Source organism: Callorhinus ursinus, unplaced genomic scaffold, assembly GCF_003265705.2.
Source record: "Callorhinus ursinus isolate GAN/ISIS: 27379988/994484 unplaced genomic scaffold, GSC_fseal_2.0 scaffold35, whole genome shotgun sequence".
NCBI classification, from domain to species: domain Eukaryota; kingdom Metazoa; phylum Chordata; class Mammalia; order Carnivora; family Otariidae; genus Callorhinus; species Callorhinus ursinus.
In genome coordinates this window covers 7,244,238-7,315,828 of record NW_027397097.1, presented here as the reverse complement: position 1 = coordinate 7,315,828, position 71,591 = coordinate 7,244,238, and the positions used below count along the sequence as shown (strand labels likewise).

The following is a 71,591-nucleotide window of genomic DNA, read 5'->3' as shown; positions in this document are numbered from 1 at the left end:
AGGAATTCTGTGTTAGGCCTTCTGGTACCCATGGGACATCCAGGTGGAGATGTCCAGGAGACCGCTGAGGGCACCCAGGGGGCTGTAGCTCAGTGAGGATGGTTCATACCCACCTGACCACAAAGCCGAGTCACGAAGCTTCTCAGCACCCTCTTCACGTGTAATTGTGCCTTCTACCCTGGGGCCTGTGGATGTGTGATGGTGGATGCAGTGGCGCTGCCCCTAGAAAATAGGCTCTTGAAGGAGCTCTGTGACTTGTGGGCATGGGGAGAATACCACAGAGAGCACCCTAGACTGGGGGCAGGGGAGGTCAGGAAACCTGGCATCTAAGCATCAGCTGGCGCAGCCCTCTCCCCAGATGACGACAGGAAACCGCACGGCTGGGGGGCAGATGCAGGACGGCAGGCGCTCTGCTGCTTTTGCAAGCAGAGAAAGAGGAGTTTGGGTACCCAGCCAAGAGCCCCCAGATATGCCCTGTGGCTCCTGTCTCCCCACCCCCAGTGCTCTGCGCTCTTAGCACTAATGTACAGAGGAGATGCGGGGTCTGTGGCCCACAGAACCATCAGGAAAGACAGCCCAGCCTCTCTGATGCCCGAGTCTGCTCTTTCCATGGAACTGAGCCACTTCACAGAGCCTGGGCCTTAAATCAAGGAGAAAGAGAGACTGAAAATTAAAATATGCAAATTACCTTCTAGAAAGAAAGAGAGATTCTGGACTGAGGAAGGGGGTGGCCCTGGCTCCTGGGTCCATCTCCTGCCTGGGCCCTCTGGAGAGAGAACTGACAAGACTTGGCTCCGAGCCAAAGCACCCCCCCCCCAGCTGCAGGTCTCCACACAGCAGGCACCCCTCCCTCAGCCGCTCGCCCCACTCCTTCTGTTGGACTTCCCCACTGTCTCGCAGCCCATCTGCTCCAGGCTCCTGCTGCCGATTTTGCAACTTCATGGCTTGTTTCTCTTCAGACACTCCAAATGGTTAATGCCTTTCTGCAATATAAAGGCGCCCCACGAGATGGGGATGGAATCATGAAGCAACCCCCCCAGACAGTTAGGTGGGGCAGCTCTGTCCACCAGCATGGCCGCCATCTTCTGGCAAGAATCTCCATCCTCTGGAGTAAAGGGGTCTTGGTGCAGCCAGCCTCAGAAGGCAGGCATGGTGAGGGTGAGAAGTGCTCTGCCCTGCTCACTTTGGGGGAAGTCCTGCCTCAGACCCCTGTTTTCCCATCTGGACAGTAAGCATGCCAGGATTCATTCCTGACCTACTCCCATTCCATCCCCCTTGTCACTGCACCCGCACTACCTCTTGTCTGGATGTCCTCTCCAGCTGGGCTCTTCTCGAGGGCAGCAGGGGCCATTTCTTCTCTGTGCCCCTCGGGCCCAGCATCACGGAAGGATTGCTTAATCTGTTCCACAGGTGGGATCATGTGGGAAGCTGAGAGGGGACATCCCCTGCTTTCTAGAACCTTAAAGAAAACTTAGACTCCAAGACTTCAGGTTGAAGGAGACTCACCAGCCTTAGATGCTGGAAGCTTTGTTAAAGATCTGGTAAAGGGTGCTCAGTGCAGAGCCCCATATTTGCACTGAAACGTAAAGGTTTCAGAGGAGACTAAGGTGTCATCGTGATGGGAAAGGGCAGGCCACCAGGAGCCAAGAGCATCTTCATAGCAAGGTTACAGGAGGATGAGAGTCCAAGAAAGGGTGTCAGAGTCCAGAGAGCTGAGTGGCCTATTGTAAGCCTGGGAGATAGATGGAAATGGCACTAATCATGGCTAGTCATTATAATGCACTGGGATAGAAAATAAGGCGGCCTCATTGGTACAGCAGTAGGAGTGCTGGGCTTAAAGATGTAAATCTCAGAGCATTTGCTAGGTACTTAGAAGGTACCAGTGTTTGGCTAGTAAGCATTTACATATTTTTCTCTCACATATAAAGGGACCTGGGTTTGAATCCTGGCATGGCCCTTCACGTCTCTCAGCGTGGGGAGTGAATCCTGGCAGTGTTCCTCATCTGCACAATAGGGATGGATGGTGGTATTATCTGTGTCAAAAGATGTATGACCGTTATATAAACAAATGTGTGTACAAGCAGGTAACAAAGCATCCAGTCCAAGCACATTTTCTTTCATTCCTTAGAACAGTGGTTCTAAACTGAACATTTAGAATCACCAAGGGTGCTTTTAGACAAATACCAATGCTGGGATATTAAAGACCAATTACAACAATCTCTGGAGGGTAGGTCCCATGCTTTGTTTTTTCTTTTTCTTTTTTCTTTTTTAGTGAACCTAATATGCTTTAGATAGTGTGGCAATTATCAACCATCCATTTGTTCATCAAGTATTAATTCATTCCAACCTCTAGGACTGCAGGCTTGATCTACAATAAGGAGTTGAGAACTATGCATACATGGAAGTTAGGGACTGAATGTTTGCGTCCCCCCAAGCTCCTATGTTGAAATCCTCATCTCCAGTGTGATGGTATGAGGAGGTAGGACCTTTGGGAGGTGATTAGGCTGTAAGGGTTGAGCCCTCATGAACAGGATCAGTGCCTTTATAAGAGAGACTCCAGAGAGCTCTCTTGCCCCTTCTCTTACATGAGGACACGGCAATAAGATGGTCGTTCCCAGACACCACATCTGCCTACACCTTAATCTTGGGCTTTCCAGCCTCCAGAACTGTGAGAGATAAATGCTTAAGCCAACTGGTCTACGGTATTCTTTTATACCAGCCCCAACAGACTAAGAGCCCAGATAGGGTTGGGTAATTTCTCACTTTTCTCCCTGCCCAGGACTACTTTCCAGCACCCTAGCCTCCTGCCATGTCAGACCCCATCACACTGAACGTCGGTGGGAAGCTCTACACGACCTCACTGGCAACCTTGACCAGCTTCCCTGACTCCATGCTGGGCGCCATGTTCAGTGGGAAGATGCCCACCAAGAGGGACAGCCAGGGTAACTGCTTCATCGACCGTGATGGCAAAGTGTTCCGCTACATCCTCAACTTCCTGCGGACCTCCCACTTGGACTTGCCGGAGGACTTCCAGGAGATGGGCCTGCTCCGAAGGGAGGCTGACTTCTACCAGGTGCAGCCCCTGATTGCAGCACTGCAGGAGAAGGAGGTGGAGCTCTCCAAGGCTGAGAAGAATGCCATGCTCAACATTACGCTGAACCAGCGTGTACAGACAGTCCACTTCACCGTGCGGGAGGCACCTCAGATCTACAGCCTCTCCTCCTCCAGCATGGAGGTCTTCAACGCCAACATCTTCAGTACATCTTGCCTCTTCCTCAAGCTCCTGGGCTCCAAGCTCTTCTACTGCTCCAATGGCCATCTCTCCTCCATCACCAGCCACCTGCAGGACCCCAACCACCTGACTCTGGACTGGGTGGCCAATGTGGAGGGCCTGCCAGAGGAGGAGTACACCAAGCAGAACCTCAAGAGGCTCTGGGTGGTGCCAGCCAACAAGCAGATCAACAGCTTCCAGGTCTTTGTGGAAGAGGTGCTGAAAATCGCTCTGAGTGACGGCTTCTGCATTGATTCTTCTCACCCACACGCTGTGGATTTTATGAACAATAAGATTATTCGATTAATACGGTACAGGTAAAAGGACCCCAGCAGCACTGGAGGGGGGTGCTCCCAAGAAGCTCCACATCAGCCAAGATCTTGGAAAGTGCCTCGCCAGTGGTGGGAGGCAGGGCGCTACACTAATCTGTATTAATCGGGTAGCAGGACTTGATTCCCCCCACAATGCAGTCTCCCTATAGGAATCCATGTGTCCTCTCAGCGGAGCCACCTTTTTCCTTGCCACTTTGAGCTAGAGATGGGCTGTTTGTCGCTGTTTGTCATGACAAGCAAAGTGTCTGCCGGTGTGTCCGAAAGGCTACAGGAGGGCTTGCTGGCTACAGAGGAATGGCGGGTTCTTCACAGGCACCAGCCCTCTCTGTACCACCAGGCAGTGCCTCCCCGAGCCTTCTGAGAAAGGAGGCCCCCTTCAGTTCCCCAGGACATAAAGTCACCAGAGAGTCCCACCTCGCCTGCTCCTCTGTCCCGAGGATGTGCCCGGAACCTTGGACTTGTTCGCCCAGGGGCAGCCGTGTTTGGCCGGCTTGGATGTGCAGTAGGATTTCAGAGCTGCGTTTTTGGCCCCTGCTGTGGCGGGGAGAGATTTGAGCTGTGGCATGGCCTAGAGGGGTGAGTGTCCAGGCAGGGTTCACAAGATGGCGATATCCCTCTTAACTGGGCCAAATGTAGACATTTGGGGATTTCTCACTTCAGAAATGAGCCGCTGTCCCTGTGAAGATTTTGAAGTATCTGGAGCCAGTGCAATGAAAGGCATTTCATAATGTGGACTGCTATGTGACTTTTGTATTCCTTTCCCACAAGAATTTGAAGTATCATCGAAACAGGTCATTTTAAATAATATTGTGGACTCTCAGGGTTGGAAAATAATCCAATGGTTGCATCGTCCGCCCCGGCCCGCAGCACACCCCAGCCCATTTGGGGCTGAGTGCCTCCCCCCACCAGTGATCACATATCCCTGCTTGCATACTTGCAGCAACGGGAAGTTCATCATGCCCGGGGCAGTCCCTGCCATGGTTGGCCAGTGCTGGCTGTTAAAAAGCCCTTCCTTACATTGAACCAAAATCTATCCTTTGACTCCCATTTTCTAGTCTTGGTTCTAGACCCTCCTTCTCACCCAAATGTGTATTTTCTCTTTCAAAATAGTCACCCTTATTAAGAAGCCAGACACTTATCTTAACAATATTATTACTTGGCATCAGAATTCCCCCTGGGATTTGTCTTCAGAACCAAGGTCAGCCACCGGCCATCCCTTGTAAGTCAGCCCCATTTTGTGATAGTTTTGTTTGTCACCCCCATTCCACCCACCTTCTCACCAGCCATGGCTCCGCATAGCTTTTGACCACCTCCTGTTGGAGGATGATTTACCACCCCAGAAAAGTGTTGCCAGAGGAAGGAGACCAGGGGCTCACAGGGCACTGTGTAGCAAGGAGCCCAGGAGTGGGCTGAAACATAGCCCTGCTCTAGGAGGAAGTGTCCAGCCCCTACAACACTGCTCTGTAAGAAGTAGCCTTCCCTTGTGGTACTGTTTCTGGTCATAACCAGCCCGTGGACCTTGTTGGGGGAAGGTCTAGGGCAAGACACACCAAGCCACCACTCCCCAGGAGGTGATGAACAGTGCAGGCCTCAAAACTGCCCATTATGATTCATCCCTGGAGTGTGGCCTTAGAAGTCCCACAATCTTCCCCATTGGGCAGGGGCCCTCAGACAAAACCAGGGAAGCCTAGTCACACAGTCCCCCACAGGAGATGGGCTGAGGAAGTGGCTTCCCGTAGTTACACCCTGGGACTAGGGAGCCAGTATGGTGGGCCATGGGCAAGGCCATCTCTGTTAGGGAATAAAGGTCTTTTCCCCCTACAGTGGGACCCAGGAGCCTCTGACAGCGGTCTCAGGCCACTAGGCCAATGGTACTCGAGAAGGTCACTCAGGAGAACCTGGGTCAGAACAGACAGCAGAAGCTGTGACCACAACAAAACAGTTTAAGGAAGAAATCTTGTAAATCACCGCTTGCCCTTTCTTCCTCCATAAAAAGTCCCTCTCTCCATCTTTTCGGTGCTTCTTAATTCACGCAGCTTGACGTTATAGAAAGTAAAGGATCTGTGAAGCCACTAATGTGCTGTGTGACTTTGTGCAAGTCACTCACCGCACTGAGCCACCTCCATTTCTTTGTCTGTGAAATGGGCATAACAGTAATACGTTACCCTACCTACCTCACAGGGCTGTTGTGAGGATCAAACGAAATAATGTATGTGAGAATACATTCTACATGATAAATGGTGTTGCTCTTTTGTGTCTGCTTATAAAGGGAAAGAAAACCCTGGCCTTGGAAACAAGCTGACCTGAATCTGAATTCTGGTTCCATTGCTTGTTGTGTGACCTGGGACCAGTCACCAAGCCACTCTGATTTGTTTCCTCCTGGGGTAACAACCCCACCTCCCAGTGTTATGAGACTTACATGAGCTTGTGGCCGTGAAAATTCCTAGCTAGGCCTGGCACCTAGGAACTCCGTAAAGGCTTGCTCCTTCAGGAAGTAATCGTGATGCACCGCCATGTAGGGAGCATCTCAAGAGTACAACTCAGCAGGCCTGTCCAGAGCACTTGGTGTGTGAGCCCTGAGGATGCAAACAGCCACAAATAAGTTCAATCTGGAAAAGGCTTAGAGGATCACAAAATGCGCTGTGGGAACTTGGGGAAAGCAAGCTCAATTCTCACAAAGAGCTTGATGGACGGCCAAGTTGGGCCTTTAAGCGTAGGTTGGGTTGTGACAGAGCTAAGTAGGGTACCATGGGCACCGGAAACAGCACAAGCAGAGACCTGGGAGGCAGGCAGGAAGGGGGAGCCCTCACACTGAGCTCCCAGCACTGGGGGAGTGACAGGTGGTATATTCAGCACCCCGTGCACGCCTCTCCGGCGAGTGCAGCCATCTACCTGGCAAACCAGAGACAGAACACAGAGTGGTACAGGTGGACCATCCCAGAGGATCAGGGAGCTGGAGTGAGCGTGCCCTGGGAGGCATGGATATGCATCTTGTGAGCCCCTTCCCTGCCCCAAACAAGACCTCACGGTGATCAACCATCTCAAGTATCAGTTTAGCCTTGTGCACAGCCAAGGGCTGTGCCCCAACTGAAGGGCAATTCCAGGCACATGGGAGCTTGTCAGCTCTCTGTTCCTGCCCCAGGCGTGGTGCCAAGCATGCAGAGGGACAGTCAGAAAGGGGGCTGGAGGGAACCGTAAGGCCCCTTGGTGTTACCACTTCTTGAGGCCAGCCACCACAGAGGGCCCCTGAATGCTTGAAGGCCACCTCGAACACTGCTTCCTGTGACCTTCCTATGACTTCACATCCTCAGAGCCACCTAAAGCCCTTTGCCCTTTTATGAAGGGCAAGCCTTGTGCCTCTCTGTTCTGTCTTCAGACCAGAGCTCCGTGTGCAGAGGTGGCCATGGTGCTCCCTTTCCCCCACACATACACCCCAGTGCCCAACACACCTCACAGGCCAGGATGCAGTCACTCTGCTTTGTAAACCTAGCACTTTTGTAACTGCCCTTGGTTCACTCCAAACATCCAGCTTTCTTTTACAAAGTACTCCTAAAACTGGCTACTGTGATTAGGGGCTGGGCCAAGGTCAGCCTGAGACCAGTTTCTCAGCTAACGTATCTCAATAACCAGCCCATCCCTTTCCTGTGGTCTCTGCACTGACTGCCTGAGTCTGCCTGGGCCAGGGCGGGGGTGGGGGGCAGTAGGGTTGGTGGGGCAGCTCAGGACTGATGGGGGTGGTTGGCAGAGAAATGAGGCCCTGTGATCATCTTGCAGAGCCAAACAACCTCGATAACCAGCCCATCAAAGGGAGGGGCTGGGCTTTTTTCCAGGTCCTGTGGGGTCCTGGCTCTGGCTGCTTCATCTGCCTAGATAGTCTAGTGACCTCAGTCTCCTTCAGAACCTTCAGGACAGTGTGGCACCAAGCAGAGAACCTGATGCCATGTTCACCCCTGTCTGGGGCACAGGGACTAAGGGGGCCCTGAGGAGAAAAGTCGGCCTCTGGAAGCCAGAGGTTCGCTGAGCAACCCATAGCACCCAGAACCCTAGCCGACACAAAAGACAACAAAACAAGCCTTGTGGTGCCACTTTCTGGCTCTGATTTCTGGGCAGGAAGTGCATGCCCAGCCAGATGTGTCTGACCCTCACTTAGACTGGTCCTATTTCCCGCCAACTTCCCTGGCCCTCCACCCCAATATACAAGGCATTTCAAAGCTTTTGTCAACATTTCCCAGTTAGCTGGCAGCCCTAGAGTGTTCTAGTCCATTCTCATGCCAGGTCCCTCCCCAAAACCTAGGTTCCCTTTTACTGAGGTTTTGGGTAAAGGCCCAGTTGAGTCACATTGGAAATCCTCTAAGATCCTGCCAGCTAAAGACAAAGGTTAATGTGTTGTGACATGGGTACTCCCTCCCCAGCCCCAATTAGTTCACTTTATAAATCCGATATTGGGTTTGCTTAATAGTCACCCTTTTGTTTGGTACCTCAGAGGTTCCCAAGCTCCTTCACATCCAGAGTGTCCTTTCAACTCTAGGAAGAATATGCCGTGCCGTTGCACATCTTGGCCTGAGCTGCCCTTTCTTGCCCTGTCTTCGTAGCCCATATCTGCTCATCCCTCGGCATTCTGCAGAAGGCTTGCCTCCTTGGCTCACGGCACAGAGTTAGTCCCAACTTGCTTTGTACCACCCTATACTGGGTGAGGACTTTTACCATCACACTGCAGCTGTTCACAGTCAGCATTGTGCTGCTCAGTGTGTATCAACCAGCCCCCAGAGAAAAGCCCCGATTTGTAGCATTGGCCAATTCCCATGGTGCAAATACTCTCACTGCAGTTGATTTCAAGTTACCAAAGTGATGTCACTGATCATCAGGAAAAAGATGCACACATCTTTTGGAGATGAAGAGCCAGAGGGAGCCTGCTGCAGCATAAGAACCGCGTGCTTGGGAGGGCAGGGGCTCCGTCTTGCTCTTTGTACCCCCAGTGCCCAGCACACAGAAGGTGCTCAAGAGATGTTCGAAGGACCTCTGCCACCTGCAAAATAAGACCTTCTTACTCAATGATGTCCTCTCTTGCTCAAACTCCCTCTTGCTCCAAAGTCTTGCTCAAACTTTTCCCTAGAGCATAAGAAACATTCCAAAGTTCCTAGCCCTTTACAGACAGGCTTCAACGTACTTTAGGAGCATGAGACTGCCTGGAGACAAATCCTGACTCTGCCACTTAATGGCTATGTAACCTTGGGCAAGTTCTTTAATCTGTTTCCTTCTCTAAAAAGTGGAGGTAATTATGCTCACCTCATAGGGTTGTTACAAGGGATCAGTGAGGAATACATCTACAGCTTTTTGAACAGTGCCTAGAGTAAGTGCCACACTTACTACATTAGTTATTATCATCATCACTTTCTGTCTTCATCTTTTACTTCTGTCTTACCTGCCCACTCTCTCAGTGTCCCCTGCATAATTCACATGGATTTCCATCTCCTGACCTTGTCCAAGCCACTCCCACTGCTTGGAGTGTCCCACCCTCTCCTCTCCAGTGACCCAAACCCTGCCCATCCACAGTGGACACCATTCTCGCCCTCCACCACCCTCCCACTGAGCCCCTCCTCCTCTGGTCCTCCAGTGCCCTTCTGGTTGGCATCTCCATGTAGCTGAGAATCGGATCATCACATGTTCTGTTTATTCATATACTCTGTTAAGCACCTGCCACATTCCCAACCCAGGACAGGGCTCTGGGAAATCAAAGATAAACCCAAACATTCCCCCCCACTCCCCATGGGGAGTACAGTGGGATAGAGACAGGTAAACAAATTCCAATATCGTGGGCACTGCTAAGGCAGACCTGGACCACAAATAGGATGGCCAGCTGTAGCTACAACTCCCCAGTGTACACACCACTTTCCAGGGTACAAAGCACTTTGCTTCCTTTTTCTCACTTAATTCTCACAGCATGCTCTGCGAGAAGCAGCATGGGAGGGGCTTTGTTCAGAGACAAGGAAACTGAAGTACAGAGAGAGGAAGTGACTGTCCTGTGACCACACTGCGTGTAAGTACATGCCCGGCGCATAGTAGGCCCTGGGCTATTGAATTAAATGTCATTTCATTCAAGTTAAGTGGCCAAGTGGAGGCAAGAACCCAGTCCGAATCCTCCTTCAGGATTATTTCTACTCAACTGTGAGGGCAGGAACAGAATTGGGTTTCCAAGGGCCAGGACTCCAATCCAGGCTTTTCCACCAATATTCTAGGTGACCTCAGGCAAATCCCTTCACTGTCCTGGTCTGAAAGCTTTCTTGGCAAAATGCAGCAAGGTGAAGTTCAGCTCTACCAATAGCCATCTCTTCTAGCCAAAGCTGGATAGAAAAATGATCCTCCTAGCTCTGGAACTATGTGAGCAAAGACCACAAGTCCCCTGATGGGGCTGTCAAGGGGGCTTCAAGCATGGGACTGGCCCTGCGTGTCTTCTCCTAGCCTTTCATCCTGTGACATGATACTTGGTGATGGAGCTGTCCTGGGATTTTTGTACCTTCCAATGTGAAACAATGGACTCTACTAAATGCTGCTGGGGCTAAAACCACCAGGCAAAGTGAAGTCACTCAGATGGCATGTCACACCCTACTGGCACTCCCCTGAGTGAAGTCTGAAAGCTTTTGTGAGGGTGAGGCTCATTCCCCTGAAATGTGGTACCCCCACCTCCTTCGAAGAAGAAGTGGGTTAGACAGGCTGAGTGCCCATCATCACTCCCGAGCAGAGAGACAGGCTCCCTTACTGAGAGAACTATCAGAATGTGACAACCATTATCTATTTTTTGGCACAGGACCTGAGAGTGTTGTGCTAGAAGGAAACATAACTGACCATGAAAGGCAGAGAGGAAAGAACTGGCCTTCAGTCAAGCAGACCAGTCCAAATCTTGGCTGTGCCATGTGACCCTGGCAAGCACCATCATCTCTCTGTCTCAATGACTTCATCTACCAAGTGGGGATAAAAATACCTGTATTTACCTACCTGCTGGAGTGATTATAAGGACTAAGTGAGAAAATGCGTGGAATGTGCCTGGTTCCCTCCTCTTTCCTTTCTCTCTGCACATCTTGCTCTCCACACTGGATAGAACTCTATCTCTAGATAGGTCTCTAGAAGCAGGGACCACTTCTCACACCCCATATACACACCCTCATCCTTCAGCACACTGCCTCCAAGGGGAGCTCCTCAGTTCGTGTTTGTTGAATGAATGAGTGAACTCCACTGCTTTCTGCATGAGGAAACAGGTCCAGAGTGGTGGAGGGACTTGACCCAGTTACATTGCCAGGGAGGACCTCAGAACATCTGATTCCCAGCCCTCTCTCCATACAATACCTTGTGCATGCCATGTTCAGGAAAACCCTCTTTGCACACCAGATTCTTTCTTCTTTCAACCTCTTGGTTGGTGAGTGACAGCCTTGGAACCAGACCCCAGATCTGTTGGGCTCCAGAGCCATGAGCACATTTCACAAGGCCTATCAAAAGCTCAAGTGGGGTGTAAGCAACCTTTCAGATCTGTTTCTTAGCCATGGGTTTAGCTAGTACTGGAAGTGATGAGCCTCAGTTGGGATGATGCCTCACCACCCTACTTCCCTGCATAAATCTGACATTGAACAACGGCCAAAATCTGAGGCTGAAGGCCAAATGACCTTGCCAGCTCCCCTTCGGCAGATCCTTGTTGCCAAAAGCAAAGAAAAAGGACATACTCTCTTTCATCATTTCTAAGACATATTTTTTTTTCAAATTTTAGAATCCCTGAAACCAGAATGGGACCTGACAATAGAAAATATCTTGCAATTATAATTGGCAGCATTTATTCTTATGTGGTGGAACATAAAATAAATTTGTGTCTTGAAACTGTCTTAGATAAAGCAAGATCCAATCTGAGCTGCCCAGACCAGTGTCACTGCAGATCTGTGCGCTGTTTCTTTCCCCTGGGCTATTTGGAGCTTGGAGGCTCACTTTACTCTGAGCTCTGCCCCTGGCACCCTCCAACGGGGAAAGTGGCCAGGGCCACAAAGCTGGTCAGTGGCAAGGCTGGGTCAGCTTCCTGTGGGCTGGACCTGTCCTCCCCAACTCTCTCCCCAGTGCCCAGCTGGGCACTGGGCCCCCCACAGGGCCCCCTCATTCGATGCCAAGAAATACGATTGACAACAATAAGGGCTAATACAATGGAGCCAGCAACATTCCAAGTATTTTATTGTCATGAGTATTTTTAATCCTCACCAGAGCCCTGTGAGGTAGGAACAATTTTTTATCTCCATTTTATAGGTGAGTGTTATGGGATGAATGTATCTTCCCCAAATGCACATGTTGAAGTTGTAACCCCCAGTACCTAAAAATGTAACTGTATTTGGAGAGTCTTCGAAGAGGTAATAAAGTCAAATGAGGTCATTAGGGTGCACTCTAATCCAACATGACTTGTGTCTTTATAAGAAGAGGAAATTTGGACACAGATAGACACAGGAGGGAAGACCCAGTGAAGACCCAAAGGAGAAGTCTGCCACTTGCAAGTCAAGGAGGGAGGCCTCAGAAGAAGACGACCCTTGCCAACACCTTGACTTTGGACTTCTAACCTCCAGAACTATGAGAAAATACACTTTTGTTGTTTAAGCTACCCAGCCTGTGGTACTTTGTGAGGGCAGCCCTAGCTGACTAGTCCAGGGAGGAAGTGGAGGCACAGAGAAGTCAAACAACCAGAAGAGGCTGAAGGGGGTTTATAGGCAGTTGGCTCCACAACCCATGCTCTGAACCACCACCTCCACCACAGGGAACACCTCATGGCTCCAGCCTAGAGCAGTGCCACTCCCCAAGGCTGCCACTGCTTCTCAACCCCCCAGGCAGCCTGGCCAGCGTGGATGGGCTCCTAGTGACCCCTCTGACTCCGATTCCTCCAACTGAGTGTGGTGAGTAACACCAGCATGGGCCTGGGGCACAGATGAGAAGACAGACCGCAGTGGTGGGGTTGAGAACAGAAAATACACACACACACACACACCTTGTTTCCAGGGTTCTTGTCTACTAGAGTACTATTCTTCTGTCTCTTCACACTGCCTTGAAATTACACCATTATGCAAAGACAGTCGGATGCTCAACTCTGGTATGTATCCTGCCATTAAAAATCCAGTGCCAAGTAACAACTACCACTGGCCAGGCACCATCAGGAGTGTTACCTGTATGATCTCATTTAATCTTAACAACAGTCTGAGCGCTCATTAGCATAACACCCATTTACAAGTGAAGACACTGAGGCCCACAGAGATTAAATGGCCTAAAGGAATGCAGGCAGAAAGTGGCAGAGCTAAGATTTGAGACCAAGTCTATCTGACGCAGAGGCTCAGAGCCACCAAGTCACATAACTCCAGGGGATTCTACTCACCTGGAAGAAGAGAACACAATGTGACTACTGCTCCTTGGGGTTGTGCAGCCCCCAGCCCTGTAAGCCTCCCCTGTTCCCACCCTCCTCCTGTTTCTAATCTAAGGATGTAGATACCATTTCCTGAGGCCTGGGGGCACAGATCTTAGCCTGTTTTCCTGGCTGACAGTACCCACTGGGGAAGACTGGCAAGGAAACAAATGATTTCTACTCAGTGAGATTCCTGCTCTGTTAGAAAGGCAGAGAGGAGAGGGGTGAGGGAGAGCCATGAGAACCAGGGACCGCACTGGGAGAGGAAACAGGACAAAATGCCTCACCAAGGAGGACCTCCTTGTGATGGGTATTGAAGGATGAGTAGAAGTTTCATAGGCAGACAAGGCAAGGAAGGGCATTTTAGCCATGAACAACATCATGTGCAAATAATAACAACAATAATAATAGCTAATGTTGATTAAGCATGCATTAGGTATCAGGCACAGTGCTAGGCACTGTACTTGCATTATCTCATTCAGTCCTCACAACAACCTATGCAATAGATACTACAACTGAAGTTCAGAGAGGTTGATTAACCTGCTCCAAGTCACACAGCCGGGATGTGGTAGGACCAGGATTCCAACCCTGATCTGCTGTCTCAAAAGCCTGTGTTCTCATCACTGCTATATTTTTGTATTTGTACAGAAGCCTGGAGTTGAGAGTTAATAAAAGAACTTTAATGTTTCCTTAGTAATTTCTCTGATTTTTCCAACTGTGATTAATGGTGATCAGCTCTTTCTCTGGCCTTTTCTGACCAGATGGTGGGGGCGCTTTCACATCCAGGGACACAGTGGACTCAAATTTGGCTGGGAGATGGGGCAGGATGGGGCAGTGAGATAGGGTAGAGCTTGTTTGTTTGGAAGCTTCTAGGGCCTTGTGAAATGTTCAATATTTTTTTCTTTGCCTTAAAGAAAATCCAAACAAACTAGAAAACATTTCCTCTCTAAAGGCCCCACCATTTTAAAAAAAAGGAGGAAGATTCATTTAGCGAATTCCATCCAAGTTGATTTGGTGCCCTGTTGGCCAGAGGCCCCAGCTCAAGTTTTGAGTGTTTTGTTCTGCTGTTTTTGAGGACTGGGTCAGCAAAATACAACCCAGGATTGTTTGTCTATTTTTCCCTGTTGCCTCGTGACTCCCAGACAAGATTTGCCAAAACTCACTCTCCCACCAGCACTCTCAAAGAGGTCATTTTTGGGGTGAAATGTAAGACAGAATTAAGAAAGGTTCAAAGATGCAGGAAGGCTTTTCCATACACAGACAGGGTGGTTGTGTATTAGAGGGGGCAGGGCTGGGAGTCAGGAGTCCTGGGGGCTAGCCTTGGCTCTTTCTCTCACTTGTTTTGTGATGTGAACAAGTCCCTCGGCCTCTCTGGACTTGTTTCCTTGTGTGTGAAATAATGGGGTCAGTTACTCATTCAACAAACACAAAGGACCTGCCACATACAGGCACTATGCCGAGGGTTGGGGATACCAAGGCATGAGATGGGGTCCCTGATTCAGGAGAGCTCCCAGTGCAGGGCTGGGAGTAACTAGTAAAGGGAACAAAAAGGAAAGAGGGGCAGCCTCCCTCCCTGGCTGGAGAGGCAGGTGGGGTCAGGGACACAATATCTGGGCTGGACATTAAAGGGCAGGTAGAGCTTGCTAGAGCCAGAAACTGGGGAAAGGTATTCCGGCAGAGCCCAGGCTGGGTGCCTGGAAAGAGCAAGGCCACCTCTGAAACAGAGGCACTAGATGGGAAGGAAGGTGGGGGCTGGGAATGGTTGAGGGTCTAGGCAGACTACCTGACTTCAAATCCTGGCTCTACCACGTGCTGGCTATGTGACCTTCAGCAAAGTATTTCTCACCTCTGAGCCTAATTTCCTCATCAAACAACTAGGGATAATTACACTCACCTGATAGAGTTCTGTAAGATCAGAGGAGTCAATGCACATAAACACTTAGAACAGCACCTAACACCTGTTAAAACACTCAATGCAGGATAATTATCAATATTGCTGTTATTCTATGCAGACAGTTGAGGCTAGGGACTAGGTAGAGTCTAGGCTCAGGAAATAAACTAAAATGTACCCTGGAACCAGACTATGAAGGGTTTTGTGTGGGGTAGTTTCGTTCAATTCAATCACTGAGTGTTTCCCATGTATTCGGCACTGGGGATATGGTGCTAAGCCAGAGACACGCCCTGCCTCTAAGTCATTGCCACAGAGAAGGGCTGCTAGGGGGTGTCAAGAGGGGGAAGCAGCAGAGGTTAAATGCAGTAGAGGCAATCCATGAAGGCATGTGCCTTTCACCATCATGCAACCTTTACATAACAGAAAAGGGGCCTGCCCTCATGGAGCCTGACTTCAAATGTGGATAGGTACCCCCTCTTATAATTCCACATGGCACAGCTGTGACCACACACAGGCAGTGAAGACTTGCCCTAGGGCTCAGGGGATGGCAACATGGAAATAAACATTAAGGACAACAAGAGTTAGATCACCTTCAGGTCAGGTCTACTCCTCTTTGGCTTGGAACACCCGATGGGAGGCTTCACTCTGTGTGTGCATCAGAGGCCACCAAAGGTCTTATTCAGCCTATGCAGATGGCTCTGAGACCCAACCCCCAGAAAGAAACCCAGAGAGACAGCTGGTCTTTCACCTGCCTGTCTCAAGCATATCTTTCACACTGATTTTTTTCTCTGGAACTTAATTGTTCTCTCACAATTGTCACAAAGGATCATCACCCCCTCAAAAAGAGACTTGTCCTCCCACAAGGATATCCTTACCCTATGACTTCAGGATATCCAGTCCCTTAGGAAAATAGACAATAAACTGACTATAGTAGAGGCTGTGATTTGCTCCGCAGTATCTATTTCTCCCTACTTTTCTGTAATAAGAAATGAATTTTAGCCAGGCACTTGTCCACCCAAAAGAAAGACCATATTTCCCAGCCTCCCTTGCAGCTAGGTATGGCCATATGACTAAAATGTGACCAACAGGATGTGAGAAGTGGTGTGGGTTACTTCTGAGGCATGTCCCTCAGTTGAGGGAGTGGGCCCCTCTTTGCCCCTCCCTTCCATATACTGGCTGGAATAGCAGACACGTGGCAGGAGTAGCCATCATGGACCATGACGCGAAGGCCATATGCTGTGGATGGTGGAGCCACAATAGAGAAGGAACCTGGGCCACTGACATCACAGAGTGCTCTATCAGTCCGGGACTGATGACTTTCATGATTCTATGTAAGAATGTCAGCCTTATCAGCCCATTTTTGTTTTACATGTAACCAAACCTAATAAAAAAATACTCCCACTCTATCTATACAAGAGAAACTCACATATAAGTTTCAGTAGAGGGATTGTTTCAGTACACCAAGCCAAGCTGAAGTTGATCTCACTGCCCCAAGCCTGGTCCAGTGAGCCTACAGGGAGCTCTGATGTCCCGCAGTCCCCTCACCCCTGGGTTGTTTCAGCTCTGCCAGAAACAAAAGCTTTGTCTGAACCCCAGTTTCCTTGCCTGGGTACAGAAGACTGTCTAGCTCTGTCAGTCCTTCTGTCTACACTCTGGCCTCTGGAGCCATCTCTCCAGTCATAGCTTGAGACTCTGCTTCCTAAGGACAACTTCCCTGGAACAAAGATGTGTCTTGCCACCTGCTATGATATGGGCATTGCAAGCGAGGTATTTTCAGTACAAATCGGGGAAGCTCTTTGACATGGCTTGCTGAAGTGTTGCCTAAGGAGTCCAAGCTCTCCTGGCAAATCTGACATTAGGTAGTTACAGCCTCTGTTGCCTGCATTTTCCCACATATTAAATAGGCAGATAACTGGGAACCTCACATTGATCCTCATCTGTCCCCTAGCTTACATTCAGGATTTATGGAATCATGGTGTTCATCTGATAGAGGAAGACGCTTCCCATAGATATGTGGTGCATGCTGGTTCCATCTGGGAATTTTCAGTGTTCATGAACTTCACAGGAAGGGGCATAAGATGCTAAAGGTTCATGGGGTAAGATGCAATAACAATCATCTCCAAAGGGGCTGGGGCAGGGGGAAACATTAGCAAGCTCTGGTCTCCATTTTCCTTACAACATGCTTATCATAAGATATGGGTTGTCATAACAATGAAGGGCTGGCTGTTGGGCACTGGAAGAAGACTGTGTCATGGTGCAATGGAAGATAAAATATTGGAGACATAGACAGTTTGATGGAAATATACCTCACTGAGCTCAGTGCAAAATCCAGAGCTTGTTCCTATGATGTCACTAAGTATCATGAGCCCACTCTAATACCTGGTGCTTCCTCATTTATCCTCAGGACCCCCAGGGGTCAAGTCCTTTCAAAAGGGGCTCTTAATGAGGGAAAACATTTCCACTGCGACGCCTACAACTGCACCCAGCCCCGTGCTCTAATTTGGACCCCAGATGCCAGTGCCACTGTAGGTCCCATTCAAGTGAGGACTAGTATATTCCACAGCATAATTTTCCTGTCTGTACTCTGCCCTCCCCTCCACGCTGCCTTACAAATGAGTCCTCGGCATGTCTCCTGGTCAGGCCCAGGAAGCTATAAGTACATATGAACTTCCCCCATTCTCTTTATTCATTCCAGTGTGCCAAAGCTTCCCAATTCTTTAAGATCTAGTTCAAATGGCCCCTCCTCCAGGAAGCTTTCTTTAGTTCACCCCCTAAGCGCCTATTGCTATTATTAACAATAATAATAATAGCTCATTAAGCCCTTACAAAGAGCCAGGCACCATGCTGTTATTTACAAACCTAATCATTCAATCAAATCCTCTCCATGACCTCATGCGATAAGTGTTACTATGTCAGTTCTCTAGATGGGAAACGGAGGCTGAGAGAGATGAAGTGCTGTGCCCAAGGTCAGAGAGCTAGTCAGTGACTGAGTTAGGATTTGAGCCCAGGTGTATCTTCTAATAATCATCGTGTGTGGTGTACTCTCTCTCACACTCACTTCGTGGAACTGCCCTGGCTCTTTACCTACAAGTGTACCCTCTCTTAGGATATGATCATTTCCTGATCCACTCTGGCTTTGGCTGCCTCTGATTCTGGGATCCGTAGAGGGAGCAGTGAAGGGGATACAGGGTCTTTTTCGTGGCTCTCTAGGAAGCACGATCAGTGCTTCTGTGGTTGGTTTCATTTCTAAAAGAGTGCCTCCCTCTCCCCGCCCCCCAACCTCAGCCCTTTATGCAGGGTGCAGCTTTAGAATTCCTGGACTCAGCTTCTGAATATCGATTGTGTGCAGGAGCAAGTCAGCAATTTGTGGTTTCCCGACAATGGCTCTGTGTTTCTATAATAGAACTGGGCTTGTTTGCATTTCTCTCATAGGCAGGGCACAGGCCTGGGCTCTCGCCTGTCCTTTTGCCTGGTGACCTGGAGTTATTCTGTCATCTGCCCCAACCCTTCAGAGTGGTGAACACAGCACAAGGCAGAAGGCTGAGCTCTGCTCTCAGAAAGCTAAAACCCAAACAAATCTGCAGCTCTTGCCCAGAGAAGGGATTGTTATGATGCCTGGTCTTTTAAATAGGTATTTCGGTACTTTAAAAGAAAAAAAAGTGGGTTTAAATCCAGGATGGCCATGTTGATAAGGGAGTAGGGAAGCAAGCACCTCTTACACTGTTGCTGGGATATAAACTAATGTGATTTTTTTTTGAAGGACTAGTTAGTACTGTTTATTGACATTCCGAATGTGCAAACCCTTTAATGCAGCACTGCCAGCTCTAAAAATTTATCTTAACAGATGCTCTTGTACATTACTCTTTGTACGTATATATCTATATATATATAAAAAGATATATACGTACAAAGATGTTTATTCTTTTATTATTTATAACAGCAAAAAAATGTTAGGAATCTAAATGACCATCAGTCGGGGACTTTTTAAATAAATAACTGTTTAACCGCACGATGGAACATTTTGTAGCCATTTTTTAAAAGAAGTACATTTGGGGGCACCTGGGTGGCTCAGTGGGTTAAGTGTTCAACTCTTTATCTCAGGATTGTGAGTTCAAGCCCTGCACTGGGCTCCATGCTGGGCGTGAAGCCTACTTTAAAAAAAATAAAATTAAAAAAATAACATAGAGTAAGTACATTTGTATGTGAAGAAATGGAACATTCTCCAAAATACACTGTTAAATTAAAACAGCAAGATTCTTGGCAGGGGCAGAGAGATAGTGGGGAAACTGAATGTGAAAAGGTGTGTGTGTGTGTGTGTGTGTGTGTATGTGTGTGTGTGCGCGCGCACACATGCATGTGTGTCTACACATATAGAACAAAATCCAGGAAAGTCATTAGGAAATTATCAACATTGATTACTTCTGAGTAAAAGGCCTGACCTTCTGGAGTAGGAGGGAAACTAACTTTTCAGTGACTACCAATTTGAATTGGTTTAACTTTTTTCCCAATGTACTTAATTACTTTTACTTAAAAAGCATCCAGGTTGGAAAAATGTATTCTTACCCCAACCGAATCCTGCTCTTCTAAACTGTTGCCAAGTCATTCTCACTTACTCCCATAAACTGAGCTGCTCTAAGCGCTCTCGACCCCCTGTGGCTACAAAAGATCCACTTCCAGTACCCACCCTTAACCCATGAATTCCTTCAGCTTCTGTTCTCTGCCCATGAGGCCCTGGGCCCAGCCCCCTCCCTCCTGCTGCTGGATGGCCTGGAGGAGTCCCTCATGGAAGACTGGGGGCCCCAGGGAGTGGCCTACGTGGCTGCCGTGCTTCTAGACACAGCTGCCCACTTCAGCCACTAGATTGGACCTGGCCAGGGCTGTGGGCTCATTGTGGCCCTCCAGATCCAGGAGGAGGGAGACAGTGGGGATGCCCTGCAGCTGTCGCTGCTCCAGCAGTATTTCCCTGCCCAGTGCTGGCTGCAGGTGGCTACCCCAGACCCAGGACGGCGCTGCCTCAGGCCTGCCTGGATCCAGGTGGGCTGGGCCCTAGAGCACAGTGGTGAGTGGCTTTCCAACCAGATGGAGAGATGACAATCACCCTATGGCCTACCCAGGCTGGTAACCCCAGCTCAGACAGTGTGACAACCTCTCTATGCCTCAGTTTCCCATGGCTGGAACACTTACTTCAGGCACATGTGCAGGTTCAAAGACCTAAAGAATATAAAGTGCTTTCTCTCTTTTGAAAAATAGCATTATCATGAACCTATTATGCCCAAGCAACGTATTGTTTTTGCTCTTTTGAACTTCATAAAAAGTTTTATGATAAATGTAATCATCTGAAACTTCCTTCTTCTCACACTCAATATTATTAAGATTAGTCCAGGGGCACTTGGGTGGCTCAATGGGTTAAGCATCTGACTTCAGCTCAGGTCATGATCTCTGGGTCCTGGGATGAAGCCCCAGGTCGGACTCCCCACTCAGGAGGGAGTCTGCTTGTCCCTCTACCTCTGCCCCCACCCATGCTCTTTCTCTGTCAAATTTCTAAATCAAATTTTTTTAAAAAGCAGCACCAGGGTGGCTCAGTTGGCTAAGCATCTGCCTTCAGCTCAGGTCATAATCCCAGGGTCCTGGAATCAAGCCCTACATCGGGCTCCCTGCTCAGTGGGGAGCCTGCTTCTCCCTCTCCCTCTGCTGCTCCCCCTGCTTATGCTCTCTCTCTCTCTCTCTGTCAAATAAATAAATAAAATCTTTAAAAATAAAAAATAAATAAAAAAAGATTAGGCCGCATCTTTTTTAGTTCATTCCTTTTTCCCTACTGCATATAATTCCATGTGTGACTATACCCCAATTTATTCATCAAACTGGCTTATTTACTATGAACATTTTTTTTAAGACTTTATTTACTTGAGAGCGCAAGACAGAGAGAGAGAGGAAGAGCATGAGTGGGGGAGAGGCAGAGGGAGATGGAAAAGCAGACTCCCTGCTGAGCAGGGAGCCCAACTCAGGGAGCCAAAGGCAGATGCTTAACCTACTGAGCCACCCAGGCGCCCCCTGCTATGAACATCCTTGCACACATGTCCTGGTTCATGTGTATGAGGGTTTTTAGAGTATATACTAGAGGCGGAATTGGTAGAGCAGAAGGTCTACATATGTTCATCTTTCCTTGGTTATGTCAAACTTTTAAAAAGTGGTTAAAACCAGAACTCCCAATGAGTCACCTGATGACATTGGTCATATCAGAGTACTTTCTTAGAACAGGGCCTGATTCAGAATAAAGCCTTACAAATTAAAACAAAAAAACAAACCAAAAAAAACCACAAAAAACCGAGCTACTACTGCATCAAGCACAATGCTCTTACTTTATGTATATTTTCATGTGTAAGGTAAGTAAGGATCAGTATCTCAATTTGTAGCTGAGAAAACTTGGAAATTAAGCAAATTCCTGTGATGGTTAGTTTTATGTACTGATTTGGCTATTCTATAGTACCCAGTTATTTAATAAAACATGAAATCAAATCTAAGTGTTGCTGTCAGGTTATTTTGTAAATGTGGTTAATACCTACAATCAGTTGACTTTTAGATAATGGAGACTATCCTCAAAATCTGGATAGGACTCATCCAATCAGTAAAAATGCCTTAAGAGCAAAATTGAGGTTTCCTGGAGGAGGAAGAAATCCACCTCTGGCCTGCTGCTTCAGCTCCTACTTAAGAATTTCCAGCCTTCTGGCCTGCCCTAGGATTCCAGCCTTGCCAGCACCCATAATCCCAAAAGGCAATTCTTTGCAATAAATCAATCTCTCCCCCACCTTCCCTTCCCCTCCCCTCCCTATCCCCCCTTATATGAACACATATTCTCCTACAGATTCTGTTTCTCTGGTAGAACCCTGACTGATAACCTTCCTGAGATCACAGGGCTAATAAATGACACAGATGGGGTTTGAATCTATGTCCATCTGTCTTCAGAGTATTTGTCACCCCACCAGATGCCAGAGCAAGCTTAACAAAACACAGATGGGTTCATGTGACCAGCCCATGGGAAGGAGTCCTTTCATTGATTCCATCACCTACAGGATAAAATTAAAATACCTAGCATGACTGTGTCAAAGCTCTTTTCGTGGCAAGTGACAGAAGATGCAACTTGAACTGGTTTGAGAAAGCTTAACGCAGAAGAAGGGGCATGTGTACCTACTGCCTTACATACTGGAGAAGTTAAAACAACGTGCTGGTTTTGCCAGAACTAGTTTCTCTCTCTCCATCACTCAGCTTTGCTTTCCTTATTTTTTTTTTTTAATTTGTAATCTCTTTCTTGCTCATGCTATCCATTCACAGCGGCAAAATGGTTGCTGTTGCTCCAGCCTGCATACTCCCAGGTCCAGTCCTAGGGAAAAAGGGAGTTCACTGGAGTTCATTGTGGGCACCTGGGTGGCTCAGTTGGTTGGGCGACTGCCTTCAGCTCAGGTCATGATTCTGGAGTCCCGGGATCGAGTCCCGCATTGGGCTCCCCTCTCAGCAGGGAGTCAGCTTCTCCCTCTGACCCTCCCCCTCTCATGCTCTCTCTCTCTCAGATAAATAAATAAAATCTTTAAAAATTAAAAAAAAAACGGGAGTTCATTTCTCGCATATCAAAAAAGGAGAAGGTGTAGGAAAAATTGAGCTTTGGGGGCTCTGATTGGTCTGCTGTGGACACGTGTCATTGTTAGCAGGGACGTGCTACTCATCGGCTGGTCTGGGTCTGCACTATGTGTATGGATGGGGCCCACCCTACTCAACCAACATGGACTGATAATAAGGTAGAGTAGATCCCTGAGTGAAAATCAGGAGTTGTCGGGCGCCTGGGTGGCTCAGTTGGTTGAGCGACTGCCTTCAGCTCAGGTCATGATCCTGGAGTCCTGGGATCGAGTCCCACATCGGGCTCCCTGCTCAGCGGGGAGTCTGCTTCTCCCTCTGACCCTCTTCCCTCTCGTGCTCTCTCTCTCTCATTCTCTCTCTCTCAAATAAATAAATAAAATCTTTAAAAAAAAAAAGAAAATCAGGAGTTGTCACTTGAAGTAGATGAATGAGTGCTGCGCAGTCCACACTGTCTACTCCTGCGCCATCCAACCTCGCGCTTCCTCACCTCCTTCTCCTACCCCATTGGACCTACGCTCAAGCTTTCCTCAGTCACTTGCCGTTCCTTGAACACACCTGAAACCCTCCTTCCTCTATGCCTTTTTCCTGCTTTTCTTTCTGCCTAGAAGGCCATTTTTTCCCACCCTCCTCCTAAAAAAGATTACCTTTCTTTCAAGACCATCTCAAACAATAACTTCTCCTGGAAACCTTAGTGGATACCCCAAAATGAATTACCCTCTCCCTCTTGTTTTTACAGATAGTTCTTTGTTTTTTGTTTTTTGTTTTTTTTTTTTTGAGAGAGAGAGAGAGAGAGCACACACATGGGGGTGGGGGGTATAGGGGAGAAGGAGAGAAAGAATTTCAAGCAGTCTCCATGCCCAGCACAGAGTCCAAAGTAGGATTCAATTTCACAACCCTGAGATCATGATCTAAGAGGAAACCAAGAGTCAGACGCTTATCTGACTGAGCCACCCAGGCGTCCCCAGATAGTTTTGTTTTTACATGCAAACATGAGCACATTCTTCCTGATGATATGATGATTTAAGCACCTGACTAGTTTCTCCTAGTCTGTAAGCTCCTTGAGGGCAAGGACAACACATCAATCCCCCTCGTAACCCACACAGTGCCTATTATAGTATATTGAATATATTTGTTTGAGCAAATGTTTATAAGGCATCTGTTCTGTGGCAGGTTCTATGTTGGGTTTTGAAGAAAACACTAGATAAAAATACAACTGGACCACATTTGCTTCTATCTCAAATGGAATAGCAATTCCTTTCAGGAGCCACTTAGATTATAGGTGTGACAATAGTAAGCGAGAGCAACAAATCCAGAATTTGAACACAGACAGTCTAACACTAGAGTGTACAATCTTGGCCATCTTCCTGTGGTTACCATCTTCCAATGATTAGAGCATAGAATATGGAATCCCACAAACCTGGGTTCAATTCCTGATTCCATGAGTTTCTAGGGTCTGACCTTAGGTAAGCTGTTACATTTTTCCAAAACTGCAATGTCCTCCATCTATAAAGTGGGCATAACATTTATGTCTACCTCATGAAACTGCTGTGAGAATTAGTTAATCCATGTAAAGCATTAGCTCAGTGCCTGGCACAGAGTCAGAGCTAGGTAAATGTTTCTATTATTCTATTCCCCGGAAACTTGGAGCCCCTCAGGTATGGTTTGGAAGGAAAAAGCTAAACAGAGATAACATAAAATAAGAATTAGATTTTGGGCCAGGGAGAAGAGAGAAGAGGAAGTAGGGAGTTAAGGAAGTGAGCAACAGAGTGGGAACTCTGAAGGAAAAGTCAGCCCATGAGAAATTCTGAGTGACAACGTTGGCCAATTAATGAGGATCATGATGATAATCACAGTTACAAAGTGCTTACCACGTAACAGGCAGTTCTAAGTATTTTTCACTCAGTTCTCAAAATAGTACTATGAGACACATGCCATCATTTTCCTCATTTTATAGACAAAGAAACTGAACCCCAGAAAAGTTCAATCACTTGCCTGAAGTTCAACAGCTAGTGACTGGTAAAGCGAAGATTCAAAACCCTACAGCCTGATTCCCAGGTCTTTCTACTTAATCATCATGCTATATGGCAGAGGGCAATCTGGGGGAGTAAAAAAAATTCAGAATTCAATAAAATCATCCAAACTGGGGACCAAGTTTTCTGCAGAAAGATGTCCCATCCCAGTACCATTTATTGAACACCTGCTATGTGCCAAGAGTTGCTTTTGGTGTTCACATGTATCACTTAATCCTTACAAAAACCTTAGGTGATGGGAACTGTCAACCCCAGTTTTAGATGATGAATTTGAAATTAAGTAATTTACCCAGGGCTAGACAGCTAGTAAGCAGAACCAAGTCTGGAACTCAAGTACATCTGCCTCTAGAACCCTCACTCCTGCCCTTACAGCAAAATTTGGAAATAACTTAAATGCCCAATAACAGAACAGTTGAGTAAATTTTGGCTCTATCTACTTGTGCAAATTCAGCTTCTAAAACTTAGGATTTTATTAGCATGGGCAATTTTTCTCATACTAAGTGAATATTTTAAGTGAACAGATAAAATTGCCTTTATAGCCTGACCTCAGCTAGGTTAAAATAGGCATTAAAAAAAAAAAAAGATTGGAAGTAAATGTGCCAAGTTGCCTCTGGGTAGTATAATTATGGGTGATAATTTTCTCCATGTCTTTATACTTTTCTGTCCTTGATAAATTTTGTACAATGAACATGTAGTATGTTTATAATCAGAAACTAAAAAAGGAATAATTTTAAGAACTAGGTTCCACGTTTTCTTTTTTGAGGGCCCTTTTCAGTATGACACTGTGGCAGAGATGCAAAGGAGACTGCATGCACAGACTCTATCGTTGTCCTGTGCTGATGCCAGAGTCTCACTAGCAAAAGAACAGAATCCTAATACCTGAGACAGGGACATGTTAGCAGGGAACCTTAGACCCTGAAACTCTAGATTCTCTGTCCTAGCAGAAGCAGCCCATTCCTTCTTGCCAGAACAAAGCAGTCTCTCCTTGTCTTGAGATGCTACAAAAGCCTGAACTAAGGCAGGTACTTGATAAGACGACACTTGCCTTACTCAGTATCTGACCCATTGGCCCACTGGCTGCCAGGCTAATAACCAGAGTCAGGTATTGGCCTGGGCTGGAAAAGAAGGGTTCTGTCCTGGGAGGAGATGATTTCTACACCAAACGTATTGTGGGCCCTGGCTGATGCGTGCTGGAAGGAAGCAGGGGAACACGTTTGGAGATGGATCTTGAAGGTATTAGACTTGGGGGAATGGAATACAATGTTGGATAGTGGAGAAAAAACCCTCAAGATTGTTGGATATGGAGCATGAGCGGACACCGATTATACCAGGGGCCCCAAAACATTATTAGGGGCCTCTGGTTGGAGTGAGGAATATGAAGCCCAAGTAATAAAAGGACTTCTAGCCCAAGCCCTTGTCACAATGGTGAAATACCTTCATAAACCTACCCTGTAGTTAATCCCCAAATTTTTAAGGGTACAGATTGGTAGGGATATATTTAGCACATATCAGAATCTTTGCCTTCATTTCCTGATCTTGATAATAAAAAGGGCCAACTGGAAGCCCATGATATTTCCCAGCCAGCCCACTGCTGCAGCCAGCCAAGAGGGTACATGAGAAGCAACACTGCATCCAGAAGGAACTGCAGAGATTAGTACTATCATAGAAGACTTAAAGGATGCAACAGTGTTCATCCCATTATATCCCTATTCAAGTCACTTTTCTGGCCTCTGCAAAAAGCAAATAGGCCCTGGCAGATGATGGTGAACTATCATAAACCTAACTGACTTATAACCTTAATTGTAGCTGCCATGCTAAATGTGTTGTTCTTTTTTTTTAGGTTTTATTTATGTATTTGACAGAGAGAGACAGTGAGAGAGAAAACACAAGCAGGGGGAGTGGGAAAGGGAGAAGCAGTCTTCCCGCTGAGCAGGGAGCCCAATGCAGGGCTCGATCCCAGAACCCTTGGATCATGACCTGAGCTGAAGGCAGATGCTTAATCACTGAGCCACCAAGGCACCCTGAACATGGTATTCTAAGTGTAATGCAACCTCTGGCACTTGAAAGGTGACTATTGATCTGACAAACATGTTCTTCCCCATTGCTAAAGAGGATCAAAAACAGCTTACCTGGGGTGCCTGGATGGCTCAGTTGGAAGAGCATGTGACTCTTGATCTCAGGGTCATGAGTTTGAGCCCCACATTGGGCACAGAGCGTACTTACATGCATACATATATACATACATACATACATACATACATAAACAACAAACTTAAAAAAATTTACCTTTATCTTAAAAGGATACAAGTCCACATTCACTATCTTGTCCCAAGTCTATGTCAACTCTCTTGCTCTGTCACAGAGTGGTCTATAGGCCCCTTGATCATCTTCTCATTCCAGAAAACATCCAACAGTGGTCCACTAGAATGATGATATCATGCTAGCAGTCCAGATAGGCAGGAAAGTACCTTATATGCCTCAAAAAGACATGAGTTTTCCAGATGTTGGGAGATAAACCCCATGAAGATTCAGGAGCTTGCCAGGTTAGAGAAGTTTTCAGAGTGGCTCAATGGCCTAGATTATGTAGAACATCCCATCTAAGGTAAAGGACAAGTTTTTGCACTAGCATTCCTATCACTGAGAAAGAGCCACAGTGCTTCATAGATTTTGGAGGCAGCATATCTTATGTTGCTCTGGTCTATTTATCTGATGACTTGGAAGGCCATCAATTCTGTTTGGAGCTCAGAGCAAGAGGGTTCTACCAGATTCAGTCTGTAGTGTAAGCTACCTTGATACTCAGGCATATGACCCAGAGCTGTCGGGCATAAGGATGCTGTGTAGCATCTTTGGAAAACTCTATAAGGAGTGTCGCAGGGCACCTGGGTGGCTCAGTCGTTTAAAGCGTTTGCCTTCAGCTCAGGTCATGATCTCTGGGTCCTGGGATTGAGCCCCCATGTCTATACTACCCAAAGCGATCTATAGATTTAGTGAAATCCCTATCAAAATACCAACAGTATTTTGCACAGACCCAGAACAAACAATACTAAAATTTGTATGGAACCACAAAAGACATCAAATAACCAAACAATCTTGAGAAAGAAAAACAAAACTTGGAGGCATCACAATTCCAGATTTCAAATTATATTACAAAGCAATAGTAATTAAAACAGTATGGAACTGGCATAAAAATAGACACATAGATCAATGGAATAGAACAGGAAACCCAGAAATAAATGCACAATTATATGGTTAATTAATTGTCAACAAAGGTGGAATGAATATACCATGGGAAAAAGAGTCTCTTCAACAAATGGTATTGGGAAAACTGGACAGCCACATGCAAAAGAATGAAACTGGACCACTTTCTTTTACCATACACAAAAAATAAACTCAAAATGGATTAAAGACCAAGGGGCGCCTGGGTGGCTCAGTCGTTAAGTGTCTGCCTTCGGCTTAGGTCATGATTCCAGGTCCTGTGATCGAGCCCCGCATCAGGCTCCCTGCTCGGTGGGAAGCCTGCTTCTCCCTCTCCCACTCCCCCTGCTTGTATTCCCTCTCTCACTGTGTCTCTCTCTGTCAAATAAATAAATAAAATCTCTTCTAAAAAATGGATTAAAGACCAAAATGTGAGACCTGAAAACATAAAAATCCTTGAAGACAGCATAGGCAGTAATCTCTCTGACATCAGCTATAGCTACATTTTTCTAGATATTGTCTCCTTGAGACAAGGGATATAAAAGCAAAAGTAAACTATTGGGACTACATCAAAATAGAAAGCATTTGCACAGCAAAGTAAACAATCAACAAAACTAAAAGGCAACCTACTGAATGCATGAAGTTATTTGCAAATGACATATCCGATAAAGGATGAGCATCCAAAATATATAAAGAACTGATATAACTCAACACCCAAAAACAAATAATCGAATTTAAAAATAGACAATAGACATGAATAGACATTTCTCCAAAGAAGATATAATATGGCCAACAGACATATGAAAAGATGTTCATCATCGCTTACCATCAGGGAAATGCAAATCAAAACCACAATGAGATATTACTTCATACCCGTAAGAATGGCTAAAATAAAAAACACAAGAAATAACAAGTGTTGGTGAGGATGTGGAGAAAAAGGAACCCTCTTGCACTGTTGGTGGGAATGCAAATTGGAACAGCCACTGTGGAAAACAGTATAGAGTTTCCTCAAAAAAGTTAAAAATAGAACTACCCTACCATTGCACTACTGGGTATTTACCCCCAAATAGAAAAACACTAATTCAAAGGGATACATGCAACCCTATGTTTATTGCAGCATTATTTACAATGGCCAAATTAGAGAGGCAGCCCAAGTGTCCATAAATTGATGAATGGATTAGGAAGATGTGGTATATATATACAATGGAATATTATTCAACCATAAAGAATGAAATCTTGCCCTTTGCAATGACATGGATGGAGCTAGAGAGCATAATGCCAAGCAAAATAAATCAGTCAAAGAGAGACAAACACCATATGATCCCACTCATATGTGGAATTTAAGAAAAAAAAACAAGCAAAGGAAAAAGAGAAAGACAAACCAAGAAACAGACTCTTAACGATAGAGAACAAACTGACGGTTACCAGAAAGAAGGTGGCTGGAGGGATGGGGATGGGGATTAAAGAGTATACTTATCATAGATGGAGCTAGAGAGTATTAGGCTAAGTGAAATAACTCAGTCAGAGAAAGACATATACCATATTTCACTCATATGTGGAATTTAAGAAACAAAACGACGAACATAGTGGGGGGGAAAGAGAGACAAAACAGAAAGCAGATTCTTACCTATAGAGAACAAACTGATGGTTATCAGAGGGAGGTGGCTGGGGGAATGGGTGAAACAGGTGATGGGGATTAAGAAGGGCACTTGTGATGAGCACTGGGTGTTGTATGTAAGTGATGAATCACTAAATCCCACACCAGAAACTAATATTACACTGTATGTTACCTAAATAGAATTTAATAAAAACTCAGAAGGAAAAAAAAAGATGAAAAAAATTAAAAAAAGAACTCCAGTCAATAAAATGTGTTTGAGATTATTCTGCTAAAAAAATTTAATTAATTAATTAATTAAAATTTGGTGGAAAAAAAGGCCAGTTGATCCATATTATGGCTTTACTTCTGCAGATGATGCCCCCAGGGAAACTGGGTAGAGAACATGTGGGATCCATATTGCCTCTAACAACTGCAAGTATGTCTAGTTATGTCAAAATAAAACATTTCATTAAAAAAAAAAAACCAGTAGCAAAGACCAATGCTGAGCTTTCAGCATAACATCAATCCATAAGGAAACCAGTCAGCCTCTTGGTGGCAAGTTGATTACTTTGAACCTCTTCACCCCTGGGAAAAGAAGTGAAATTATGCCAATTGGATATAATTTGGAATATAATTTTACCTTCAGTGCCTATTCTAGAACTACCATCTGAAAGTTTCCAAGGTCCCTACACCCACACAACATTGACTCAGAACAAGGGACCCACTTTTAGCAAAGGAGGTGCTGATTACAGGGATCCGCTGATCATATTGTATATGTCATCACCTAGAAGGATTATTACCAGAATGGTGGAATTTTCTGTTAAAGCTCAGTTAAGAGCCAGCTCAGGAACAAACCCAGTGGTAATGACAAACAGGCAATTACAGTAAGTATGACCTGTCAAGGGGAAGGCAATGATAAGGACTTCTAAGATGAAGGTCATAGTCCCCCAGCTACCACCACCAGGCAAGAAACCAAGACCAGCCAAACTGTGGACTGAGAGTAAGGAAAATCTAAACTGGATGGCAGAGGAAGGTGATGATGAATATCAGCTACAGCTCTGGGACCAACTGCAGCCACAGGAATTGAGACTTGTTTCACTAATTCTCTTGGATTATTAAGTGACTGCAGCGAATTTATAACCCCAACTGAGATCAAGAGTTGCACGCTCTACTGACTGAGCCAGCCAGGCGCCCCACCCGAGCAAGTTTCTCAACCCGTCCAATGCTGTCTGCTAGTAATGTTTACATAAATGAGATGCCTTTTGTATCGCATTTAGCTCAATGTTTGGCATAGGTAAATGTACGCTAATAATCAAATAATTGTTACTAATCACATCCTAGTTCATATGGAACTGGGCACCAATCAAATATTCTAAGATTCTGTGGGTTATACCTGTTTTTGCCTTTATTTTTAAGTTACCCCAGAACCCCTAAAAGCAAAGATGAGTGAAATGGGGGTCCTGGCAGCAGCAACAAAATCCATTATAGAAAACAACCCATTGGATACCCTTCAGCTCTCAAAAATATAGGTTGCTGGCAGAGTGGCTTAGTGATATCAATGAACTAAGAATAAATGAAAACCAATCATTTAGCTCTCATGAACTTTTGCCTCTGAAGACTCATGATAGGTAGCTCAAGTTGTAAGGCCCCAAACAGGGGAGAAACAGCTATGACTGAAGCTTTACCAAGAATATGACATGGGGTCCTCAATTCCTTCAGAAATCCTACAGATGGGGCACCTGTAGGTGGCTGAGTCGGTTAAGCAGCTGATTCTTGATTTCAGCTCAGATCAGATCTCAGGGTTGTGAGATCAAGCCCTGTGTCAGACTCCGTGCTGGGCATGGAGCCTGCTTAAGATAGATAGATAGATAGATAGATAGATAGATAGATAGATAGATAGATAGATAGAGAGATAGATAGATAGATAGATACATACATACATACATACATACATAGATACATAGATACATAGATACATAGATAATAAAGAAAGAGAGGAAGGGAGGAAGGAATGAAAGAAGAAACAGAAAGAAAGAAAGAAAGAAAGAAAGAAAGAAAGAAAGAAAGAAAGAAAGAAAGAAAGAAAGAAAGAAAGGGAGAGAGGGAGGGAGGGAGGAAGAAAGGGAGAAAGAGAAAAAGAAAGGGGAGGGGAAGGAAGGAAGGGAGGGAAGGAGGGAGGGAATGGAGAGAGGCAAGGAAGAAAGAGAGGGAGGGAGGAAAGGCGTGAAAGGAAAGAAAAGAAAGAAAGAAAGAAATCTACAGAAAGTTTCAGGAAACTCCAAAGACAATAAACCTGGTCAATGAAGTGGGTGTGTGCACAGGCACAGACACACACACCTGCCTGAGGGCTGGGTATTAGACTGATGGGTTTCATACCTAAAGCTGGTGAGGGATAAAAGGCAGCTCACTGAACATCCAGCTTGCTAAGGCAGTAGAGGAAGGTGAGGCTTGTGCAGGTGGAGAAACCTGGTATCACTGAATCAGAACCATAGGCTAGAACAATTCCAGGTTGGCCCTCTGCTTTGAAATCACTTCTTGTGCAGTGGCAGTATGTAGCCAACGAGGTTTATCTGAGGTACAGTTATAGCTAACTGAAAACTTCCCATTACCCCCTTCCCCCCCACCTCCCCGTGATGATATGAAAGTACTTCTTAGCCAGGCAGGTGGGTTTTAATAATAAGCTACCCAGCAGGCCAGCTAGGTCCCCAATATGAAGCTTCAGATATCGGGAGGGGATTAGAACCAAGCGTGGTTGGTGGAACAAAAAGGAATAACTAGAAGCCACCTTCTCATCTTATAGCCAAGGTACAGAGAGGAAAAGACACCTGCCCATGGATACACAGCAAGTTAAAGGCAAAACCGGGACTAAAATTAGGGCTTAAACCCTTGGTCGGCCTCTTTCTTTTGCATTGCAAAGATCCCTGGGAACCATCAAATCAAATTACCATCAACCTCTTCATTCTTTCATTCTGTTTTTCCAGTTAATCATTCCCATCAATCATCAATTCATTTACTCAATCAATGTTACTAAGGCCCCTGTGCAGGGAGCTATGGTAACCAAAATGAACCGAATAAGACCTGATTCAGACCATGGGTAAAACACTCATAAACACATAGTTAGGTAAAGGGATGGGGAAATTATTATCCTAACTGCTGGCTCCAGAATTCCTCTTCGGAAAGGACTCGCCTTTGTTTGGGAAAACACTTTGATAAGCTCTTGGGTAGAAGGAGAAGCCATGAGGAGAAAGTGCCCTGGATCTGCTCTGCATGAGAAAGGCTCTAGAAGAGATTTGTTCCCTCAGAGAGAAAGGGAACATCAGCGAAATGGGGGAGGGGGGGGACTGGTACTGCATGAGGAAAGGGCAAAGGGGGGAACACCCCATGACCAAGTAGCCAAAGAGGACTGAAGAGGGCAGGGTGACTCCCTGGGACTTTAAAAGATTTGCTGTGTGATCCCCAGCTCTTCAGTAAAGCCTTCTGCATTCCTAAGTACTGTGTGTGAGCAGATTTTGCTTAGAGACCAGTGAAGGAGCAGAATTTCCCATCTGGATTACAAGATGAAAACACAGGCCACACATGAGGAAGTAGGAAGCCCAGGAGAAAAGAGCTGATGCGACAATGTAAGTCTGAGAATCTGCAGAAAAATGAGGGAGGGCTTTGGCTTCCACAAAGCTGTTAACTTGGGGGGAAATGGTTAGGCAAAGTCAATTTTACCTAGATTTTAAGAATCTTGGAGGCCCTGGCTGCCACTGGGGTTGCAATTACAACAGCTACCGGTAAATTCTCTAAAAGGGAACCTGCTCAAATTGCTTTGGGAAAATTTCATGGACTATTTGAGATGGGTCATGAAGGCACTGTGGCAACTTGTCAGACTGGAAGAATGCAGCACTTTGGAAAGAGGGAATGGCCTATGCAGAGGCACAGGTGTATGAAGAATGTGGTGTGTCCAGAGAAGAGTGAGAAGTTCCACGTGGCTAGGACAGGTTTGGTGAAGGATGCTAGATGAAGTGAAGCTGAAAAAGCCAGCAGGGGCCATGTCACAAAGGCCTGAATGACAGCTTCAACTTTTACCTGTAGACAGGAAGACCTGCACTATGGAAGATGACACTGGAGGTGGTACGGCACCAGGTGATTTGGTTATTTCCTCCTTTACGCACCTTTATGCCTTGCACATACCTCTAACTACTGTGACTATCACCCTCTACTGGCAATGGATCATGTGCTGTGTGCTTTGGAAGACCCTGAGCTCCAGGAAGGATGGAAACATCTAGACGATCCTGAATTCAAATCCTACGTCCTCAACTTCCTGAGTGTCCTTGGGCCAGTTATTTAACTGCCCTGAGCCTGTTTCCTCATCTGCAAAGTGGGAATAATCATAGTACTTATCTCAAAGGATAGTAGTGAAGATAAAAAGAACCGAGATGTTCAGCATGGTACCTGCATACATTAGTTCTTAGGCAAAGCCACTCTTGTTCTGACTCACCCTTGAAATGCACAGCCTAACAAAGGGCCTGCACATCTTGGGAGGAAACATGAGGGGGACAACTGTTGATAAGAAGGACAAACCAGACATGATAAATGAGGGGCCCTCCCACAAGTCTCTTTTTTTTTTCATCTAGATATAATCATGCTCCTGATATCACAAGAATATGGCTGAGACATCTATGATAGTTTTATTTTTTAAGATTTTATGTATTTATTTATTTATTTGAGAGAGAGAGAGTAAGAGAGAGAGCACGAGCAAAGAGAAGGGGCAGAGGGGGAGAGAGAGAAGCAGACTCCCCGCTGAGCAGGGAGCCTGATGCGAGGCTCAATCCCAGGACCCCAAGATCATGACCCGAGCCAAAGGCAGACACCTAACTGACTGAGCCACCCAGGCGCCCCATGATAGTTTTAAAATAGGTCAACAAATTCTTTGATATTCCTCCCTTCAAGGGGTGGAGTCTAACCTGAAAATTTCCCTATCTGGGGAAGAAAAGATATCCAGATCCCAGAGGCACAGAGATCACCCCCAAAAAAATTCAACCTAAGGAGGTCCACACCAAGACATATAGTAATTAAAATGGCAAAAAGTAGCAATAAAGAAAAAATTAAAAGCAGCAAGAGAGAAGAAGACAGTTACATACAAAGGAAATTCCATAAGGCTATCAGCAGCTTTTTCAGCAGAAACTTTGTAGGCCAAGGGAGTGGCATGATATGGTCAAAGTGCTGAAAGGGACAAATCTGCAGCCAAGAACACTCTATCCAGCAAGGCCATCATTCAGAATAGGAGAAAAAAGTGTATCTCAGACAAACAAAAATTAAAGGAGTTCATGACCACTGAATGAGCCCTACAGGAAATATTAAAGGGACTTCTTTGAGTGGAAAGGAAAGACCATAAGTGAGAGTATGAAAAGTAAAAAACACAAAGGCAATAAAAAAAATTTTCTGTTAAAATCAGCACAATTCATACAATAAAAGGATGTAAAATATGATACCATATACCTAAAATGTGGGAGAGAAAGGAGTAAAGAATGGGTTCAAACTTAAGCAACCATGAACTTAATATAGACTGCTATATGCAGAAGATGTTATATACAAACCTCATGGTAACCACAAGTCAAAAACCACTAATAGATATGCAAATAATAAAGAGAAAGAAATCCAAATATACCACTAAAGAAAGCCAACAAACCATGAAAGAGCAAGAGAAGAAAGGATCAGAAAAAATCTATAGAAACAACCACAAAATAGGTAAAAAAAAAAAAATAGCAATAAAAACATATCCACTGATAATTATTTTGAATGTAAATGGACTAAATGCTTCAGTCAAAGGACACAGGGTGACAGAGTGGGTAAAAAAACAAGACCCATCTATATACTGCCTACAGGACACTCATTTCAGACTAAAAGACACCTGCAAATTGAAAGTGAGGGATGGAGAAACATTTATCATGCAAATGGATGCCAAAGCAAGCTGGGGTAGCAATACTTATATCAGACAAAATAAACTTTAACTTTTTTAAAGATTTGTTTATTTATCTGAGAGTGGGAGGGAGTGCGGGGAAAGGGCAGAGGGAGAGGATATCTAACACACGCTCCTGCTGAGAGCAGAGTCTGACATGGGGCTCGATCCCAAGAGCCATGAGATTAGGATGTGAGCTGAAACCAAGAGTCAGACGCTTAACTGACTGAGGTGCCCTCAAAATAAACTTCAAAACAAAGACTGTAACAAGAGACAAAGAAGGACACTATATAATAATAAAAGGGACAATCCAACAAGAGGATATAACAATAAATACTTATGCATCCAACACGGGAGCACCCAAATACATAAAACAGTTAATAATAAACATAAAATAAATAACTGATAGTAGTACAAGAAGGAAACAGTGGCTTTGAATGACACATTGGACCAGATGGATTTAATAGACATACTCAGAACATCCCATCCTAAAACATAATACATAATTTTTTCAAGTGCACATGGAACATTTTCCAGAAGAGATCACATATTAGGCCATAAAACAAGTCTCAACAAATTCAAAAAAATTGAAGTCATACCATGCATCCTTTCTGACCACAACACTCTGCCTTTGGCTCGGGTCGTGACCCCAGGGTCCTGAGATCGAGTCCCGCATCGGGCTCCCTGCTCCTTGGGAGCCTATTCCTCCCTCTGCTTCTCTCTCTCTCTGTCTCTCTGTCTCTCGTGAGTAAATGGTTGAAGTCTTGAAAAAAAAAAAAATAGAAATCAACCACAAGAAAAAAATCTGGAAAAAAAAAGAAAAGAAAAAATCTGGAAAGAGCAAAAATACATGGAGGTTAAATAACATGTTATTAAACAATGAATGGGTCAACCAAGAAATTAAAGAAGAAATCAAAATTACATGGAAACGAAAATGAAAACACAATAGTCCAAAATTTGGGGGATGTAGCAAAAGTGGCTCTATAGGGAAGTTTATAGCAACACAGCCCTATCTCAAAAAGCAAGAAAAATCTCAAATAAACAACCTTACCTTACACCTAAAGGAGCTAAAAAGAGAACAAACAAAACCCAAACCCAGCAAAAGGAAGTAAATAATAAAGATCAGAGCAGAAATAAATGATACAGAAAGAAAAAAAAACAATAGAACAGTAAATGAAACCAGGAGCTGGCTCTTTGAAAGGATCAATAAAATTGATAAATCTCTAGCAAGACTCATTTTTTAAAGAGAGAGAGAGAGAGAACCCAAATAAAATTCCTAATGAAAGAAAAGAAATAACAACCAACATCCCAGAAATACAAACAATTATAACAGAATATTATGAAAACCTCTAAGCCAACAAATTGGACAACTTAGAAGAAATGAATAAACTCCTAGAAACATAATCTATCAAAACCAAAGCAGGAAGAAACAGAAAATTTCAACAGACCAATCATCAGGTATGAAATTGAATCAGTAATTAAAAAATTCCCAAAAAACAAAAGTTCAGGACTAGATGGCTTCACAGATGGATTCTACCAAACATTTAAAGAAGAATTAATAAAAAAAAAAAAAGTTAATACCCATCCCTCTTAAACGATTCCAAAAAATACAAGATGAAGGAAAAACTAAATTCATCCTATGAGGCCAGTATCTCCCTGATACCAAAACCAGATAGAGACACCACAAAAAAAAGAAGAAAAAAAAAAAACTGCAGGCCAATATCTCTAGTGAATATAGATGAAAAAATGCTCAACAAAATATTAGCAAACCAAATCCAACAATATATTTAAAAAAAATCAAACACCACAATTAAATGGGATTCATTCCCAGAATGCAAGGGTGGTTTAATATTTGCAAAACAATCCATGTGATATATCATATCAATAAGAGGAAGGATAAAAACCATATGATCATTTAAATAGATGCAGAAAAAACATTTGACAAAGTACAACATCCATTCATGTTAAAAAAAAACTCTCTGTAAAGTAGGTCTAGAGAAAACATATCTCAACATAATAAAGGCCTTATATGAAAAACTTCCAGCCAACATTATACTCAATCATGGAAAACTGAGAGCTCTTTCCCTCTAACGTAGGAACAATACAAGGATGTCCACTTTCGCCACTTTTATTCAACATAGTAGTGAAAGTTGTAGCCACAGCAATTAGACAACATAATGAAATAAAAGGCACCTAGGGGCGCCTGGGTGGCTCAGTCAGTTAAGCGTCTGCCTTTGGCTCAGGTCATGATCCTCCTGGAGTCCTGGGATCAAACCCCATGCAGGGCTCCTTGCTCAGTGGGGAGTCTGCTTCTTCCTCTCCCTCTACCCCTCCCCACTCTGCTCGTGTTCTATCATTCTCACTCGCTCACTTTCTCAAACAAATAAATTAAAAATCTTTAAAATTAAATAAATAAAAGGCACCCAATTGGTAAAGAACAAGTAAAACTCTCACTATTTGCAGATGACATACTATATATAGAAAACCCTAAAGACACCAAAAAACTACTAGAACTGATAATCAATTCATTAAAGTCACAGGATACAAAATTAATGTACAGAAATCTGTTGCATTCCTCTACACTATTGTTATAAGAAAACAATCCCATTTACAATTGCACCAAAAACAATAAAACAACTAGGAACAATCTTAACTAAAGAGGTGAAAGACCTGGACTCTGAAAACTATAAAACGCAGATGAAAGAATTTCAAGATGACACAAAGAAATGGAAAGACATGCCATGCTCATGAGTTGGAAGAAGAAATATTGTTAAAATGTCTAACTATCCAAAGCAATCTATAGATTTAATGCAATCCCTATCAAAAAACCAACAGCATTTTGCACCAAACTAGAACAAACAATCCTAAAATTTGTATGGAACCACAAAAGACCTCAAAAAGCCTAAGTAATCTTTTTTTTTTTTTTTCCCTTTGAGAGGGAGCGAGAGCGGGCACAAGCGCAGAGCAGAGCAGTGGGGCAGGGGAAGGCAGACAGAGAGGGAGAGAGAGAATCTTAAGCAGGCTTCACACCCAGCATGTAGCCCAACATGGGGCTCAATCTCACTACCCTGAGATCATGACCTGAGCCGAAATCAAGAGTCAGATGCTCAACCAACTGAGCCACCCAGGTGCCCATAGCCAAAACAATCTTGAGAAAGAAAAACAAAGCTGGAGGCATCACAATTCCAGATTTCAAGTTATATTACAAAGCAGTAGTAATTAAAACAGTATGGGACCGACATAAAAATAGACACATAGATCAATGGAATAGAACAGGAAACCCAGAAATCAACCCATAATTATATGGTTAATTAATCTTCAACAAAAAAGGGATGAATATACCATGGGAAAAAGAGTCTCTTCAACAAGCAGTATTGGGAAAACTGGACAACATATGCAAAAGAATGAAACTGGACCACTTTCTTACACGATACACAAAAATAAACTCAAAATGGACTAAAGACAGAAATATGAGACCTGAAACCATAAAAATCCTTGAAGAGAGCATAGCAGTAATCTCTCTGACATTGGCTATCTTAATATTTTTCTAGATATGTCTCCTGAGGCAAGGGAAATAAAAGCAAAAATAAACTACTGGGACCACATCAAAATAAAAAGCTTCTACATGGTGAAGGAAACAGTCAACAAAACTAAACTAAACTAAAAGCAACCTACTGAATGGGAGTAGATATTTGCAAATGACATACAATAAAGGGTTAGTATCCAAAATATATAAAGAACTGATATAACTCAATACCCAAAAAACAACTCAATTAAAAAATGGGCAACAGACATAGACATTTCTCCAAAGAAGACATACAGTTGGCCAACAGACACATGAAAAGATGCTCAACATCACTCATCATCAGGGAAATGCAAATCAAAACTACAATGAGATATCACTTCACACCAGTCAGAATGACTAAAATCAACAACACAAGAAACAATAAGTGTTGACAAGGATGTGGGAAAAAAGCAACACTTGTCACTGTTGGTGGGAATGCAAACTGGTCCAGCTACTGTGGAAAACAGTATAGAAGTTCCTCAAAATAGAAGTTAAAAATAGAAGTACCTTATGATCCAGCAGTTGTACTACTGGATATTTACCCCCAAAATATGAAGGGACACATGCACCCCTATGTTTATTGCAGCATTATTTACAATAGCCAAACTACGGAAGCAGCCCAAGTGTCCATTGATAGATGAATGGATAAAGACGTGGATAGGGGCGCCTGGGTGGCTCAGTTAAGCTCAGGTCATGATCCCAGGGTCCTACGATCGAGCCCTGCATCAGGCCCCCTGCTCAGCGAGAAGCCTGCTTTTCCCCCTCCCGCTCCCCCTACTTGTGCTCTCTCTCTCTGTGTGTGTGTCAAATAAATAAAATCTTTAACAAAAACTTAAAAAAAGATGTGGATATATATAATAGAATATTATTCAGCCATAAAAAGGAATGAAACTTTGCCATTTGCAACATGGACAGAACTAGAGAGCATAATTATGAGCAAAATAAATTAGTCAGAGAAAGACAAATACCATATGTTCTCACTCATATGTGGAATTTAAGAAACAAACAAGCAAAGAAAAAAAGAGAGAGACAAATCAAGAAACAAACTCTTAACTATAGAGAACAAATTGATGGTTTACCAGGGGGAGGTGGGTTTGGGGATGGGGGAAATAGGGGATGATGATTAAAGAGAACACCTATCATGACAAAAATAAATACAATATTTTTTGAAACAAAATCATGTCTCTAGGCACTCAGAACCCACAGAGCTGCCATAGTCTGTGTGATAACCAAAATCTGAGCACCTCCCTCTTAGAGAGAGATGCTTGTTATATTGGTCAAGACAGCTTCCAGACACCAGCAATACACCAAAACTGAGAGCAGAATGAATTAACCCCTTAGAAAGGAGAGGTCAGGTCATGTGGTTTATCAAAAACTTCTTCACCAAGTTGTGTATTGTTCTATCTGCTTAGTTTTTCCAGCCTGAAGACACTATGAAACTGAGATTGGCCCTTTTCAGCAATTTCCCATGTCCCAGATCTACACATTCTGGATGGTGTAGCATAGGGAAAAAGCAGGGACTCAGGAGTAGGAGAGACTTGAGCTAGAATCCTGTTTTAGACACTCACATCATTCAACAAATACGAAGTACATAGGTTGTGGCAACTGCTTCTGCTATAATAGTGAGTAAAAAGAGACAAGATCCCTGCCTCCATGGAGTGAATACCTAGTAGGGGTATTAAATAAATAAATATAAAATTCCACTCAGCTGACTGGTGCACAGGGTAGACCAAGATGAGACCAGGGAAGGTTTCCTGGGGAAGTGGTACTTAATCTGAGAGTTAGAGGACAGACATTTACTAGCATAAAAGAATGTTAAAAACAAGACGGTAGGCCCAAAATGGAGTCACTTTTATGTTAAGCACCACACCACCAAACCAGAATTTATTTGTGTCAGCTCTTCCAGAAATAGAATCTTAAAGCAATAAATCAGGAATTGCCTAATCAGCACTAGTTAGATAATCTGCCTGATAGACCCATGCCATCCCCTAAAGGAAAGTAACCCAATCCAAAGCAATAACCAACCTGCTTTTTTCCTAATACAACTTCTTGTTCCTGGAGGTCTTTCATTTTGTACAGCTCTTCAGAGTTCTTTTCAATCTGCTAGACTGGATGCTGCCTGATTCATGAGTCATTCATTGCATAAGATCTTTAAAATTTACTGAGTTGAATTTTGTTTTTTAATAGGGAGAAGGAAGAATATTCCAGGGGTGCCTGGGTGGCTCAGTTGGTTAAGCATCTAGTCTTGGCTCAGGTCATGATCGCAGGGTCCTGGGATTGAGACCCACATGGAGCTCCCTGCTCAGTGGGGAGTATGCTTCTCCCTGTCTCTGCCTCTCCCCTGCCCCCACTATTGCTCTCTCTTTCTTGCTCTCTCTCTCACTCAAATAAGTAAATAAAATCTTTAAAAAAAAAAAGAATATTCCAGATAAGGGAACAGATTTGTAAAGGCACGCTGACAGGAGGGAACGTACATGTACTAGAACCTGAAACCAGACCAGTGAGGTGGTAGAGTGAAGAAGGGTGGGGAGGAGGGAGAGACGTGGAGGTCAAAAAGACAGGACTTGGCAATAGCAGTTAGGAATACTTTTGTGAAATGACCAGACAACCGGACCAACAGTGGCTTGAACACACAAGGGTGGTGTGTGTACATGTACGTGTATGTGCATTTCCTCAGATAATAACTTTCCTTAGACAATAAAAAGATAATAAGAATTCCAAAGGTAGGAGGGACTTGTTTAACAGTTCAGTGATGCCAGGGCTAACATGAAGATCTTTCTCCTCACAGCTGAAACCACCTCCATGCCCCATGATCAAGTCAAGGCAGGAAGAATTGAGAAAAGGGGCAAAATTCAAGACAATTGTCTCTTTCATCAGGAAAGGAAAACATTTCCCAAACCACCATCCCCCATCCCCAGTAGATTTCTGCTGAAGTCTTACCAGACATAACTGTGTCATCAGGCCACTCCTAGCTGCTAGGGAAGCTGGAAGACCAACTGTTTCTATTCCCTTTAGAAAAAATGGAAAAGGGGGGAAGGGGATTGGGAATGGATATTGAGATAATCAGTTCACAGTGAGTTTGAAGGTACAGGGTTGGGGAGGTAAACAACTGGGCAGTTGATATTCTGAGTGGGTAACACTGCAACATCGTGAGCTCAGTTTGGGATATATTGAGCTTGAGGTATATGGTAAACTGAATCCCTGGAACCTGTGAATATCACTGCATATGGAAAAAGGGACTCTTCTAAAATGATTAAATTAAATATTGAGATGGGGAGATTATCTTGGATTATCCAGGTGGGCCCTATATTTAATCACATGTGTCCTTATAAGAGGGAAGCACAGGGAGATTTGACTTCAGAAAAGCAATAGATGTGACAACAAGGAAGAGGTTACAGTTGTGAGGAAGGTGCTAGGAAGGCAGACAACTTCCAGAAGCTGAAAAAGAAAACAGATTCGTCCCTCAGAGCCTCCAGAAGGAACCAAACCTAATGACACCTTGACTTTAGCCTATTGAGACTGATTTTAGACTTCTGATCTACATAATTGTAAAGAGTATAAATTTGTACTGTTTTAAGCTTCTGCTTTGCTTGGGGTAATGTGTCAGAGCAGGAATAGGAAACTAACGCAAATTGCCTTTAAAACATCTAAGAGACGTCAGTTAGGCAGATGGATATAAGGGTCTGGAGGTGAAAGATGAGGGCTGGGCTTGAGATATACATTTGAGTGTCATATTCAGGTGGGTCAGCATTGAAGATGTAGGAGGGCATAAGCTCCTATGACTGTCACCTACATGCTGTGCATCTTTCAACAAGGTACTTAACGTCTCTGAAACATTATTTATTGAACTTTTATTCTGTCCTGCCATCATATCAAGCTATTTATGTGCACTCTCATTTAATCCTCACAACCACTTTATGAGGTAGACACCATTTTTATCTCCTATTTACAGAAAAGGAAACCGAGGTTTATAGAGATTAGTCATGTCCAAGATCAGACAGTACATGATGCAGACTAACTCCATTCCTCTGCCTTGGCCCTTATAGCCCATGCACCAGCAGCGCTGGCACGATCTACGAGTTTGTTATGACTCCTGAATCAAACCTGAATCTTCACAAGATCCCCAAGTTACTTATACATTGTGTAACAAGTGCTAGACTCCAGCCTGCCTCCAGAATGGGTTCCACTCAGGCAGGTGCTGCACCAAGAGCCTAGTTCGGAATTCTAAAAGCACAGAACGTTTTTCACCTCTATATCTTTGCTCACATCATTCTCTACCTGGAGCTAACACTTCCGTTCAGATGCCCGGATTAGGCACCTCCAGAACTCTCAGCTGCTTTTGTCTCCTGTAACTCTCGAGTTACAATGCTGTCTTCTCCGCTACGTCTCTAGTACAAAACACGGTTCTTTCTCGCCTAGGTACCCCAACGCCAGGTTCTGCCAAGCAAAATGCAGAAAGCGCCAGAGCAGACGTCCAGCAACTATTTAAAAGGAAGTATGAAGTAGCTAACGAAACTTAACCGGTCGCGCTAGAAGACCCGCGCAGACGCAGTCATACCCTGCAGAGCCCGAGAGAGGCCCGGCGGTGAAGAGACAGTGAGCGCGAGGTTTAAATGTCAGAACCCCCGAGTCCTGCGGGCGGACTGACTGAACGCATGCGCACAGCGGCCTGGGAGCCCTCTCAGAAGGCCTTCCCCGCATGCGCGGGAGCCCGGATGCGGATCCAGTTGGTTGATAAGCGCCCGGCACCGCAGTAATGGCTGCTCTCGGAATTGCGACGGGTGGTAGAAATTGGTTTTCGGCTTTGGCGCTCGGGGTGACTCTCCTCAAATGCCTTCTCATCCCCACCTAGTAAGGGACGCGCTCCGCGGTTGGTCAAAGCGGGAACGAGAAGCGTGGATGCCCGTGGGTAGGAGGAGGAAAGGGAACTTGGAAGTCAAATGGGTGCCATTCTGCTTCCCCCTCCGCCGATTGATTGTTACTTGACCTGAGAACTAGATAATAGCCCTGGATGGCTGCCTTCAGGATTGGCGCTCTCTGACTTTAGTGTTTCTAAGCCTTGGGTCCTCATCCTTAGTGTGCAGATTAAGAACACCCACCTCCACCATTCATTCAGTGGTGTTTATCAGTTGCCTGCTAGCTAGGCACTAAATCCTGCAGGTGCGGTGGTGAGAAAGACATTTCCTCTTCTTGCCCTCAATAGAATTCGTGGGGGCAGATAGACAAAAACGATAGTTTCAGATTGTGATAGGATGGATCTGTGAAGGAAATAGAGTGACTACGGGTCAAGGCTTTACTCTTTTAGGAAGTAATGTTTAAGTTAAAATTGGAAGGATGAAAGAGAATAAGCAATGTAAAAAGCAGTTCAGGCATAGGAAAGAATTAAGTATTAAGGCCCTGTAGTAGGAAAGAACTCAGAGCATTCTGGGAATAGAAAGTGGCCATTGCGAGTGAAGAGCATTATGGAAGGAGAAGAGTGGCACAAAATGAGGTGGGTAGTGGCCAGATCACACCAGGTTAGACTATTTAAAAAATGGAGGGGCAAGTCTGAAAGCATGGAAAACAGGAAGCAACCACCAAGTAATGTGTATACTGTGGGTACTCAGTATTTATTAATATTAGCATCCACCATCTGTTCATCCTTCCTAACTCTTATGCAGTGATTTCTCCCTTCATTCCTTTTCTCCCTTCCCTCTAGGTCTCCCTACCCCTTCCCAATTTAGGTTTTGGTTTACTGGTATACTTTGGTTCAAGTTCTTGGTGATATCCTGTTGGATATGGAAGGAAGAGCTGTATGTATAGAGTATACATTCATGCTGATGTGTATATGTAATTATAGAAGCAATGAAGTGTGTGTAGGTTTAGCAAAATGACTTACAGAGACTTAGAAAAAGGAGTTGGCCAGTCACACTTTCTGCATGACTGAAAGTAAATAAGAAACATCTTCCTGTTTTAAAAGCAAATTGGAAAAATCTTTCTACAATGTAAGAAATTCCTTTCAAATGAGAGTGAAAGGGATTTTTTTTTTAAGCTGTAAGTCTGTGCATTTAAAGTGATATGCTTTAGTGACTTGCTTTAGTTACTTAAGCCTAGAGATAATGTCTTCAGGGTTGTTACTTTGAATACCACTCTTAGTCCAGGATTAAGAATGTACATAGTTGTAGTTAATGCTCTTCTTCTCAAATTGTAAAACTGGGGGATGTGAGAGGGAACCTACAGGATAAATGTAAAAGTAGTCAACAAAGTGTTAACTGCTTTTTACATACCAGGTACTGTGGCTAGGCACTACAAGAGAGGACAAACTGGATATGATCACTAACGCCCTAAAGGGTGTAGTTTTGTAGGATAACAGTTCCAGAAACAAATCAACACAAATAATGTAATTACATTACTATACTTGTGTTAAAAGCATTACAAAGGAAAAGAATGGGATTCTATAAGAGTACTAACTAGGGAGACTTACTTTAGATTGGGTGTCAGGGAAAGTCTGAGGAATTGACATGTAGTTGAAGGCCTGAAGACACGCCCAGTACATATCTTTTGGTAAACATAGGTAAATGCATTTCTGTTGAGTACTGTGTATGCTTAGAAATGGAATTCCTAAGTCATGAGATGAGTTTTGAATTGTGATTTTGGGGATTCCGTAAGAAATTAAGGTGACATTGTCAGCAGGAATTTGGGGATGTCTATCTCTAGAACTCAGGAAAGAGATCAAGCTTGTATTGTGGTATGGGAGTCACCATTGTACAGTTGATAATGGACACAATAAGTATGAATAACATTGGCCAGAACAGAGTAAATTGCATAAAAAGAGGACCAAGAACTGGACCTAGGGGAACATCAGCATTCACTTGATGAATATTGGAATGGAAAGCCATGAAAGAGACAGAGAAGGGTTTGGCTAGGAAACTCAGGAGAGTTGCCACAGCAAAGGTTGTATACCACGTTGGGAAGTGTTAATCGGGTTTTACTGCAGAACTCATAGTTGACTTTGATGAGTAGTTAACTCAGCAAGAATGTGTTGAGCCCTTCCATGTATCAGGTGCTATTCAGGACATGGAGGGGAAGTACAGCAGTGGACAAATGGAAAAAAAAATTATTCTAAAGAGGGGAGAAGAGTACAGAATATGCCACCCCAAAATAAGTCTCTGGCATCAGGATTATTTGGGACTGATTATTTGGAGAAACTGCAGACACAGGAGAAGCTCTAAAAGCAGAGAAGTTACCCTTTTGTAAGGAAAATTTACATTAGAAAGGGGGCCTGTGCTGGGGAGAGAGCTGTGATGGGAGACCTCTTTTTCACCTGAGAGACTCATCTGCTGGCAGAGCAACCTTGGTGCACCAAACACCCTCTTCTGGCTTCCAGTGAATTGCCTTTGCCCCATTGGAAGGCCCAGGCCCCTATCCCTTTCCTCAGCTCTAGGTGGTATATAAGCGTCAATTGTTTGGCTGCCTTCTGAGTCTCCTATCTTTCTTACATCTTTTGGGGCTTTCATACATGCATGTGTTATTAAAATCGGCTTTTTTTCTCCTGTTAATCTGTCTTATGTCAGTTTAATTCTTAGGCCAGCTACAGAATTTAGAAGGGTAGAAGAGAACATGTTTCTTCCCCTGCAGAGGAGATGCTTGACTATATTTGTATATAGTGAGGAATTTGGAGACATGGGAAAGGCAGGGAAGGGGCCTTTTCCCACCTTCTCTGTCAGATGAACTCCTACTTATCCTTGAAGATCTAACTGGTGTGTTAAACATTTTCCAGATAATGAATTCTGTTAGAATTCTTTGTGAACAAGAGTAAGTCACCTCTGAGCAATAGCCAGAGGACCTCCCTTATGAAAAGGTATGGGCTTTTGGTCAGCCCTTTAGACAACTCCAGGAGCCTTTTCACTTACGTATAGATCCCCACCTTTTCCAGAAAGCAGTCTGGCCTTCAGATAAGTGAGGTGTTTCAGGATTATGTAATGCCTGTTTGTGTTTTTATAGGCTCATGAGCTATGACTATATAGGAGTGTTGGTCCATTTAAAAGCATAATTTTAGAAATGTGAAATCAAGGGGTGCCTTGGTGGCTCAGTTGGTTGAGTATCCAACTCTTGATCTCACCTGGGGTCTTGATCTCAGGGTCGTGAGTTTAAGCCCCGAGTTGGGCTCTATGTTGAGTGTGGATCCTACTGTTTAAAAAAAAGAGAAAGAAATGTGAAATTAACAAATGTGACAAAATCTCATTTCACTCATCTGATTGTTTTGAGTAGCCATTCCACAGATTTTGAAGTACACCGAAACTGGCTTGCTATCACTCACAGTCTGCCAGTATCACAGTGGTATTATGAGGTAAGTTTTAATTTTCACTTTTCTTTTTGGTGGCTTATCTTTTAGGATAATGTGTGATATCATATAAGTATTACTGATATTAAAACACTTTTCCAAAAAAAAGTTTCCTGTGTGATTATAGGTATAATTAATCTTCAGAAAAATTGTGCTTTTTCCTCTTCTCTGTCCTCTGGCACTATTAGGGAATCCCTTTACTTCAAAATGAGTTCCCCAAACTATACATTGGGAATTATATTTGCCACACCCTTTTTGAAAGAATTTGGGATTGAGAAAGAGGAAAAATTGGATCCTAGACCTGGCTCTGCCACAGCATAGAAAATATATTTCATTTCTCTGAGCCTTAGTTTCTCATCTGGCACATAAGGATTTGGAATGAATTATTTCTAAGATCCTGTCTGTCCCCAGTATTTAGTGATTTTTGAGAATGTGATTTGTACGCTTCTGGTAATATACAAAGCATTCTCTTCTATTATTTATAAAAAAACTATGTATTTTTATTGCTGGTATGAATTACTAAATTGCATATGATATTTCATGAAAAACAGACCTCACTTCAGAAGTGCCTTGATCAGAAACAGCACTCTGCTGCAGGGAGATTTTTTTAAGACAATCTAAAGTTTTCTGTGAATTTGTTCTTGCTTTTTGGGTTTTCTTTGGCCAGATCAGAATAGTCCTTAATAGCTGAAGAATAATTGACCTAAGGGACCAAGTTCCTTCTCTCCTAATAACAGTATAAGTATTTGATAAGAATATTAATGATCTGTAAGTAATTTCTTTAAAGTATCTACTTTAAAGTATTTCAGTTTGCATGTATGCAGACTAATTAGAAGACATCATATGTGGCATAGTGGTCAAAAGCTTGCAGACTGCCTCTGTGTGACTTGCAGCTCTGTCACCTAATGCCCATGTTGGGTGACCATGGGCATACCGCTTGACCTCTCAAAGCCTCAACATCCCTGACTATTAATGATAATAAGTATTAGAGTGAAGTGAATATAATGTTTATAATACTTAGCACATTCTTGGAACAGAAGTGCTCAGCAAACATTATTAAGGGTTATGAATAATTAGCACTATTCATGTAATGACACTTGGACTATAAATGAAAAGGAAGCCCCTATCTCCCCTTTCTCTCTGACCAGCCCCGCTTTGTTTCTTTTGCTAACTCTTCCTCACCTGCACACCCTTTCAACAGCTGGTACTCTCTAGGGTTTTCTTTGTGGTCCTTGTTCTTTTAATTCTGTATTTCTTTCTGGATGTTCCCCCTCCTTTACTCCTGTAACTTTCACCACTGTCTCTTAGGACTCCTAAAACTCTATTCAGGCCAGAGCTATCTTCTTTATCAGTTTATTTTAGATAAAAGAGACTTATATAAAAGATATTCTTGGGGCACCTGGCTGGCTTAGTCAGTAGCACGTGCAACTCTTAATCTCAGGGTTGTGAGTTCAAGCCCCACATTGAGTGTGTAGAGCTTACTCTAAAAAAAAGATACTCTGATAATTGTATACTTCTTTATTCTTCCTGCTGTCCTCAAAAATAACAACAAAAGCCAACAAGGAGCAAAACTCAGTTGTGGGCAAGGCTTGACTATATGTGAGAAGAGGCTCATAGTAGGAGATAAGGCTGGAGAGGTACATGTGGTCAGGTCTGGAAGTATCTTTCTGCCATACTAAGGAGAGTGAATGTGTGAGCAGTGGACTGCTTAACTGTGACTTCTAACCTGCCTTTCTGCTCTGACTTCAGCTTAAATTGATTGGTCTACTGATTGGGAAAGACACAAAAAGACCCATAATAAATATTTATGGAATGAACACAGTTGTTTTGAATCTTCATATGAAGAGATGGGATGTTTCTGTATTTGAAAATACAGCTCTTGAAGAGAGCAAGATAGAGTCCCTCATGTACAGCAGTGTGGTAAGCAGCCAAGAGCGTGGCAGCTAAGACCAGATACCGTGAAGCCCACACAGGCTGACGACAGCCAGAACTGATAACCAGCAGAACCAGAAGAAGCCTGCAGAGACTCAAGACTGATTAGATTCATTTAAAAAAGGAGGACTTTTGCAGCAAATTGTCAGACTCTCCAGACATTGAATGCGGTGAAAAAAAGGTCAGCGTCTGATGAGTCTGATGGTTTGCTGCAAAAGTCCTCCCTTTTAAAATGAGTCTAATCAGTCTTGGGTCTCTGCAGGCTTCTTCTGGTTCTGCTGGTTATCAGTTCTGGCTGTCGTCAGCCTGTGCGGGCTTCACGATATCTGGTCTTAGTTGCCACGCCCTTGGCTGCTTACCACACTGCTGTACATGAGTCAGTGCTTGACATGAGTCATTGCTTGACATGAGTGACTCCATCTTGCTCTCTACAGTTCTGTTGTAGTAGGTTACTGAACTAATGGATTTTGAGTCAGGAGACCCAGACTTGAGTTCTGGCTCTACCAGGTATTAGTTAAGTGGTGGAACTGTTCACTTGGGAGAAGATGATAGCTCATAGCTTCACTGGCTTCCCAAAAGCTGTTTAAGTAAGAAAATGGCCCCAGGTAGAAATCCTTGAGGTCAAGAGAACCTTCAGGCCAAGATTTGGAAAGTCTTTGTGTGGGGAATAGGGATAGCATATAGAGACCCTCTGAGTGGTGTGGGATTGAGAATAGCAAAGAAAGGACAGGAAGACTTTGTTTTGGAAAAATGACCATCTCCCAGGCAGTACCTGTCCCTCCCAATTTTTTTCAACGCTTCCTGGTAGAAGTATTTTATTTAAAGTAATAAACGTGTCAATAAGATAAAGTAGGCATGAACCTTTTACACTTCCTATAGAGTAAATGGCTCTTTAAGTGTAGAGTGAACTCTGACATAGAAACTGTAGCTGGGAACTGCTGATGTTAATAAAGTCCAAGTTGATGTTGACTTTCTTGGAATTACATGGAGCAGTAATTTCTAAACTTGTTTCTTTTTTTTTTTTTTTAAAGATTTTATTGGTCAGAGAGAGAGAGCACAAGCAGGGGGGAGTGGCAGGCAGAGGGAGAGGCAGGCTCCCTGCCGAGCCAGGAGCCCAATGCGGGACTCCATCCCAGGACCCTGGGATCATGACCTGAGCTGAAGACAGACGCTTAACCAACCGACTGAGCCACCCAGGCATCCCCTAAACTTGTTTCTTAAGTATCTATACCCTAGCAAGAAAACATTTTTGAGCATTTACTACTCAGTGTGAGTTTATTTATAAGTTATAAAAGTACTGCTTTATTAATACACTGTTAAAAATAGGCATTAAAAAGGAGATTAAACGATAAAATTTTCTAATTTTTCTATCTACAGTTTAGTAGCTCATCTCGTTTACAGTCCACATTGGAAATTTAGGATTAGAGAAGGAACTTTTCATGAGTGAGAGCTTAATGGGTAGGTTAATAGCTTGAGTTCCCTAGACCCAGAGCCTCTGGGTTTGCCTCTTCTGAGGCTTCTACATTTTTATACCTGCAGGGGGAGTAGTTAGGCTACTTCTTATCTGGACCTAAAGTTGTCATTTATCCTTACCACAAACAAAGAGCTGACAAGTAGTTTATTTATTTCCTTAAATAATGTGAGTCTCTCTTAAATAAGAGTGAGTCTCTCTCACCTCATTTTATAACACAGAACAACCCTAAATAGTATTTCCTGTGGACACCCAATTAGTACCCAGTGAACCCTCAGTGCAATTCCAGGAGAGGAGTTTCCCACTGAAAAGAGCAACAAGTGCGGAGTAGAGAGATTATTACGGTCTGAGCTCTTAGAGGTGCCAGGTACAGGTTTAGTTTTAGGGACATCCTATGGTGATAGTAATAATTTTTAAAATGATAGTAAATAATATTTATTGATATTGAGCTTGTATCTGGTTCAATGCTATATAAACGGTATTTTATATGTGTATTTAAAATTTAATGCAATAACCCATGAGGTACGTACTATTATCCCTGTTGTTTGGATGAGGAAACTGAGACTTTAAAAAATCTAGAAAACGTAATATCCTGAAGTTACATACTTCATTTTCATATACTCTATTTCACATGATCTGCATTTTCGTTTACTCATTAGTGACTGCTCATTCACTTAACTAATGATTATTTAATACTTAGTATATCAGGCACTTACTAAATGTTCAGAATACAGAAATGGCCAAGAATGGCATTTGCTCTCTTAACCTCAGTATCTCATAACCTATTGGAACAAAAGGTAAATAGCATTTGTGTTGCATTTTGCCATTTATGACTATTTCATATGTATTATGTCAATTAGCCCTTATAATACCTATTTTATAAATAGGGAAATGAGTCTAAGACAGAACTTGAACCCAAGCTAGTGAATCATTTATTATGCCATAGCTCCCTTTTTATATTTAGACGAGTAGCATCATATCATTAACAAGCTTATTCTTGCAAATTTCATTAACTTCCTTTGAAATATACTTGATTCTAGTTAAGGAAATTGAAGACCATATTAAATAACTTAGGAACCAGGTTTTGGTGTTCTGCTCAGTCTTACATAGGAATTACTATATTAATTTCGGTCATTTTTTTTAAGATTTTATTTATTTATTCATGAGAGACAGAGAGAGAGAGAGAAGCAGAGGGAGAAGCAGCCTCCCAAGGAGCAGCGACCCAGTGCGGGACTCGATCCCAGGACTCTGGGATCATGACCTGAGCTGAAGGCAGACGCTTAACGACTGAGCCACCCAGGTGCCCCTCGGTCATTTTTTTAAGTTTATTTTTTTTTAGTAATCTCTACACCACATGTGGAGCTCAACTCACAACCCCAAAATCAAGAGTCGCACACTTTTCTGACTGAGCCAGCCAGGCGCCCCCTAGGTCATATTTTAAATGCAGTTTCATTTCATATGCTTTCTTAAAGACTAGAGAACGAGAATTTTCAATCTTTACACCCACTTTGTTTATTCAGTTATTTTAGGATATGTCCTCTCTTTGATTTTTACCACAGGCAACTTCAGAGTGGACCTTGGATTACCCCCCTTTTTTTGCATGGTTTGAGTATGCCCTGTCACATATTGCCAAATATTTTGATCAAGAGATGCTGAATGTCCATAACCTGAATTACTCCAGCTCAAGGACCTTGCTTTTCCAGAGATTTTCTGTCATCTTAACAGATGAACTCTTTGTGTATGCTGTCCATGAGTAAGTCTGAGAATGTCATTTTGTGTGGAAGGTGTTGAGGACATAATATAGTATTAAGTAGTATTAACTGGTTCCTCATTTGGGGGAAACAAAATTCATATAATAACAAATGTTAGAACAGTCCCAAACTCTGTCTTTGTGTTTTAAACTGTACAGGGAGTAATTACAGTAAACAGTCTAGCTGAATCGTCTGGAAGAAAATGTGGGATAAGGTGGGGTTACAAGGCAGAGGTAGAACAAGAGATTGTGAACATTGTGAAAAGTAGTCCCAAGTAGAGTTCCATCACCATTTCTCCTGCCTAGAATGGTTCCGTATGCTTTTCTCTCCTTTCCATATGCCGGCAGAGGCTTCTGTGACCTACCCTATTTCGGATACACACACATACCTAGAGCACACCACACTCGTGTACACACATGCATTGTGCTGACCACCAATGGAGTTTCCATTCTAGTAAACTCAGGAAACCTTACAGAGTGCTTTTGGTTGTTTCTGGATTCTTTCCTTCGTGAAAACTCTTCATTAATTTTAAGTTACATTTATATTTTATATTCTTATGCTTTGTATCTTTTATTATAAATTAATTTTTAGTTGAATACACATGTATACAATGTCTTGCACAGTGACTTCCAGGTAGTAAGTTCTCAGTTAATGTTTGTTTCTATTCTATCCTAATACTTAAGCCTGCAGGTATGATTCTGACAGAGCACTGTGTCCCCTCAGTGACCCTTGTCAAAAATGGATCTTTTCTCCTTGTGAGGCCCTGAACCCTTGCCCCATTCAGGAAAGAGTCCCTTGGGAATGTTTTAATCCCTGAGCATTATCATGGAGTATTTCCTATTTAACACCTTAACTTTCAGTCTGTTTATCACCTAGCAAGAGTTGGAAGGGAAGGTGATTTGTGATGTACTCCTTTAAACCCAAAACCTTTGAATTCAAGCTTCCAGGACAAGTGTATGTACATGTAGGCGGAAAGAGGAGTGGAATTCATTTCCATCTGCAGTGTAGAGGGAGCAGTTAAGTAAGATATAAATTGTTGAGATCTATGTGCCAGTTCCAGAACCAGGCACCAAGTATAGATAGTAATTTATTTAATTTTCTCAGTTACACTATAAGGTTACTGTCTCTGTTAATGAGGAAACAGACTCCAATGGAGGAAAAGCAGGTCACCTTTTGCTAACCCCCCTTTAACTGCATCTTTATTGTCTATTTTTTTGGCTTAGATTTCTGTTTTTAGGATTTGCCAATATTCAAATGAAAACACATTTTTAAAAATCTTTTCATAGGATTATACATCTGTGTCAAAATTTTGGAAAACAGAAATGTACACATATATACAATGCATATAAAGTAAAAATGACCCATACTTCTCCACTTACAGCTATCACTGTTAACATTTTGGTGCATATTATTTCAGCTTCTCTTCTGTGTCTGAATATCATTTTTATAAAATAAAAATAGGATCATAATTTTTTGTCATCTGCTATTGTCACTTAATAATAGATCTTGACCTTTAAATGATACACATTTTTAAGAAATGTTTTTAAAATTATTTGGACAATCAGGAGCTATAAGTTCATGGCTCTATATATATATTTAGAGTGCTATATCATCTTGATCTGTATTTTTTTTTTTTTTAGTACAGTTGGCACACAATGGTACATTGTTATACTAGTCTCAGGTATGGTCTACATTTTTTACTCAAGGGCTGAAATAGTGTGTGCCCTCTCAGTTTTCAAAATCCTTTTGGATTTATGGTGGTTGTTTTTTAATTTTTTGTTTTATTAAATGAAGATTTTGTTTCAAATCAGCATAGCTGAGAAAGAGACATGGAACTGGCCCTGAGGTCTTTGTTTCTGCTGTCACCTTCTTAAGCAGTCAAGAACAGCATGGACAGTTTATCAGGAATAGCTAGTAAAATGTATTTGAGTGTATCAGAGTATACTCTGTAATAGTATTGTGATGTTCTAATGAAGATGAACGTTGTTTCTGCTTCCTTCCTACTGTTTCAATGTAGGTGCTGTAAATGCATTGATGGGAAAAAAGCAGGTAAAGAACTTACAGAGAAGCCGAAGTTTATCCTATCAGTGTTACTGCTTTGGAACTTCGGGTTGCTAATTGTGGACCGTATCCTTCCCTTACTTATTCTGATATATACTAAGTATAAGATCAATTATTTCTACAATGATGATTCTGAAATGTGAGCTGCTTTTGAAAATGGATGTGGGATGGGTCATTGGGTTCCCCAAACTGGTTTCTATGGATTCTCCAACTATACCAGATTCTGATTGTTAGAGCACTTTGTCTCCAAAAAGTTAATGATGTTCAAGAACCAGTTAAACCACCAGTAAGTAAAGCAATATACTGGGTTTTGGGGTTGACTGTCTTTAGATTAATGTGTATATCTTAAATAATTTTATAACACATTATTCTAAATACCTTTTCTAAGAAAGGGTCTACCTCTGTTGCATATGGGAACAGACAGGCCTTCATCCTTTTCTGCCATCTTGGTTTACCACATATTAACAAGCAAAGTTCTTAAATCTAGAAGGTTTGAGTGAAACTAAAATCTTAATGATAGAAGCCTAATATTTTATAATTTTCATACAGGTAGCCACGTGTGAGGAAAACACCCAGACTTTGGTTCAAATCTGACCTGGACTCAGCTCTTAGCTACGGCATCACAGTAGCGTTAGGCCATACGTGGATTAATGACTCGAGCTCTAACTTCCTCACAGGTTCATTGTGAGGCTTACTAAGTAAGATTGTGTATAGATACTCTAAAAAAGGGGGTGCTGCATGCTAGCGGCCTTCACTGGCTTTTAGGCCCTTACTTTCTCATCCCTAATTCTAAAAAACAAAACCAAAAAACTTGCCCTGTAGCTGCTGGGTCTTTAAGGTAGAAAAAACATTGGAAAGTTTCCTGGTTTTCTTCTTAAATGTAAATTTTTTTTATCCCCTGTATAATCCTTGGCACTATATACATTTTAATTAGTCTGTCTAAGATTTGACTCTGTTTATGAGAAACATATTTATGAGAAGTCCAAACTGGGAGGAATATTTTTGGTTTTAGTTTGCCCATTAGGAAAGCATTTGCATTTTTATACTCAAAAAATCTGCTGACACAGTTGAATTTGAATTTGGTATCCTTGCTTGTCTTTCCTTAACCTAAGCCCAGATATTCATTTCCAGTACAATGGTTTTTTATTTGGATTAATGCTACTCTCCATTGCACGATTGTTTCAGGTAAATGCAAAATAGGCTGATGAGATTTTTTCCCCCTTAGGTCTGACTTTGAGCTTATAAAGGCAACAGTATAATGGGTGAGGGGCAGACTTATTTGACCAACTGTTTTGAATTGCCAAGCGCAATAGACACTTTCATTGAGTGTTTCTCACAAATCCCACCTCCTCTTTTGATAATAACTTTCTTCCTTTTACGCGTAGACTTTAAAAACCTGTTAGAGGATAGCAGGCCTGAAAAAAACTGGGAAGTGCTATATTTGGTTGGAATCATTTATCTAGGAATGAAATCTTCAGTTTTTACAATATAATAACTGATTGTGGGGTTTCACTAGGTAGCATAGTGTAACAAAAAGTATGGGATTTTGGAATCAGAAGACTTGAGTTGAAATCCTGACTGACCCTAATAAACTGTATGACTCAGACAGAGCTCACACAAATGCATTGACTGCTTTGGGTTAGGTACATTATATATAGATTTCTTCTTGAGTAAACCTCACAACTATTCTGTGAAGTTACTATAATTATTACCCTCCTCTTTATAGAGAAAGAAATCAGAAGTTCGGATTTCTGGACTACCCCTCTGTACTCTGGCTCAGAATCCTTGCATCAGGGTTTCAGATTCTACAGGGAATTTTGATTCACAGTCAGGTTTGGGAACCATTATCCCAAAGCAAGTCATTTAACCCCCTCAGCCTCAGTTTTTGCATCCATAAAATGAAATGTACCCCCTTGTCACATTGTTATTTGTAAAACGGGGCTCCCCACTGGGGCACGTGGCTGGCTCAATTGGTTGAGCATCCAACTCTTGATCTCAGCTCAGGTCTTGATCTCAGGGTTATGAGTTCAAGCCCCATGTTAGGCTCCACAATGGGTGCAGAGCCTACTTAAAATGGGGCTTCCTACCTCACAGGGACTTTGGAAAGATCAAATATGATAATCTGTTTTAAAGTTCTTTGTCAACTGTAAATGTCTGGATAAGTTTTTTCTTTTAACCATAAAAAGCTACATAGTACTTAGAACATAATTGGCATTCAGTGATTGTTGAACAAATAAAGTTTAGCTATAGAACCAGCTAGACCTTCTCTGAATCTTAAATAAATTATAAAATGAGTGACAAGAGATCTGAAAGCCCCCCATTCTCTTTCCTTATCATTCCTCACTCATCTATTCTAGACCACACCCAATGAGAGAGTGAGTGAAGGAACCTGGCCTTTCAAGGTCCCTTTGGCTGTCTCCTTGCTGAACCACAGAAACATTATCTCATTTGATCCCCAGATTCCTGTGAGGTAGGTAGAATTCAGATTTATTTAGTTATAGCCAACTTATTTGTTTTAAATCAGACTACCTTTAGTTTGTTAGGGTCAAGTACTGTACTTGATGCCTTCAGCCTGATAGTACTATATGTTACCTGATCTGTAACAGATTTAAATGGTTCTGTGGTAGCATAACATCATATGTAGTCTTTTGTACTCTCATTCCCAGCTCCTCACTGGAAATAAACTCCAGCTGTTGTAAAACTGTAAGGGGGAGAGGGAGGGGGATTGAATTCTCTGGGTTTTAGATCTTTAAGGGGAATTTGTAATGTGTTGTTATGATGTGTCCTGTACCTCAGTATCAAGCTTAGTATTGAATAAATACTTGTTGCAGTAATGAACTAGGCTCAGTATAAAAACTAACTGGAATCACTTGCCTGTTTCACCTTATGTTGCATGTAGAATATTTGCCTGAATTTTAAAAACTTTTTATTATAGCAAATTTAAATCATATACAAAAGTAGAGACAATAGTATGGTGATCTACACACACACACACACATACATACAGGATTATTTTTAAACACATCCCAGATGTAGTATTTCTTTCATTAAGTAGTTCAGAATTTAAAATATGTATTTTTTGTTGGTATATCTTACACCTGTAATGGATTGTTTAAATTATTTTTTTTATTGAGACATACCTGACCATATTACATTAGTTCTAGGTGGACAGCATAGTGATTGGACAACTCTGTACCTTATGCTGTTCTTACCAGAAGTGCAGCTCCCATCTGTCACCATACAACGTTATTACAACACCCCTGACTATATTTTTTATGCTGTACCTTTTACTGCCGTGACTTACTCATTCTTTTTTTTTATTTTAAACATTTTTTTATTTAAATTCAATCAATGAACATGTAATGTAGTATTGGTTTCAGAGGTAGAGGTCAGTGATTCATCAGTCTTCTATAACACCCAGTGCTCATTACATCACGTGCCCTCCTTAATGTCCGTCACCCAGTTACCCAATCCCCCCCACCCACCTCCCCTCCAGCAACCCTTAGTTTGTTTCCTATGATTAAGAGTCTCTTATGGGGGCGCCTGGGTGGCTCAGTTGGTTAAGCGACTGCCTTCGGCTCAGGTCATGATCCTGGAGTCCCGGGATCGAGTCCCACATTGGGCTCCCTGCTCAGCAGGGAGTCTGCTTCTCCCTCTGACCCAACCCCCTCTCATGCTCTCTCTCTCTCTCTCTCATTCTCTCTCTCTCAAATAAATAAATAAAATCTTTAAAAAAAAAAAAAAAGAGTCTCTTATGGTTTGTCTCCCTCTCTGGTTTCGTCTTGTTTCATTTTTTTCCTCTCTTCCCCTGTGATCCTCTGTTAAAATATGTATTTTTTTAATTGTGGTCAAATACACATAAAATTAACTATCTTAACCGTTTTTGAGTGTATAGTCCAGTATTGTTAAATATATTCACAATCTCCAGTGTCTTTTTTTATTTTTTAATAAACTTAATTTTTAAAGACAGTTTTAGATTTATGGAAAAGTTGTAAAGATAGTGCAGAGAGTTCCTGTGCCTCTCACTCACTTTCCCCTAATGTTACCATTTTATATAAAACTATGATATCATCAAGACTAAAAAGCCATATTGTACACCTGAAACTAATACAACACTGTATGTTAACTGGAATTAAAATTAAAACTTAAAAAAAAAAAGACTAAAAAACCAACATTGGCACATTCAGATGTCACCAGTTTTTCCACTAATGTTCTTTTTCTGTTCCAGGATCCAACCAGGATACTACATTACTACATTTAGTTTACCCTGAATTTTAAAGTGATATTTCCCTTTTAAATCTCCTAGAAAAGGTACACGGAAGGAGCGTTTCTCTTTGCTGTTCTTCTACACTTCAAGCACATCTACCTCTACGTAGCACCAGCTTATGGTATATACCTGCTACGGTCTTACTGTTTCACTGCAAATAAACCAGGCAAGTTTCAGTGATGAAAGCAAAACCTTTATTTTATTTTTCTTTGGCTTGGCAGTTTGCCTCATGAGAGGATTTTATGAGGCACACAGGTACCGCTCGACTATTTTTTTTTCTTAAGATTTTTTATTTATTTATTTGACAGAGCAGGAGAGCATAAGTAGGGAGAGTGGCAGAGGGAGAGGGAGAGGCAGATTCCCCACTGAGCAGGGAGCCCAGTGTGGGGCTGGATCCCAGGACCCCGGGATCACCACCTGAGCTGAAGGCAGATGCTTAACCGACTGAGCCACCTAGGCGTCCCTGAGATACCTCTCAACTATTGATCATACAAACCCTTTACCCATTCTGACTTTTCTGTGTCCTCTTGCCACATTGTAAAGATTGGTGTACTGTCGGGATACTTCTAGATTTAGCACATTGTATAAGTTATACATGGTTGTCCATGCTCCTAGTAATGGTAATGTTGCTTTTCTGTAGATGGGTCCGTCCGATGGAACAGTTTCAGCTTTGTCCGTCTTATTTCCCTGGGACTGATTGTTTTCCTAGTTTCTGCTCTTTCATTGGGTCCTTTCCTAGCCTTGGTAAGTCTTATTTTTTTTTAATAAAGTAGTATGTGTTTTTTGTTGTTGCTGCTGCTGTTGTTTAGAAAAAAATAATAAAACCAAAAATGTACAAAATAAGCAAAACTACTCCCCAAAGATAGGATGGTATTCTTTCCAACATTTTTGTTCATAATCAGATATGTATGTATACATTTGTATGTTTATATGTCTCTCACACACATAGACACACACACTCAGAATCGATAATCATTGTTCACAGATTTCCATATTTGCTAATTTGCCTACTTGCTATAATTTATTTGTAACCCCCAAATCGGTACTCGTGGTGTTTTCACAGTCATTCACTGACAGCAAACATTCAAAGTGCCTAGAATATTACACATGTTCAACAGATATTTTTAAAAATTGTTCCCTTCTTCCCATACCCTGAATTCCACTAATTAATTTTAATTCCTGCTAAAACTGAAAAGCATCGCATCTTTTGAAGTCTTCCCTGGGGTCACCTTCTCATCAGTAGACTTGGATAAGCTGCACTCTGTGTCCTCCTTTGCACCTCATAAATTCTTCCCTTACTGTGCTTCTCTCCTAAGAGCACGGGACTGGCATTCAGAGTATCTTGTCCCCCCGCAACAGATGAGGTTAGACAAGAGGAGGTTCTGACAACTGCTCAGGATCACACCACTACTTGAAGGAACAAAGACTGGAACTCAGACCTCATAACTTTCCACACACCATGTCACATAGTTCCCTGGTTCTCTTTTTGAGTCTGGAAAAGATTGGTCACTGAAAGAATCTCTTTTCTACAGAACCAGCTGCCTCAAGTCTTGTCCCGACTCTTCCCTTTCAAGAGGGGCCTCTGCCATGCATATTGGGCTCCAAACTTCTGGGCTTTGTACAATGCTTTGGACAAAGTGCTCTCCGTCATTGGTACAGTAGCAAGCCTTCTTACTTCGACAATGAATTTGGAAAGGACGAGTCACATTGGAAAATGGAAAACACTGCTTTGTGTTTGGAATGCGGCTGAAGTGTTTGTTCTGCAGCTGTGCATTCCAGCTTTCAGAACGAACAGGGGAGCAGCTCTAAGAACTGAGATCTTCAGGGCAGTAGACAGACTATGCTCCTTACAAAAGCTGTTTGTGGCCATGACCTTGTTGATCCTTTCCTTGGGAAAAAAATGAGAGTAAGATGTTATTCAGCAGTTAATCCTGCTTTTAAACTTAGTATGTGCAGAAGGAAAGAATGTATCAGTTGTGACTCTGGGTGTTAAACCAGTAAAGAAAATGATAGCTGTATATGAAGTGAGAAGAAATGGGAAACCTAGGCTAGGCTTTTAAGTTTGGGCTATGATTAAAAAAAAAAAAAATTAAGATGGTCCTACTGAAAATAATTCATTCTGGAATAACTCGCAGTAGTTTGTGAATATAGCCTAGCTTGATGGGAGATGGTAGGATCAAGAGAAAGGTCCACGAACTTTGTCTCGAATGGGCCAGATAGTAAATAGTGTAGGTTTTGCGGACCACATAAAGTCTTTTTGTTTTTTTGTTTAACAACCTTGAAAAATACAAAAACTCTTCATAGCTTCGGGTCTGTACAAAAGTAAGTCACAGGCTGGGGATTTGGCCTTCAGGCTAGACTGCCAACCCCTGATCTAGAGTCTGATGGGTTGGTGGGAGGCCCACCTACATAAATTACTGGCTATGGCATTGATCAAGTCACTTGACTCTTCTAGTGATTATAATTAGGGGATAATATAAGTGACTGTACCCATGCACCATGTCGTAAGAAACACAAAAAACAATAAAGAAATGCTAGGTTGTTAGTAGCAGGGGCCTTTGGAGCCAAACAGACCTGGGTTTAATTCTACCACTTATCACTTGTATGACTTTGGACAAGTTACACATCTCTCTGTGCCTCAGGGGCCTGAAAGTAATGGCTACAAAACTCTTGGCACATGATAGCCACCATTACTGTTTTTGGTACATACTCGTAGGAAATCATAATGTGGTATTATCCCTCACCCACTGTGAATCCAGCCTTGATGTACATGGATCCTTGTAAGGAATTTCTTAGCATTTATATTTCAAAAACCTTAAACAACCAGCATGGTATGAGATTCAAGGGCCAATTTCCTTGTCTGAGTCAGGAAACTATGCTGTACCTTGTCTTTTATATCTGTCTCCTCAAAGATGTCTTACCTAGAAAGTCAGTGGCAGGAAGATAGTTAACTAGCTTTAAGAGAGAATCATCAGACTGAAGGGAAAAGGAAAGAGGTTAATGAATACAAAATATTTTGGTAGTCTACACCTTCCCATGTTTCACTGATTTTCAGTGGCATTAGACAGGGCCATGCAGGTGCTCAGACTGTCCTATTAGCTTATTTGGCGGGGGGGGGGGTTGCATCATCATCCTCAGACTTGGTTCATTTAATAAGTATTCCTTGAACCCCTATGTGCTGGGGATAGAAATGGATTAATCATCATTTCTGCCTTTACCAATATAGTGGAAGAAATGAACGCATAAACAGATACAGTGCAGCGGGGTCAACACCAGTTAAGAGACATGTACAAGGACCACATATGTGTCTCTAGCCCACAAGAAAATCAGCTCTAGTTTTTTATTTAACAGCTTTCTCAGATGAGGGAGTGAATTAGGAGTTAACTTTGCAAAATGAATAGGCCATTCTAAGCCAAGGGGACAAGTGTGGAGGATGCTGTCATTCGGTTGTGGCTACGCCGCATTTAATCAAGTGGTGGAGATGAAGCTGGAGAGGTAGGAAGGAGCTAGATCATGGAAAACACTCTCTGCCACACTTGGGAATATGGACTTTACCCTGTAGACAGTGAAGGATTCCAAGCTGGGATGTGACATGGTCAGAACTGCGTTTTAAAAGCCTGCTCATTTTAGAGGTGAGAGCAGATTGCTAGTCATGCTGCCTGCCAGCAAAGTTCCTTTTAAGCTGCATGAATTCCCTATTCCAATGCAAACAGCTGCTTTGCATTGTGTAATCTCAAGACCAGAGGCATTTTAGGTAGAATAGTACAGAATTTAGTCATGTATCTTGACCTTGAAGCAGCAATAAGATTTAGTAGCTTTTTTCTTTTTTCTCAAGGAATTGGTTGGTAAAATATGGTGTGCTATTAATGAAAACAAAACAAAATATCTACTTATTCTGTAGGTTTGGAATTGAAACTTCTTGATCCCAACAAAATTCCCAAGGCCTCAATGACAAGTGGTTTGGTTCAGCAGTTCCAACACACAGTCCTTCCTTCAGTGACTCCCATGGCCACCCTCATCTGCACTCTGATGGCCATATTGGTAAGAATTCACCCACGGTACCCATTTCTTGAGTTTTCTGGCTGGTTAATTTCAGCTTTCAAGTTTTTCCTGCCATAGGACAGATACCATGGCCATGATCCTGTTGCAGATTGAGGTATTTCATAGCAATTCTTAGAGTAACTTTGAACACCTTAGGGAAAGATTTACCAGTAAAACCTCTGTGAGAAAGATCCCTCACTGCAGCTGTCAGATCATCTGTTTACCCTCAGATGAGGAAAAAAGAAAAGCCCAGGGAGGAGGGGCAAGGACTGCACTGGGGGGATAAAGGGAAATGTGTGTAGTGGGTACATCCGGGTTTCTGCTGTTGTTTTCATCCATGGCTAACTAGTCAAAAATCCAAAGTTGCCTGGACTGCATGGATATTTTTGTCTTGATGATGAGTGAGTTAAGAGAGTCAACAATAGCTGTTTGAACATCAAGCATTGAATCTAACATGAGTCAGATGCTGTTAGAGGCTTCATTCATAGCTGTTTTTATGTTAGCAAACACAACGCTCTCAATTTCATGATATAATTTTAGTGGCATTCAATATAAATAACTCAATCTACCTATAATTACACTCAGCTTTAATTTTGGTTTCTAAATGATCAAGCCCAGCAAGACACCTGACCCCGCTTAATTAAATGGCAGTACTGGTAGGTAATTAAGCTCTGCTGGCCTGCTTGTTCCCATGTTTTAACTAAGGTAAAAACTTTTTTTAAAACCTCAGCCTCGTAAGTTGCATGTAGAAGGCCATAGTTTTATTGTTTTTTTAAGGTTTTTGTTTTTGGTTTTTTTTTTTTAAGATTTTATCTACCCATTTGACAGAGAGAGAGAGCTCAAGCAGGGGGAGTGGCAGGCAGAGGGAGAGGGAGAAGCAGGCTTCCTGCCAAGCAAGGAGCTTCATTGGGATCATGACCTGAGCTGAAAGCAGACACTTAACTGACTGAGCCACCCAGGCACCCCCATAGTTTTATTATAAATTACACTCCAGCCCACGAAGTTAGGTATGTCTTTATTAATATGGCAAAATCTAATTTATTATTAGCCCCAAAATGTTTATGGACTTTTGTAGTTAGACCTAATGGGTTCAGGGACGACTAATTAACTAATTCTGAAGATGTAATAAGGGGTTTTACCGGATATCCTAGAACTTAATTTTATCATTTATTATTAATTCTGATGAACAGAATTACTTTAATGACTTAAATATGTATTTTGAAAAACCTTTTTTTCTGAGTAGTTTTTTTTATAACTTATGTTGGAATGTTCACAAAATGATGAATTATCCCAGTTTAATGGAGAATAGCCTAAGATCTACAGTTTTTCAGAGATGATATAAATTGTATTCATCTGAACAATGTTTCTGTAAAGTCTATTTTGAATGATATTGAAGTTTTATCTTTGTTGTTTCTAGCCCTCTGTTTTCTGTCTTTGGTTTAAACCTCAAGGGCCTAGAGGCTTTCTCCGATGTCTGATTCTTTGTGCCTTGAGCTCCTTCCTGTTTGGGTGGCACGTCCATGAAAAAGCCATACTCCTCGCAGTTCTCCCAATGAGGTAAGCAGATAACTCAGTCAGCTGGTATTTATGGCAGATTCCCCAGTGACCCTACTGTCTTCTGTTTGATCTGTCCCTTCTTGACATGTCCCGTGGGATAGGCAAAGGCAAAGATATACAGGAACAGATTTATCCTAGGACAGGACAGGGATTTTTAACTTGGGTTCCCTGGACCTGTGAAATTGCACGCATTGTTTCTGCATTTTTTTGTTAAGGGGTACTGTAGTGATGAAGAACCATGATATCAGGCTGTTAGATCTAGATATTGAATGGCAGCATAGTATAGAAAAATGTGGGCTTTGGTGTAATCACATCTGTGAAAATAAGGTTCCACAGTTTCTTGTTAAGTGTTATTAGTCAAAGTCAGGATGGAGTCCATTATGATAGCACTTCACATTTTGCAGAACTATTCTTGGGGTTTTGGGGGGAGGGGTATTTTGTTTTCATTTTTTTTTTTTTGAGCCTCACAAAAACCTTTAAGGTAATTAGGACAAGTGGGTATCATCCCCTGTCTTAACATCTACAGAAACTGGGGCTCAGAGAGTTTAAATGACTTCCCCAAAGCCACACAGCTAGCACAGTTAGGACTGAAACCTGATGTTATGATGCTGATTCCCTCCATCTTTCACTGTACCGTGCTTAAAAAAAAAACTAAGTGTAATAGTGTCTGTTCTGTATAAAATTAAAGCCTGATAGATAGATGATAATAGAACTTGAGATGTTTCTTAAATCCTGAGAGAAATCATTTAAGCTCTGAAGGAACCTTAAGCAAATTTGTCACATCAGTAGACGGCTTGACTGGATTCATTCAGCAACGTGGAGTTTTCCAAATTAAGAAATACAGCAAAACTTCTAATGTCTTTGGTTAGAATTCATACTAAGCACCATCAGGCACAGGGCACCACCAGAGAGAAGAGCTATAGGGTTGGAAACTCCTAAGTCCTGTTTCCCTGGCTACCACCACTAGGCAGCTCCCAATCCGACAACATCCCTTTCTCTGGAGAAGGCATTACTTAGGGAAGCAAGACTCTTTTTGAATACTCCCCAGTTCAGTGTGGTACATTCTTCTATCAGTTGCTTAAATTTTCCTACTAAATTAATATTCTCAATTAAATTGGACTTGCAGCAAAGATCAGTATGTTATCTTATGCTTAAGCCAGTTCTAGAAATAATAATAGATGCAGTTTATTCAATCTATCTGTAGTGCAAGTGTCAGTTGTTTTAAGGAATTATTATAAGAATTTTTATTTTTAGCCTTCTGTCTGTGGGAAAAGCAGGAGATGCTTCAATTTTTCTGATTCTGACCACAACAGGACATTATTCCCTCTTCCCTCTGCTCTTCACTGCACCAGGTAAACAGCTTTTTTAATTAAGTAATTAATTAATTTATTTATTTAGAGAGAGAGAGAGATTTGATTGCCATGTCCTTTTCATCAGGGCCTAGAGATCAATACTATCGAGAGCTCATCCATTATCTTAAATAAAACCCCTAATTTGTCACGCTATCCTCAGTATCTTTAGATGTCACAGAAATGCACTGTTAAGCTCAAAAAGTTTTGCTAACACTATATAGGTGTGTCAGTGTGCTTATTATATTGCCTTAAGTATCACAGATCATTTTCTTAACAACTGAATTATCATCTATTTTTTCTTTATTCTTTTAACAGAACTTCCCATTAAAATCTTACTCATGTTACTATTTACCATCTATAGTATTTCCTCACTGAAGACTCTCTTCAGGTAATCCAAAAAAAGTATATTTAAAATTATGTTTGCTCTTGTGAAATGTTTACTCCTAAATGGTCAGCTAAGCCTTTAAAAAATATTTTTTACGTTGTAACAGTAATAGAACAGCATTACAAAAAATTGGCAAATTTTTTTTAGGGAGAAATTACCCGTAATCCTATTACTCTGACATGACAACATAGTTCATGTCTTTATTTTGAGGGAATATTTGAGGAGGGACTACCTAGCTTAAATTTAAACCTTATATGAAAACTAAAAATTGGAATGTAAAATATACATTATGAGTAAAACCACGTAAATATAGATGCATAAAGCTAAAGTACATGTAAAAATTCTTGTTATAGAATTAGGGGTGGAATTTTTTTCTCTTCTAAACTTAATATAACATATAATTTTTTTTCAAGATTTTACTTATTATTTGAGAGAGAGAGCATGCATGAGCAGGGAGAGGGGCAGAAGGGGAAGGAGAGAATCTCAAGCCAACTCTCTGCCTAGCGCAGAGCCTGACACAGGGCTCAATCTCACCACCCTGAATCATGACCTGAGCTGCAACCAAGAGTCGGAGGCTTAACCAACTGAGCCTCTCAGGTGCCCCTGTATAATTTTTTAAAGCTTCCCTGTGATTCATACCTGATTGTGTCCATGAGCCTCATATACTTAATTATATTAAAACTCAGTTATTACCATATGACCCAGCAATTGGACTCTTAGGCATATACCCGAAAGAACTGAAAACAGCAGGGCGCCTGGGTGGTTCAGTCCATTAAGTGTCTGCCTTCAGCTCAGGTCATGATCCTAGGGTCCTGGGATCAAGCCCCGCATCCGGCTCCCTGCTCCGCTGGGGGCCTGCTTCTCCCTCTCCCTCTGCTCCCCTTGCTCCTGCTCTCTTTCTCTCTCAAATAAATAAATAAAAAATCTGGAAAAAAAAACTGAAAACAGGGACTCAGATACTTGTACACCAATGTTCATTGCAGCATTATCCTGCAGCATCATCCACAGTAGTGGACAGAGATTGTATGAACTATCTAGAATAGGCAAATTCCCAGAGACAAAAAGTAAATTAGAGGTTACAGAGTAGGGGTGGGGGAGGAGGAATGGTCAGTGATTATTGCTTAATGTTTCCAGAGATTCTGTTTGGGTGATGACAATGTTTTGAAAGTGGATAGTAGTAATGGTAGCACCACTTTGTCAATCTACTTAATGGTCCTGAAGTGTATACTTAAAAATGGTTAAATAGCAAATTGTATGTGATTTTATCAAAACAAAAACATTTTACAAACCATCAGTTGATATTGTTTACCATATTGTCTCCAGTATCACAACATCCAGCTGCCTTTCCTCTTCCAGACGCACAGCTCATTCTCTCGCCAGGTGACGGCATAGGTGGATGATGATTGGCTGAATTTGGATTGTTGAGATAATGCAGTGCTATATCATTATCAGTTTTTTCTAAATGTGAAATTTAATGCACTCTTTTGACTCTAGCTTTGACTGCTCTTCACATCAGGACAATGCAAGTGGGAAGCTTTAACTGAGAAATGTTTGCTACACCAAAATGACGTGTTTAAAATCAGACTTTCCTCTCCTTTTTTCTTCAGAAAAGAAAAGCCTCTTTTTAATTGGATGGAAACTTTCTACCTCCTTGGCCTGGGGCCTCTGGAAGTCTTCTGTGAGTTTGTGTTCCCTTTCACCTCCTGGAAATTGAAGTACCCCTTTAGCCCTCTGTTACTGACCTCAGTGTATTGTGCAGTGGGCATCACATATGCTTGGTTCAAACTGTATGTTTCAGTATTGACTGACCCTCCTGTCCGCAAGACAAAGAAACAATGAATAAAGGAACTGCTTGGATGTATTCCAAACAATTATTTCATGGGAAATTAATCAGAACTTGAAGAAAGTTGCTGGTGGCATGAACCATTCATTTCAGTTGTTCTGTTTGGAGGACCATTCTTCTAAACTTGGCCTTGCCCAGCCTAGCAACCTGATTGTCACCATGGTGAGAAGCCATTTGTCCTCCAAAAGCAATGAAACACATTTGAAACAAATCTCACCTTGCCCTGTTAAAATTGTCTGAGATCATTGGACTGCTGTGCTTGCTCAAGGCAAGCAGGGAGTCTACCAACGGCGTGATTATTTGTAGCCTGTGATGACCGTGGTCAGGCTATAAAGCATAATTCGAATCATGTGCTAAGGGAAATGTAAATAAAGTGCTATTTTGTATTTCTGAACAAAAATGTTTTGGATCATACCAGCTCCTACACTTTCCTGTTGGCATGCACGCAAGCACATGGTGTGCTGTCCCTATTCTATAAACCTTGTTCCAGGAGATTTTTTTTTTTCCACTGGAATCATACAATGACAATACTCACAAAGCCAGGGGGAGAATGTTTAATGAACTGGTTTGGCCTGTCAGCAGAGGCTATAAACCGCATCTATGCCTGCATTTAGTTAAAGGACATCTTGTCCAGTTCATTTATTCTAACAGCAAGCAGTTAGTTTTTGATAAGGCTGCCACTTCTTAAACTTTCTTCATGTGAACAAACTTAAGTGGTTTTTTAGTGGTTTTTGCAACCTGGCCTTCTGTAAGAGTACTTCATACACACTTTTTATCCAGGACCCCAGTCTGCCTAATACCTACTGCACTTTCAAATTCAGCCAACGTCTATCTAGCCAACACCAGGACCTTTCACACATTTTCTTTACCCTTTATCCTTTAGAAGAGCAGAGTCCAAAGCCAACGGCAGCCTGGGATGCTAATCCAGCTATGTACCATCCCTTTAATACACTCAATTCTCTGAGCCTTCCTTGGAGTCTCATTGAAGAGATAAAGATAGGAATTTTGCCAAAGGGCGAGAGAAGCATAGCCCCTATGTCCTGTTTTCCTCATCACAGTCCCCCTCGCACTTTGGGTTCCAGCTGTCCTAACTGAAAATTGCCAGAGTGCCATGCTATTTTGTACCTCTGCTTTCTTTCATTCGTTCTGCTTCCTCTTTCTCTCTCTCTCGGCTGACTTTTCTACCCTGTCATCTGATTGTACATACTTCGAGAGCAAACATAACCACTACCAGATCTATGAATATACAGGTAGTACAGTGTAGTGATTAAGAGTAGGAACCCTGACTTAAAATCCTGCCTCCAGGGGCGCCTGGGTGGCTCAGTCATTAAGCATCTGCCTTCAGCTCAGGTCATGATCCCAGGGTCCTGGGATCGAGCCCCACATCGGGCCCCTGCTCAGCGGGAAGTCTGCTTCTCCCTCTCCCACTCCCCCTGCTTGTGTTCCCTCTCTCGCTGTCTCTGTCAAATAAATAAATAAAATCTTTAGAAAAAAAAAAATCCTGCCTCCGTCATTTTCTGTCTGTAGCCAAGTTATTTAGCCATCCTTTGTCTCTATGTCCTTGTCTCTAAAATGATCACAAAAAAAATTAGAACCCCGCCTGACAAATGAATGTTCAATAAATATCACTTGATATTTTTATGAATCCTTTCCTCTCCCTCTCCAGTCTCTCCCCCTCCCCCAGAATTGAGTACCCTCACCATGGGTGCTCCCATGCTGGGGAGTCTCCTTCTACCATTAACTTGTTTATGTATTCCCCAGGAGACACTAGCAGTTTGAGAACAGAAACTACACTTGCCCTTAATAGCCCCAGTTTTTGACACAGTTGAATGAATTATGACCACACAGGCCATGATTAAAATCCGAGTGTTTACTAATACCAACATTAACACAAGAGACTCAGTGTAGTTCACATCTTGGCCAATTGGTGTGCAAGCCAAAAAAAAAAAAAGTTAAATTTGGACACATCTCTACAAGGCCAAATTTAATTGTACTTTGTAGGTGATTCTGTGAAGTCGGAACTGGAAGAGATTATCTGGTGCAGAGATTTCCAGAATATTCTGCAGAGCCTAGGGTGTTCTTGAGAGTTGCCTCAGAGGCTCTGGGCCCTGTCCCATCTTTTACCAAAGCAGATATGCTTTGATCTATTTCATATATTGGGCTTCACATAAATTTTTTTGTTTAACCAAAAAGTTCAAAGTCCAAATATATTCTCTTTAAAGCAACTTAACCTCTTATGTTATCAGGTCAGGAGGGAAATGGCTCCAGAGACAGGAATGGCTTGTTGGTGCCAACACAGACTAGAACCCAGACTTCCTGCCGACAACCCATGACTTCCAAGTATGACACGTCGTGTTCATGTATTTAGACTTTGTGAGCTGTGGCCCGTTTTCAAGAACAAAATTCCTAGGTTTCAGCAGTTGCTAAATAAGCCAAAGTGCTGTTTCCAAATGTTCTGAAATCTAGAATTAAGCAATGTCAAGAACAAGCTAAGGTTACTACCAAAATTTAAACAAGATACAAAAATAACTCATTTTTTACCTGCTCTTTAATTTGTATGCAGTGTGCCAATGTTTAACAAGGTAAAAGAAAAGAAAGGTGGGAGGGACTTGGTATTCTTGGTCAGTGTCTTTCCCCAGGCAGCGGGGTAGAGCCAGAACCCGAAGGGAGCTACTGGGCAGAGGCGCTGCCTTTCCAGCCTAAAACTGGCATGGGTTTCCTTGTTAATGATTTCCACCCAAAAGCTGCTCCTTGCAAAGGAAGCACTTCAGTGTCAGAGAGATGCACCCTACATAGAGCCCAGGTGGCTGTTTGCAGTTACTGGGACAGAAAAGCATTCCAGTAATACACGGCCTTTGAAAAAGATGTTTTACTCTTGCATAGTTTGATGAAATTACATTTCCAGCATGATTGTGGTAAAAAGCAAATCTCGTGACCCCCTCTATCCCCTTTCTTATGCTCCAAAGCAGCAGGCAACTATGCTAATGGCAGCTGAGATGAGAACAGACTTACAAACCTCAAAAACTGGAATCAGTACAGCCATTAGTATCTCACGATGAAGTCCCATGTTCAGGTTCCTCGCTTTATAGAAAGGTCGATAAATGTACCAGTTTCTTGTTTTGGTCTCAGAAGTCGGAAATAAAAACAATATGCTTGTATACATAAAAAAACTATGAAAAGGACAGGACTCAAAATACACCTATGTACAGAATCACAGAACTTTAGAATCCTAGAAAGGCTCTCAGAAGATCACTCAGGCCACAGTCATTTTTTACAGTTTTGATGACAGAATAAATAGGCAGTGTGGAGGTGTTCACCGCTTCATAAAACAGCTCTTCCCATGTTTCTTAGGGCAGTTAGTGCTGAATTAATATTTTTCTTCCTCTGACTTTTACCAGTTAGTCTCTGGAGCAATACATAATGAGGTTCTGCTCCCATTTATGACAGCCCTTCAAGTGATCCACCAAGGGAAAATCCCATATTTGTGTCCCCTTCTGTTGGGTGCCAAGTGTTCTGCGAGGCATTCCCTCTTTTACCTTTCCTAAAACTTTGGGAATCAAGTTCATTTGTTAAAAAGAACTCACTGAATTCCTACTGAGTGTTTTGTACTGTGCTAGGTGCTAGAGATCAAAAAGTAAATGAGAGACATATTCCTGCTTTCAAGGAATTTATATTCTAGTGGCTGGAGGGTCATGAAAGCCAGAAGGAGTGGCGTGCGTTGAAGTTGGAGAAGTAGGCAAGG

General features: G+C 42.6%; 2 protein-coding genes, 1 non-coding gene and 1 pseudogene across 10 annotated transcripts in view; all 4 read left to right on the top strand.

The window, feature by feature from the left end:
* Positions 1 to 5,841, top strand: part of KCTD21 (potassium channel tetramerization domain containing 21) — a 15,926-nt gene extending 10,085 nt beyond the window's left edge. For both annotated transcript variants that reach the window (XM_025848440.2, XM_073879778.1), the window contains exon 2: positions 2,780 to 5,841. In XM_025848440.2, coding sequence (XP_025704225.1) covers positions 2,810 to 3,592 — 783 coding nt within the window. In that variant the 5' untranslated portion in view covers positions 2,780 to 2,809 and the 3' untranslated portion in view covers positions 3,593 to 5,841. The remainder of the gene's footprint in view (positions 1 to 2,779) is intronic.
* Positions 5,842 to 6,351: 510 nt separating this feature from the next.
* LOC112840744 (ATPase SWSAP1 pseudogene) lies at positions 6,352 to 20,149 on the top strand (annotated as a pseudogene).
* An 11,739-nt stretch (positions 20,150 to 31,888) lies between these two features.
* LOC141370478 (U4 spliceosomal RNA) lies at positions 31,889 to 32,024 on the top strand. Its single transcript, XR_012374539.1, has one exon. It is a non-coding gene; the product is annotated as a U4 spliceosomal RNA (small nuclear RNA).
* An 11,535-nt stretch (positions 32,025 to 43,559) lies between these two features.
* On the top strand, positions 43,560 to 69,308 carry ALG8 (ALG8 alpha-1,3-glucosyltransferase). 7 transcript variants are annotated; one of them, XM_073879775.1, is made up of 13 exons: positions 43,560 to 43,717; positions 47,117 to 47,195; positions 52,152 to 52,345; positions 54,361 to 54,470; positions 55,522 to 55,589; positions 58,711 to 58,837; positions 59,312 to 59,415; positions 60,204 to 60,324; positions 62,614 to 62,712; positions 64,164 to 64,269; positions 65,524 to 65,621; positions 65,937 to 66,009; positions 67,614 to 69,308. In XM_073879775.1, exons 1-13 carry the CDS (start codon positions 43,623 to 43,625, stop codon positions 67,843 to 67,845), a joined length of 1,506 nt encoding a protein of 501 aa, XP_073735876.1. In that variant the 5' UTR covers positions 43,560 to 43,622; the 3' UTR covers positions 67,846 to 69,308. The 7 variants fall into 7 exon arrangements, with proteins under 7 accessions (XP_073735876.1, XP_025750166.1, XP_073735877.1 ...); XM_025894380.2 differs by having other exon boundaries at positions 43,608 to 43,717; positions 62,573 to 62,712; positions 64,130 to 64,269; XM_025894381.2 differs by lacking the exons at positions 58,711 to 58,837; positions 60,204 to 60,324 and adding an exon at positions 56,762 to 56,874 and having other exon boundaries at positions 62,573 to 62,712; positions 64,130 to 64,269.
* The last annotated feature ends 2,283 nt before the right edge of the window (positions 69,309 to 71,591 follow it).

Coding starts and splice junctions, on each gene's coding strand:
- ALG8 (XM_025894380.2), top strand. CDS start 43,623: ATGGCTGCTCTCGGAATTGCGACGGGTGGTAGAAATTGGTTTTCGGCT. Junction 54,471..55,521: donor CGGGTTGCTAATTGTGGACC/GTATCCTTCCCT, acceptor ACCTAAGCCCAG/ATATTCATTTCCAGTACAAT. Junction 59,416..60,203: donor TGGGTCCTTTCCTAGCCTTG/GTAAGTCTTATT, acceptor TCTTTTCTACAG/AACCAGCTGCCTCAAGTCTT.